General features: G+C 33.6%; 2 protein-coding genes across 9 annotated transcripts in view; both read right to left on the bottom strand.

The window, feature by feature from the left end:
* LOC143247248 (armadillo segment polarity protein-like) overlaps nt 1-5,037 on the bottom strand; it is a 24,211-nt gene extending 19,174 nt beyond the window's left edge. For all 7 annotated transcript variants that reach the window (XM_076494967.1, XM_076494968.1, XM_076494970.1 and 4 more), the window contains exons 1-3: nt 4,873-5,037; nt 2,108-2,197; nt 1-14 (exon numbers count right to left, since the gene is read on the bottom strand). The exon at nt 1-14 is cut by the window's left edge and continues 111 nt beyond it. In XM_076494967.1, the coding sequence (XP_076351082.1) occupies nt 1-14; nt 2,108-2,153 (60 nt within the window). In that variant the 5' untranslated portion in view covers nt 2,154-2,197; nt 4,873-5,037. The remainder of the gene's footprint in view (nt 15-2,107; nt 2,198-4,872) is intronic.
* Nucleotides 5,038-15,608: 10,571 nt separating this feature from the next.
* Nucleotides 15,609-67,528, bottom strand: LOC143247247 (SPATS2-like protein). Of its 2 annotated transcripts, none has more exons than XM_076494966.1 (15): nt 67,353-67,528; nt 60,016-60,098; nt 56,605-56,713; nt 47,862-47,920; nt 45,542-45,695; nt 44,610-45,210; nt 42,906-43,006; nt 41,982-42,111; nt 41,045-41,103; nt 40,010-40,119; nt 39,056-39,136; nt 33,439-33,460; nt 32,633-32,761; nt 20,615-20,661; nt 15,609-20,274 (listed from the first exon to the last, which is right to left on the bottom strand). In XM_076494966.1, exons 1-15 carry the CDS (start codon nt 67,366-67,368, stop codon nt 19,864-19,866), a joined length of 2,112 nt encoding a protein of 703 aa, XP_076351081.1. In that variant the 5' UTR covers nt 67,369-67,528; the 3' UTR covers nt 15,609-19,863. The 2 variants fall into 2 exon arrangements, with proteins under 2 accessions (XP_076351081.1, XP_076351080.1); XM_076494965.1 differs by having other exon boundaries at nt 42,906-43,009; nt 67,353-67,513.
* Nucleotides 67,529-72,089: the final 4,561 nt, after the last annotated feature.

Below are 72,089 nucleotides of genomic sequence, written 5' to 3'. Positions count from 1 at the left end.
GTTGCCATGAGACACTATAATTACAAACAGAAACAATGATAATGATGTCTTATAATTTTAAATTGATATAATAATGCAGTTACAATATATGAAATAAATATTGACTGACCAAGCATTTCAAATTTCTTTTAAGTTCTACTGTATTTAGTGCTGTTGGGTTTAAAGATAAAAACAGAATTTGTTTTTTAAAACAATGCTTTATTTGGTATTTCTATCCCTATAATTAACCACACTTAGCAATCATACTATTTTAAATACTTGCCAAAAATAATAAGTTTATGGTTTTCTATTCCACAGATTATAAACTTCTGAAGAAGAGTTGTCATGAAACATGTTAACAGCACAAACATTGACATAAATATAAATATTTTCTTTTCAAAAAATAGAATTTTACTATCAAATAATATTGGGCTGAGAGTATTTTAGCTTATCACTGGATCCTTTCTGTAACTATTAAAACACAGGATGATATTAAGTCTACAATAATGGAATAAAGAAAAGATCTATCATGAAACTGTAACTAAAAACAAAAACAATATCTTTTGCTGCCCTTCAATGAAGTACACCAATTTCTTTGTTTTTCACTAATACCAAAACACTTTAAGAGCAGCAATAGGCCCTAACATCCAGCCTAACATTACTTTGCACTTACCAAGCGTATGATAAGACCTTCAAAACATAAGCTTAAATTTCACATTTAAATCCTGACTGGTCAACAATTATTGGAATTTCAATGCAAAATGGAAGCAGTTTTGAAGTGCAACTGTATCCAGTTTCTTTTACTTCAAAAATAAAGATATTATTTCATCTATATACTTGATTAAGGATACAGATTTTGCTATTCTGACAAATAAATTCTTACTTCTTGTATTTATAAAAGAGACATGGATTGTTGACCCCTCCATTAATTATAGAAGTACTATGTATGTACACAATATCCATTTATTAATTTTTATTTAATTCATAAATACAAGTATTTTCTGTCAAATATACACTAGTATCTTCAGTAAGTTATACAAATTAGAACTAACAAAGGTTCACAACTTCATACTCTAATGTGTTCCCAACATTAGAAGAGCAAACAATCCCTCATTACATTGTTTCACTTTCAATATGAGTATTGTATATTGGTAAGGTATTAGTTAATAAACTGTTTCATTTAGTCTACAAAAACACTTTTATGCTGTCAATGTCCATTAACAGGAACACAATAGGAAGTATATCTTACTATAATGGATGCAGTGTTCTATATCAGCACCTATATATGTAACCCAAATTCCTGCACCATCTACTGAACAGCACTACAAACACAAAACATTTCACACTTTGAGTATTCAAGATTCAGACAATTAGAAAAGTGACTGTGGTATCTGCAACAACCACTTCTTTGTAACAGAATACATTTCAAATAAAGGTAGAACCCACAACTAGAACATGACTTTCATTAGGACTATATGTAAGGGTTTGATTTTATCTTTACTGATGTAATTTTTAAATAGTGCTGAGAAATTGGAGTTCTTTGAAACAAACTTAGTTTTTTATAATAAAAATCACAACCTAATATATATAAATCAGTTACAGTTTATATCAGTAAAATTCTGAAATGAAAGTTCTGAGCTGTGCACATTGAATTATTTTGATGAAATGACAAAATAGCACAATCAGAATACTTTTCCTATTCAGTAATTCCCAGAAATTTTTTTAGAAAATGTTCATTTTTTCCAATGCAATATCAAATATTATGATTAATAATTACTAGCACAAACAGCTGTCTGAAAGGTGGCATTTCTGTTAGTTTATATTAAGTTACACAACAAATTATTATGATCTTAATCAGGTGATTTAAAGAGGAAATAGCAATACACTTGTACTTTGCAGAAGGTCACTCAATTCTGTCAAGGTGTGTAGTTGATTTTAATCATTTTTGGACCAGATAGGTGTGACTGATAACTCATGATTATTTCCTTATCACACAGTGATAATATCACAGATCATGAAACTGAATAGAAACTCATTATACAGCACCTAGTTTGAGGTTGAATAAATTCATTTGTATTTCTTTCAGTTTTAAGTTGTGAGATTTATAATATTTTCCTGTGAGACTTACTTGGACGACTCCCAGGTGGTGCTGGAGATTGCATTTGATAACTCATGATAACCTCTGATTCAGATGTTTTGGACAATAATCAATGACCAGCTGAAATTTTGCAAAAAGAAAGAGGAATGAATGCATTTATATCCAGACAATTTTATTTTAACAGTTAAAATTAAAGGTAATCTTCCTGTATGTTCACTCTAGTTTTCATACACCTTTAATTTTACACTACACTTAAAAATATTGGTGTTTCGTGTAACTTGACTATCTAAAACCAGAGCCAAAAGAAATGTTTTTGACATTATTTTCACAAATTTCTGCCAACATACCAACAAGATTTGTTGACTTTCAAATGTTTATCTTCTCCTGATGATTAGAACATTTTCTTAGAAATTCATCCAGTTCATGACAATGTGTGAAGGCAACACCTGATTATCAATTGATAGTTTTATGTCATTTGGGCAGTGCATTAAGATTTGACAACATGATTTGTACTAAGGACACTTTATGTCAAACTAATAAATACACAGCCAAACAGGGGAGAATTTACTACTGACAAACATACATCAACATGATAAACTCACGTCTTTTCAGAATTTGTCTCCAAAAAACATTCAACTTTACAAACGAACTCAATATCAATCTGCAAGCATGTGATGCAAAATATTCAATAAAAAGTGGGTATATTAAACTACTTACAAGTCAGAAATGTCACACCCATTTTCCATATATTTGTGGTTTATCTTATGTCTTAGGTGATCAAAAAAATGGTGGTATTTCTGAAATTTATTGCCAAGCAACTTAAATAAAAAAAAAAGGAGAGAGAGTATTCATTTACATTTTAAGAGTTCAGGTGTATAGATAACAAAAAATATTTTTAAGCTTACCATCATAAGTATATCAATTGACAAACTTGGCATTAAAAGTTACAGTTTTAAATGTTGAAGGCTAGCAAACACCAGAAGCCAAGAGACCTAACATTTGTGTTAACTGTGAAGGGGGAAGGGATAAAAAATCATGTCCTATTCATACAATTTCCATGTTATTATTACCTTCCATGAGCAACCACAAAGACATTATTTTCAGCAATACTAAAAGACCAGACAATGTGGATATAGCTGGCTGTTTTTGGATTTTGAGCAAAGCTACACAAAGGCTATCTGCACTTGATGCCCCTAATTTAGCAATGTAAGGCTAGAGGGAAGGCAGTTAGTCATCACAACCAACTCGAGTTATTTGAACCATCACCCTCGTATTATCCAAGTTGATTACCTTAATCACCTGGCCATCTAGCTATTTGCTAACTGTCTGGACATTCAAGAAAATGAGTTGAAGTTACCATCTTAAATATCCTCATATATACTTATCATTGAAGATCACAAAATCAAGATGGCACTACCTCGGCAAATGCAGTATTGTAACTGTCTGTACTCAGAATCCTCAAATATAAATTAGTGAAATGCATATATTACAGGAATATTGATGTACAATAGATAGAATCTATAAATCTTCCTTGTAAAATGCATAATTGCAGCTTTTTCCAGCATCTTATAAATTTTCTGGCAAAACTAAAACATTAAACAGCAACTTGCTGGCTTTAATTCTGATCTCAGACATTTTCTACCTGTTCTGAATTTCCAGTTTACAACAAACTTTGTACTTCCAGTAGTGCAGTACAGATAGAGTGTATTTTTAAATATTGCTTCAGGATATGTAAAAAGAGACATATAAGATGGCTCGATGATTAATATTGAAGTTTGGGTGTTACAGACCTCTTGTTTCATCATGAAAGCATAGCCAACTTGGGTGCTCAAATTTGTTACAGATGTGATTTGTTGTATTTATTTTTGTGTTTAGTGAAATAGTGAAAGAAATTGTCTTTTCAGTGGACTGTCTCACAAATCTGGTCTGATATAACAGACCTTTATGAAATTAATACAATTTTTTTTTTTTAAATGTAGAAAGAATTTTTCCACCCACATTGTTTTTCAGACACAAAAGACTGATATTCTAACATTTCTTACGGTATTTCTGAAATAATGATACACTAACATTTATTATGGTATTTCTTAACCTACATCAAATTTTATTATTTATACAGAAAGATATTTCTTAAATTTCAATAAGTAAAAGTACAATTTTCTGTTAAATGATCAAATACATGTTTCCACATAATTAACACTACTAGTAGTACTATTACTATTTATTAATATGTTTATAGTATACTAGTAAGCAATATTATTATTACATTTCAAAACCGCATTTCAAAAGTGCGTGTTACATTAATTATATAAAATATTGCAGAAATTTAATCAAATCTTAAATGAATGTGAACAACTATCATAGTAATATTTAATAAAATTCTTTATTATTACTCTATTGAATACTGGAATTAATGCTTTATTTCCAATTTCAAAACCACAAGAGAATATTAAAACTGGTTTAATTTAAATCAATAAATCTCACTTAATCTAAAGATGACAAATGATAAAACAACGTAGCGATAGGCCTAATCGCAACACTACACAAGTAAAATGACATTATTCTTGTTACAATGTTGCTATTATACTTAATTGTAACTTGTATGAAACACAGTTACTATTTGCAATCATCTAACGTTACTACCACTCGATACAACTTGCAAGCGGCTGTGTGAAAAGATAATGTTACGCCTTATTTCACGATTGTTTATGGTTAAGCCTACTTATAAGAAAGGTGCTATTTCAAAAAGTAGTGTAACTACACAAAAAAAATAACTTCTTTCATTCATAATATACCTCTTGCTGGATGCAAAATAATGTCGTTCTCTGCTACACTAAAAACAAATACTGTTTTCGTTTCGAACGTCAATTCGATAAAAGAAGATACCTTCTAACATACATATAAAATGGCGTCACTTGACAGTATAGTCCTTACACTGACTCTAGTTCACCATAAACATTAAAGTCAGCCGTCAATTTATAGATAAGGCGCGAAAACAAATAGTGCGCATATTAGTTATACAGTTTCAGTGTTCGGTTATTGCAGGGTAAAGGAGGGTCATAGAACCAAAGAGTAAATTTAATTAGTTTATGGAATTCATGAAACTTTCTTAAATTTAATTATAAAATATACTTTTCGAATTATTAAAACGACAAATAATGTTTCTGAAGATAAGATAATTTTAAAATGATGTTATCACTGAATATATTTTCAGAAAAATCAGTTATTTAGTCCTATTACTAAAAAGAATAGTAAAAAACTAATAGAAATTAATTAATTGTGTGTTTTAATTTTCATGCATAACAGAAAAATTGACTTATGGAAAATGAGAAAATATAAAATCATTAAGCATAATTAAATTGAAAAATTTGTCGAATCGATATTGCTGTTATCTTTATCATGCTATTAATTTATAGTAATCATAAAGTATATCTTTCTGTTTTTGTTAACAAACCTGAAACTTGCTTTAAAAAATAGTATTTTCATTATATTAATGTATGACTGAATGATAAACAGCAAAATAATTACACCGCTTAAAAAACTTTATCTGGTTACAAATTGAAAGGAGTTGGTAAATACTGAATACATTGAGGAAGATTTTATCATGGTTTATGCATTCATACATACACTGCTGGCCAAAATCTTAAGGCCAATGAACATAAAGAAAAAATATGCATTTTGCGTTGTTAGACTCAACCACTTATTTGAGTAGAGCTTCGAAAGATGAAAACAAGAAAAGGGAAAATAAAATAAAAAAACCTTTTTAGCATTTAATAGGGAAAATGCGAACACTATGAAATTAGCCTAAATACTAGCTGGTCAAAAGTTTAAAACCATACTGAAACGAAGCGTTAATCGGTAAATACGTAATGAAATTTAGTCATTTATGTTCAAGCATCAGCGTTGTCAACATCTCCCATTGATATCTGTGTTACATTGGGTAAAAACATCGCAAAGGTTAAAAAGCTGAAAGAGTTTGAACGTGAGAGAATTGTCGAGCTGCAAAAGCAAGGTCTCTCTCAACGTGCCATTGCTGGTAAGATTGGGCGTAGTAAAACTGCTATTGCAAATTTCTTAAGAGACCCAGAGAGATACGGAACGAGAATTTCAAGTGGTCGCCCAGGAAAATGTCGCCGGCGTTGAGCAGAAAGATTCGACGAGTTGTCCGGCAAGACACCAGCCGATCGTCGAACCAGATTTTCAAAATTATTTGAAATTTGTAGCCAGCAGCTGGCTACATTGGCATGTTGAAGAGAGCATCCTTATTGACTGAAGGCCCTCGCTTGTGTGAAAATGACTGGATCTTTCAGCAGGACAATGCTGCAATTCACAATGCTCGCAGGACAAAGGACGTTTTCATGGCGAATAACCTGATTCTTTTGGACCATCCAGCGTGTTTGCCCGAACTGAACCCAATTGAAAAGGTTTGGGGTGGATGGCAAGGAAAGTCTATAGAAATGGTCGTCAATTTCAAACAGTGCATGATCATCTTCATGAAGCCATCTTCACCACTTGGAATAACATTCCAGTCAGCCTTCTGTAAACGCTTATATCGACCATGCCAAAGCGAATGTTTGAAGTTATTCGCAATGACGGCCATGCAACTCACTACTGAGACCTCTTGTTGGGAATTTCCTACCATATTTAGGACTTCGTTTTGGTATGGCCTTAAACTTTTGACCAGCTAGTATTTAGGCTAATTTCATAGTGTTCACATTTTCCCTATTAAAAGCTAAAAAGGTTTTTTTTTTCATCTTTCGAAACTCTACTCAAATAAGTGGTTGAGTCTAACAACGCAAAATGCATATTTTTTCTTTATGTTCATTGGCCTTAAGATTTTGGCCAGCAGTGTATTTATTTTTGTTAATTCTAATAAATAGTAAATACTGTACTATGAGATGATAAGATGTAAATTTAATTACACTTAGCACTACTAATTTATAAGTTCAGGCACAGTTTGTCATGCGTTCAGTTTAAGTACACTGGAGAGTTACCAATTATGAAGGTTTAGTACAGGCTACCAAGTTTAAAATACGCAGTTTATGTTTTGTTTCCCTACTATTATTGTTAATTTATAGACTTAGTACAAATAATAGTGTCACTATGTGTTGGTTCAAGAAGTTTTAATAGAAATGAAATAGAAACACTAAACCCAAGCACTTTCGAAATGTGGACCTTTCTTCTTCAGGGAAAAACTAAAACTATGTGTAGGTTGTAATTCTAGTGTTTAGTTTTAATTACATCACATTTACTGTGATTTGAATTTCAAGTACAAGCACACTGATGTTACTTCAGTTTTGGCATATGTTCAAGCATCTTCTGTTAACTACTTAATTATATGCAGTATTAGGGCACATAAATCTTTGGATATGGGATTAATAGCCCAAACAACTTATATTTGAAAGCTGTAACACATATTAGATGAGTTAAAAGATCACCAAGTGGAGAAGACACTTTGCCATACTCTGTTACCAGGTGATGGAAACAATACAGAAATTCCTAGCTACCAGTTATGTGCAAAGATTATTGGCATAAGGACTTTTGTGGGAGAGGCCTCTCGATGGGGCATCCATCTCATTTTCCTAATAGACTATTGATGTGTCATAACTCATCGTTTGTTGAATTAAGGGCATTGCTTTCTTGTATAATTTTAAGATTTAGCCATTTTTATTACTGTAATATTTTCAAAAGTTTTGCACATATGTGCTTGTGCAGTTTCAACAACAGAATGCTGGTCAAGAGATGAGGTTAAGTTCCTTTCATACCAGTTACTTACCATTCTAGGTGATTTCCCTATAGCGTCACTTGTATTTTTTCATGAGAGAGACTGTCATAAAGTAAAACACTACATAAAGATAGCAATCTTCTTCTACTGGAAAGTTATATAATACATTGAGAAAATGATTTTGGTATGACCAGTGACATGGGTGGTACATACAAGGTTACACTATTGGTCTGTAGCAACACAGCAGCAAGTTAATTTTTAATGAATGAGTTATCTGTTATAAAGTGCATTTTGTTTTTGTGAAATAAATAAATAATTGTTTTACATATTATCTCCAGTCATCATAGGAGTCTTTGTTTTGGAAGGCTATCCTGTCACATATACAAAATAAAGTTTGTGAGAATAATGACCTTTAAGAGATTAGACTTTTTCTCTTCACCTACTTAGAGATACTATGTCTTCCAAAACCTCTGAAACATGTAATCCTTCTTTCTTCAAACTCAGTTCCAGCTTTGTGATAAGTTTCCTGTCTGTTTGAGTTTTGTACAAACCTATCTGCACAAACCATATGAAATGACAGACAAGAGAGGAAGTAGCTGGTCAACAAACCCTTTCACAATTCTTTATCAATGAAAAGTGAGATTGACCATCACAATATAATCCCCCCCACAGCCAGAAGGCTTAATATATTTATTGAGGGGGATATGAACCCATGCCCTGCAAATTGTAAGTTGAGCACTTGAATTGCTATGCCACACTTCTTGCATTTCTCTCATTATTTGCAGCTACTACCTGTAAAAGTTCTCATTAACCAACCACATTATGATGTCTGTCTGGTATAACTACATCTTTCTCATATGTTTTGTTTTGTGAACATATAATTGTTGCTTTATAGTTTTTCAAAAACATTTCGTGTCAAATGTTAACTTGTTTCTGAGTGTTTCTCAATGAATTTTCCCTACTATGTCTAACTGTAATCTTACCTGTTGGCCAAATTTACCTTGAAATACCAGAAAGTTAGGCAATCTAACCTTTATTATAATCTAAAAGAAGATGAGGGTTACAACACAGGTCAGATCAGAAGTAAATGCAACTCCTGCTGTCCAGAGTGAGTCAGTAATATCAGTTTTTCATAATTTCTAATTATATCTATGCTTGAAAGAAAGTTCAACATAAATGCATATGACCTGTTAGTTCACTTTCTTTACAATTAAATAAATTCTGAAGTTTTGAATTTCATACAAGAGGATTTAGTTGTATACAATTAAAAATATGTACCTGTCAAAGTTTGTTATAGTGGAATATTCTTCAGGAATCCTTTGATTTAGGTGTACTGAATGCAGGAAACTCCAAAGCTTCATAAAGCTCCAAAGCAAAATATTATAAATGAGGAACAAAATTACCTAAACTAGGTTTTAATTTTAAAATAGTTAATAAGAAAACTACTCATTACTAAAGCTGATATTTATGATTGGTCAAACCTGCTTATCCACGAGATCTCCTGAATTGGTAATTCAATGATTGGTTGGTTGATTTAGTGTTTAATGGCACAAAGCAGCTAGGCTATCTGCATCAAACATCCAGTAATAAGGTAAAAGTAAATGTAGGTAAAACAAAACTGCATTGAGAAACACAAATAGCACAATACCAATGTTGACATCTAGTCTACAATATTAAGAGAGAAACCAGGGTAAAAAAAGTTGTAAAAGACTTTCCATAGCATAATGATAATTATCATGACCTGCCAGGAAGACTAACAGGTAAGTACACGAACCACTGTCAGTCACCTGAAGTTGGCCTTTCCAGTCCTGGTTCCGGGTTTGTGTCATTACAGCAATTATCAAAAGGTAAAGTAATAAAAGTTTTAAAAGACATGCAGCAAACTGTAATAATAACTTGCCAGGACAACTAACGGGTAGTTCAAACAGTAGCATAGTCACCTGAAGTTGGCCTTTCCAGTCCTGGCGTCAAGTTATTTAATGTTACGGCCATTTTCTGATTTTGAACTAGAGAGAATGTGACTCTTAAAAGGGAACCACAATAAAAAAAGGTTTAATGAAGAAATATAAAACACTTAAATGACATTACAAATGTTAATGGCTGTTAAAAAACTAAAAACTTTAACAAGGTGGACAGTGTCACCATCACCAATAACACTGTCTAATGTTATGGACAAACCTTGGGACAGAACATGTTTAAAATAGTGCTGTAGTTGAGAGTCGTAACGATGGCAAGAAAGTAAAATGTGGCTTATAGTGATTTGAGTGTTACTCAAACTACACACTGGTGCATCAGTTCCAGATAAAAGAAAACAATGAGTTAAAAAACTGTGACCAATGTGTAGTCTAGTCAAAACAACTTCCTCCTTCCAATCCTTACAGAAGCAAGACAGCCAAAGGTCCAATATAGGGTTTCATTTGGAAAAGCTTGTTTTCTCGTTGCTTACTCCAAGTCAACTGCCAGCTGGCACGAAGCCGAGCCTTGAATATAGAACCATAGTCCATGTATGGAATAGGCACAGAGGTGATAGCTCCAGAGCAGATAGATTTAGCTGCCGTGTCTGCAAGCTCGTTCCTGCGAATACCAACGTGGCTCTGGGATCCAGAAAGACTGGATAGAAGTAGATGTTAATGAGAAATAAGCCAGTCAGTTTTGAATATCAGCAAGAACAGGGTGTTAACCAACGTGAAGCGATTCCAGGGCCAGTAGAGAACTAAGCGAGTCAATATAAATAGTGCAGTTGGAATACTGTGTAGCTTCAATATGATCCAGGGCAAGAGATATGGTGTACAATTCAGCAGTGAACACAGAAGCTGTAGAGGAGATTCTGCACGCAACCACCGAACCACAACAAACCATGGCAGAGCCTACAGAGTCACCTGATTTGGAACAATTCGTATAAATTGGAATGGAAAGATTGTTCGAAAGATGTTCAGTAAATAAAAGACAGTACTTCCAATCAGGAGTATCTGCTTTTCTCAGATGACTTAAAGAAAGGTCATATTTGTAGACTATAATAAACTATGGTGGAATGGGCTGACCAGTGAATACTGCAATGTTATCCAAGCATCTTTAAGGCCAAGGGTCTGGCAGAGCCATAGACCATTGATCCATAGTAGAGTTTCGATCGAATAAGAGCATGATATATCTTTAACACAGAACATTGATCTGCTCCCCAACTGGTGGAAAAGAAGACACAGAGGATGTTCAGCGCTCTTGTGCATTTGACCTGTAGCTGCTTTAAATGTGGTATATAGGTCAGCTTACAGTCAAAGATAAGCCCCACGAACGTGATCTCAGGGACCACAGGCAGCAAAACTTCAGGATCAGGGTGAATACCCCGTTGGTGGCAAAAGTGCATGCAAATGGTTTTAGAGAGAGAGAAATTAAAGCCGTTTGCTGTGGTCCACTTCAGTAGACAATCGAGGGCAGTTTGTAGTTGCCGCTCAATATATCTCATGTTCAATGGCTGACACGAGATGTGAAAGTCGTCGACATAGAGCCTATTTGCAACAGAGAGAGGGAGTTGTTCAGTGATGGCATTAATCTTTATACTGAAAAGTGTGGCACTCAAAATACAGCCCTGAGGGACCCCAAGTTCCTGTAGAAAAGAACGGGTAAGTGTCGAATCCACATAAACTTGGAATCTCCTGTCCGTTAAACATTTTTTAATAAACAACGGTAAATGCCCACGCAACTCATATAAATGGAGGTCTCACAAAATGCCATACGTCCATGTTGTGTCATAAGCCTTCTCAGTGTCAAAGAATATTGATACAAGATGTTGTCGTTTGAGAAAGGCTTCTCTGATTGATGTTTCAAGTCAAATTAGGTGGTCCATGGTGAAATGCTGTCGTCGGAGCCCACAGTGGGTGAGCGAGAGGAGGTTGTTTCATTCGAGGAACTAAACAAGACGAGCATTAACCATCCTTTCTAAGGTTTTACAGAGACAACTCGTCAAAGCAATTGGACGGTAGTTTGAAGGAATCTTGGGATCTTTTCCAGGCTTAGAGAAAGGTAAGATAATAGCCTGGTGCCAGGCATTAGGAAAAACATTCTCCTGCCAGATCCAGTTAAAAACAATTAGAAGAATATCAAGAGAAGCAGAGGATAGATGGCACAGCATGCCATAGTGTACATCATCAGGTCCAACAGATGTACTGCCAGACCGATGAAGGGCCATTGTCAGTTCCACCAGTGTAAAGGGACAATTATAGTCAAAGAGACAGTCAGTTCGAAAGGAAAGAGGTCAATGCTCTGCTGAAGTCTTGATGGCCAAGAAGGTGGAGGAACAAGCAGAAGTACTAGATACCTGGCAAAAGCTTTCTCCTAGAGTATCGGCAATGGTCCAGACATCAGCTACTTCTTGGCCATCAGAGAGTAAGATCGAGAGGAGGACAGAATTGTAGTACCCACTGACCTTTCGAACCCTGATCCATATGACCTTGGAACTGGTGGTAGAAGATATGCTAGTTATGAACTTAATCCAAGATTTCTTCTGGCTTTGATGTCTTACCCACATAGAATGTGCACGCTGGAAAGCAATGCGGTTTGAAAGTGTGATATATCTACGGAAAGTATCCCAGGCCCGTTTTTGAGCCTTTCGTGCCATGTGGCAGACAGGATTACACCACAGATGAGGATATAGTGGAAAACGTGTCAAAGTTTTAGGAATACACTGAGCAGCTGCTTGTATAATACAGTTAGTTACTGCTGCCACACAGTCATCTATTGATGGCTGACAGACGTTGGCAGGATCAAGTTCTGCAAGAGCAGTAAAAGTGGACCAGTCTGCCTGATCCAGATTCCACTGGGGCACATGGGTAGGGTGGCATCAACCACGACCAGTCTCTCTCAAAAGTATAGAAAAATGATCACTGCCTGGTGGATTAAAGTCAATTATCCATGAAAAATTGGAGATTAATGAAGGGGAGCAAACTGAGAGAACAAGAGCAGTAAAGGACTGACTAGGTGCATGAAAATAAGTGGAAGAACCAGTACTGAAAAGAGAAAGGTTGTGATCAGACAGCATATGTTCTACAGAGTGACCCCTCCTGTCAATATTAGCACTTCCTCAGAGGGGATGAAGTCCATTAAAGTCCCCCAGGATTAGAAAGGGAGACAGCAACTGTTCAATGAGAGCATCAAGGTCCGATTGATCATTTGTCTCTCCAGGTGACAGGTAGAGAGAACAAATAGGAAACACAGATGGCTATAGCCTCCAAGTGTGTGTTGAGTGACAAAGACAGTGTGGGCACATGCTGATCAACCAACAGTGCCACCCCTCCATGTACTTGTCCATCACACAGCCTGTCATATCTGTACAGAGAAAACTGCCAAAAGGTGACTGTATTGGCAGGTTTCAGAAATGTTTCTTGTAAGGAAAGACATACTGGATGGTAGGAAGCAATCAGTGTTTTGATGTCATCCAGATAAGAACTTAAACCTCGACAGTTCCACTGTATCAAGGTAACCATTTTTAATGATGCATAGGCAAAGTGGCTGGAGAACCCTTCTGTTTACGACCACATATTTTTTCTTTACTGAGGTCTATCAACCTCCATGGATCCTGCCCTGGGTCGATTGGGCAGGTCTTTGTTGTTGGAAGGGGATTCCACTGACTGAGGACACGAATGATTGTTTTGCATCTTGGGGTGAGAAAAAAGATGTATCTAAAGAAATGCCTGTATTTGGAACCAGAGAATGTGGATCTTGGAGTTTGTTGGAATGTATGGGAAGAACATACATTCATCAACATTTCTAACCATGGATGTCAAAATGCTTTTCATTTATTTTGAGAACGGTTCCCTTGGAGGCACAGAGAGATGTCTGCACTCCCACTGTAGTTGTGGAATGAAGTGCAGCAGCATATGTCCAAGATGAAGCAGTGGACAGCAATTTCTGAGCCTCAGGATAACTAATGTTATGAGTCGTTTTCAAATGCTGCACCTCTTTTTCCTCCAACCATTTAGGTCAAGAACGAAAGTAAGGGTGAGAAACCTTGCAGTTGACACAATGTGGGTCCGTGTCACACTCACAGGCATCATGGTCTTTGCCACCACAATGAGCACATGTCAGGGAACCACGACATGACATCTTTGAGTGACCAAACCTCTGACACTGGAAACATCAGAGAGGGTTTGGAATGTACGGCAATACCCTGCAATTTAGATAACCTGCCTTGATGGTGGCAGGTGCACGTGGTGATGTAAATATCAAAACAAGGATATTGGTCGGCAGTGTAACTCCATCTTTGCGAGTGCAGATGCACCTCACTGCAGAAATTCCTTGACTGGAGAAACAAGCAAGAATCTCTCTGACTCGGGGACATCCTTCAAATCCCTCTCAACAATAACTCAAGGTAGCATGAGGGGTAACCTTAATAGGTACATCCCCAATTGCCTTTGAATTCAAGAGGAGTTTACTATGTTGGAATGTGGATGTTTTGACCAATATATCTCCAGATTGAAGCTTCTTTACTGACTTTGGAGACCAACAAGTCCCTTCAGTCCATTCTGAATAAAATAGGGGGCATTTGCCCTAAAGGTTTCTCTGAAAGAGAATGCAGGATGAGAAAATGAGGTACAACTGGTGGCACAGATGTTGAAGATTGCTGATCAGAGTCTTCAAGACGTGGTCGTTTACCTGTTGACTGTTTTTTCACTACTTTATTTAAATTTTTATTAGGAGGATCCATAGGAGAAAAAGAAACTTTCAATGCCCACTTATCCCGCCCATCATGGAGCCCTATGAGGGGACGCACTACAATGTCAAACAAGGACACTGCAACAATGCCAGGGTTTTGTGAGTACTATATCCAAACACCAGCATCAGATACAATGTCCACAACACCTGTTGAGAACTTCCAACACTGGTACTTGGTTGACTCTAGCCCAAGTGGACCAGCCGATTGACCCAAGGGGGACCACCCAAAGGCTGCCCGTCTACAGGAATTCAAGGCCAAAGTGGTGTGTTAGGGTTGGAACCCCTCAACCACCAGGATCCTCTCCTCCCCTTCACAGGTCGCAACGCACGGCAAACACGTGGGTGGATGTTTAGGTCCCAAAGGAGATAACCTGAAAGAACAGAACCTTCCCTGGGAGGTCCCCTCACCACGTACAGGAATCCACACAGAGGGGAGTAATTCAATGAATGGTCTGTAGTTTCAGTTTGATGTTTCTGTTGACAGAATTTCTGAATTTTTTGACTTAGTATAAAGTTTTGCATAAAATGGTGCACATATAAGAATACGCTACTTTTCTGTGTTTTTTAAATGTCTTTTGTTTAAAAAATTAAATATCTTATGCAAACATGGACTAAATTCTATAACTATAGGTATGAAGCATACTTGCTAATACCACAGCACATACCTTCTTAATCAACCTGGTGGGTAATTCACTAAGACATGCATAACCTATGGAAGAGACATTGGCAATTTTAGTGTGCCATAAAAAAACTAATATAATCTTCAGAATGATAGTGCCTTCCATAGCCTGGATTTCAAAAAACTACATACAACATTTCAGGAATGATGCAAAATATGAATTTATTCTCACAAATATTCATACTCAGTTTAACCATCTTACTTTATCATGTATCAACAAAATACGTGCAAAAAAAAGACACACATAAGAAGTAACATAATAAAACTTGTGTTTCTGAGTATCCCTCGAAATGAAAAAGAGACTGTTAGAAAGGAACGTGACATTTCAATCAATAACTTTGAACTTATTTGACAACTTGTGTATGATGAAAATGCCACAATGTGGTCCCTCTTTAGTGATAGAGAAAAACAATTATACTTGGTCTGTCTAATTCCACTACTAATGCAGTGTAGGTTTATTTTAATCTCCATTTTTTTCAGAACTAGTTATTAATTCAATTTCTATTACACTACTCATTTTTCATACATCATCATACAAAAATACATAAGGAATATTTTACACGTTATAAGTACAGGAGTTTTAAAGTTTGCACCCTCTGTCATTAAGTATTGTTATTGACTTATTGCTGAGAGTTAAGAAAAAAAAGTACCATAGAAAATATCTGTCAAAATCATTATACATTTAAAATAACATCAATAGCTTTATTATAATCAGAGTATAATGCTACAATAAATCTGTATTTAAGATATACAATAACATATCCATCAAACTCCTATTAAAAACCAGTATGACAAGGAGCACACAAATCATCATTCTAATATATGGGCAGTTTAGTTTGACATTTTTATAGTATATAAGTTATAAATGTACATGTACCCAAATTTTACACCCTACACAAATAAAGGCACCTAAATAATAAAAGAGGTATACAATTACTATATAATTTTGTTCTTTTGACGCTAATATAAAATCATCAATACAATCTCGTTCAAAATAAACTTAGAGAATGAGTTTCAAATAAGGCACATTTTTACTTCAAACAAAAATTAAATAAAAATAGAAAGAGTTCTGTAAATGACTATAGTTGTAATAAAAGTTAAAAATGGTTATTTATCACATAAGCATGCAACATTTTCTACTACTTTGCAACAACACAGAAAAGCAAAGATTACATAAAGACAAATTAAAAAGAAGGAAAATTAATACACAACTATGCAATATATAATTTTTAAAAATGCTGCTTTACATAAATTAATGTGATAAGCATGAGTAATCCATAATTTAAAATAAAATAAGTTTAGAACTTTTATTAACAATATTAAAACCATTCCAACTATTTTTGACATATATTAATTAATATGACAAAAACTTTTAAAAAGTTACATGCGTTTTGCAAGTCGTAATTTACTTTATTCATTAGGACTTCATACACAAGAAATTTTGTATTCATGATAAAGCTACAAAGACTATTTATTAATGTTCCTAACTCTGAACTACTGACCAGAGGAAAGACAGCCAAGTTACCAGAACTCTACTACACATGTTATGGGATTGACTGTCATTCTTACAATACACCCACAGTTTATATTGTGGGAAGTATTTTGTGGTATCACAATGACTTTAAATCAGTTTGCCAGCTCAGAAGTCCTGAACTCTACCAGAGGGGCCACCCCACACCCACGAAAAATGAAATCTTACATTTTCATCCTTTAACATAAATTGTTATCTCAAAATAAAAAGATCAGTAAATGATGTGGTAAAGCTACATAGTTTGAAATTAAGAACAGTTTATTTGTTTAGTTTCTGGTGAAGCAAAATAAATTACAACATAAACCTCTCAATACTAATGCCAAATGAATGGTTGTAAACTGCTGTGGCTAAAAACAAAACACTTCTTTACTATATTATATTTAAACTAAGTTTCAACATTTAACTGACATCAATATCACGCAAGTTTTAAACTAACTAATATTTATGATTTTATGCAAATACAATAACAACATTTGAAGAAAACACTTCTGGTTGGTGAAGTCATGTAGGAAAGAGATTTCGAAAAATTCTAGAAAAAATAGTTTTTACATCATAATCTCGTTACTTAAAAGGATAAGACATAGCAGTTATATTAAATTCTTGCTTATACTTTGCTTCATATTAAAAAACAACAACAACAGGTAATTGAAATATTCTCAGCCCATAAATATCTCCATCTAAATTTTTCCAATGATTCATTAACCTAACTTAGCACCATAGAAATATCTAAATATTCAAAAATAATAAACAGTAACAGATGGTTGTGACAAATACTGTCACATAGCTGTTGATTTTCCTCAGTAGTGTAGTTGCTCAATAATAGTTAATGTAACACTACAAAACACAAAAGTGGAATATATGATATATAAATTATATAATATTCAAGTAAAAAATTCCTCACACCACTGAAACACTGCAAGTTGTACAGAAACTATGACCGTAATGTAGGAGTTAGAAAAGACAAAGTTCCAGTAGAAATTACTCGTATATTTTCTTCTATGAAATAATTAAACAATTACTTAAAAACAAAAATTTATTAAGTTTTGGTAGCAAGGCAAAATAATTTAATTATTAAAGCTGCAAGTTTAATTGCAGTTGTTAAAAGAATAACTAATCGCGTTGCAAGATATTATGCTTTCTAAATCACCTGTCATCTCTGTTATAGTTGCTCAAATTTCAAAATTTACTGTTTTTTTTAATCAGTCATATTCATTGGGTATTAATAACCACAATGACAAAAAAGGTTCTAAAATTTGTTCCCTTTTGAAATAAGAACAGGACAGTTAATGCAACACCCTATTTTTCACCAGCAATCATAAATTTATTATAATGTAGCAAGAAATTATCATGTTTAATAAATCAAACAAAGCATAAAATATCTTTAAACTTCATGTTGTAGCTTTCTAGAAAGACAACAGGGGGATTTACCCTTTTGAGACTTTAAAAAATCCAAATGACACAATGCATAAGTTAAGCAATATTTATAATATATATTGTTTAAAATTAATATGAATAAACTGTTTTTTACACAAGATGGAACTTTGTACATTTTTGAATAACATAAAATGTTACTCTAATTTCAGAACTTAAGGGATCATATTAGAATTCATTTTCTATGACCAAGCATAAATATTATCTTCATTTTTTTTTTAACAGAATACTGCCAGTAACTGTCTTTAAAGAGTTTGATGTAACATGGTAATGATAGTTTGTTAGAAGCTCAGACAATACAAGTGTATGAAGGAAAAAATGTTTCTTTATATATATAAAAAAAAATGGTGTCAGAAAAATTTAGATTTTATTAAATTAAAATATATATTAATGAAAATTGTTAGTTTTTCAGAAAAGAATATCATTAACAAAACAAATATATTTCATAAACATATCCTTTTTTAGTAATCGTCTTGTTTATGGTTGTTTACAAAGGAGTTTCAGTCATCTCTTTCTTACAGTAAGTTTGTAGTCTAAGAGGAAATTTATAAAACTAAGAACTATCAAAATATACCATGCCAATTCAAGCTATAATTTTCAACCGTGGTGAGTTACTATATAGGTCAACAGGGTGTATACATTTTAAACAAAAATTATGCATACCTTCAAAACGTTGATAAATTAAACAAATATGAGAAGTTACAGAAACAACGTGTAAAAAATTTTTTATTGCTGTGCTTAATTTTACACAAATTACCTTTTATAAAGAAATCACACTTACACTTAAAGTGTAAATGAAATTGGAAATACGGACACCCAAAATTATTTCTCTAAAATGGAGAATAAAATATCACAACAATGGAACTAAGTATACCATACAATATTTGTTTTAAAATTGTTTTTCAAATAAATTTAATGGTTGTGACATCTAATCAGTGACATCTGCTAGTCATGATTGAACCATCTTGGAATCATGAAAAAATAACAATCTATAAACTTAAAATAAGTAAAAAGGTTTTCTCAGGAACATCCTACAGCATGAGTTTCATTGTTTTGGCTTTAAAAGAAGAATACAAGGTACAACTATTGGACTAATGATGCAATTTACAGTTCAGCCTTTGCATTTTATAAACAAGGAAAGATCATGATATATTGGGTCTTCCCATTTTCATCTTCAAAATATCTTCTATGGTTGTGTTTCTACAACAGGCAGTTGCCATTTATTCAACTAAATTTCATCATGAATACTCTGCCTCAACAGTCTGTCAAAGCTAAAGAAAAAATTCACACATCTATGCAAATATTTTTTCTATTATTATTATGTGCAATGTTTCAAGCAGACAGTAAAAACTAATTTCACTGTGTCACAGTCTGATGTAGGGTGTCTGCCCAAAACGTTGCATGAAATAAAAATAGAAAAAGTTTTTATCTAAACATGTTAGTTTATTATTTATTACCATTGTTCCACATTTTTCGTCTTGCACCTTGTGAAAAATTTTTTTTTCACTAGGTTGTCACAAGTGTTTCTAAAACGTACTTAATTATATGTGGTCATTAAAACTACCGTCAAGTATACTGTGACCTACACCCATTTCTTACACAACAAATAATTCAAAGTTTATTACAATTTAACTGAATAAAACTAAATAAAGAGAAAAACAATAAGAAGTAAACTAAAACTGGAGCATTATAGAATGAGGAATGGGTCATTTTAATTACTGATGATGTTCCATTGTTCCGTTGATCAACCCAGATCCATAAGATGGATTTGGCTTTCTGTTATCCACAGTTTCATTTTTAGGTTCACCACAGCTCTGCTTATCTGAGAAATGCTGGTGAGGTTTGTAAAATCTATCCCTGTTACGAGGTGTCTGAGAAGCGTAAGGCCTTCCTTCAGTCCTTAGAGGCCATCCTTGACTGCTATAATTGCTTTGAGATCCTCCAGAACCTCGGTTGCTCTGTTGATTTTGCTGGCCACGACCCCTGTTTACAAAATTTCCTCTTCCTCTTCCACCCCTGTAGAATTGATAATTACCACTACGATTACCACACCATCCTGTATTGCCACGCCATCTCGTATTAGAAAGTATTTCAGGCGTTTCCTCTGTCTCTGACTGAACTGTAGTCTTTAAAAGAAACATTACTATCAGTATTTGTATACAATAAATACACATTAGTAGTATAATCAATACATTATTTGAAATTAATATTTTTTGTTATTACAATAATCAATACACACACACACTGTAATATATAACATGCCAGTTTACATAGTACATGTTTATTCATCTGTGCAAGAATATTATTTATTTAAAATAAAAATCACACCAAGTTTATTTGTTCTGAAAAATGTATCAGAATAGTATAAGCACAATTATTCAGTTATTACTAATTTTCTCAAGAAATTTATAAAAAACATAACTTGACAAAATCACATAAGTTGGGTAAAAGACAACTTATAATTACCAAATTAACTGTGGAATCTGCAACACACACTGCTACCCCAGTTGAATCTGCAAAGAAAAAGCAAGAATTGAAAGAAGTGTTTTTGATTATTTAAGAATTTACTTTGATTGATTGATTTAGTGTTTTATGGCACAAAGCAGCGAGGCTATCTGTGCCAATCATCTGGTAAAAATATAAAAATAAAGTAAATGCAGTAAAAGACATAAATGGAAATGAAGGTAAAACAAAAAAGTATAAAACCAATGTTGACACCTAGTCTACAATGTTAAGAGAGAAAGCGGAGTATAAGAAGTAAGGTATTTACTCTGGCAAAAAGGTAATGATCATAACCCGCCAAGAAGACTAACAGGTAAGTTCAAGAACCACCGTCAGTCACCTGAAGTTGGCCTTTCCAGTCCTGGTTCCGGGTTATGTGTCATAGCAGCTATTATCAAAATGTAAAAGAATAAAAGTTTTAAAAGACACTCTGCAAAACCGTAATAATGAGTAGCCAAATGTCCAGTAAAAAGATAAAAGTCAAGTAAATGGAGTAAAATTTGTAAAAGTAATTGAAGATAAAAGCAAAACAGCAATTAAAACAGAAAATGGCATAAAACCAATGGTGACATCCAGTCTACAAAGTTGTAAAATATTTACTCTAGCAAAATGGTAATGATCATAACCCGCCAGGAAGACTAACAGGTAAGTTCAAGAACCGTCATCAATCACCTGAAGTTGGCCTTTCCAGTCCTGGTTCCGGGTTATGTGTCATAGCAGCTATTATCAAAATGTAAAAGAATAGGAGTTTTAAAAGACACATAGCAAAATCGTAATAATGAGTAGCCAAATGTCCAGTAAAAAGATAAAAGTCAAGTAAATGGAGTAAAATTTGTAAAAGTAATTGAAGATAAAAGGAAAACAGCAATTAAAACAGAAAATGGCATAAAAACCAATGGTGACATCCAGTCTACAAAGTTGTAAAATATTTACTCTAGCAAAATGGTAGTAATGATCATAACCTGCCAGGAAGACTAACAGGTAAGTATAAAAACCACCGTCAGTCACCTGAAGTTGGTCTTTCCAGTCCTGGTTCCAGGTTATGAGTCAATATGGCCAGTACTAAAAGGTATAGTAGTAAAAGTGTGAAATGATATGCAGCAAAAGTATAATAACAACTCGCCAGGACGACTAACAAGTAGTTCAAACAGTAGCGTTAGTCACCTGAAGTTGGCCTTTTCAGTCCTGGTGTCGAGTTATTTAATGTTATGGCCATTGTCCAATGTCAAATTGAATGAGAGACATTAAAACTGTAAAAAAGGAACCACAATTTAAAAAGGAGTAATGAATAAATATGCAACACTTAAATGAGATTAAAATAATTAATGGCCATTAAAAAATTAAAAACGTTATCAAGGTGGACAGAGTCACCATTACCAATAACACTGTCCAATGTTACAGATTGACCCTGGGAAAAAATATATTTAAAATATTGCCGTCGTTGAGAATTGTAACGATGGCAAGAAAGTAAAACGTGGCTGATAGTGATTTGAGTGTTACACAAACTACACATTGGTGCATCAGTTCCAGATAAAAGAAAATGATGAGTTAAAAAACTGTGACCAATGCGTAGCCTAGTGAGAGCAACTTCCTCCTTCCGAACTTTACGGAAGCTAGATGGCCAAAGTCTAATATAGGGTTTGATTTTAAAAAGTTTGTTGTCGAGTTGCTCACTCCAAGTGGACTGCCAGCTGGCACGGAGCCGAGCCTTGAAGACAAGACCATAGTCCATGTACGGAATAGGCATAGGGGTGATGGTGCTGGAGCAGACAGATTTAGCTGCCATGTCTGCATGCTCATTCCCCGAATACCAACATGGCCTGGTATCTAGAAAAACTGGATAGAAGTAGCAGTTAATGAGAAATGGGCCAGTCGGTTTTGAATATCAGCAAGAAAAGGGTGTGAACCAACGTGTAGCAATTCCAGGGCCAGTATAGAACTAAGCGAGTCAATATAAATAGTGCAGTTGGAATACTGCTCAGCTGCAATATGATCCAAGGCAAGAGATATGGCATACAGTTCAGCAGTGAACACGGAAGCTGTAGAGGGGATTCTGTGCGCAACTACTGAACCATAGCAAACCATAGCAGAGCCCACTGAATTACCTGATTTGGAACCATCTGTATAAATGGGAACTGAATGATTGTTTGAAAGATATTCATTGAATAAAAGACGGTACTTCCAATCTGGAGTATCTGCCTTTTCTAGGTGACTGAAAGAAAAGCCACATTTGGGGGCTGTAATAAGCCATGGTGGGATGGGCCGACCTGTGGAATCTGCAATGTTATCCAAGGACATACCCAATTCATCCAATTGTGCCCAGATGCGAAGGCCAAACGGAGCAATGACAGATCGTCTGTTCTGAAAAAGTACTGCCCACCGAGGAAGGAAAACACATTCCCAGGTGGGATGTTTTGGTAAGGAACGAAGTTTCGAAGTATATTGTAAAGATAGTTGCAAATGACGAAGGTGTAGAGAAGGTTCATGAGATTCAATGTACATGCTTTGAACTGGAGAGGTACGGAAAGCCCCAGTGCAGAGTCGAAGTCCTTGGTGATGAACAGGGTCCAGCATCTTTAAGGCTGAGGGTCTGGCAGAGCCATAGACCATTGATCCATAGTCGAGTTTCGATCGAATAAGAGCACGATATACCTTAAACATTGAACAGCGATCTGCCCCCCAACTGGTAAAAGAGAGAACACGGAGGATGTTCAGTGCTCTTGTGCATTTGACCCGAAGCTGCTTTAAGTGTGGTATAAAGGTCAGTTTACAATCAAAGATAAGCCCCAAGAACTTGGTCTCCGGGACCACTGGCAGCAAAACTTCACCGATATGAAGTTCAGGATCAGGGTGAACACCCCGTCGACAGCAAAAGTGCATGCATACTGTTAAAGAGAGAGAGAAATTAAAGCCGTTCGCCAGAGTCCACTTCTGTACACAATTGAGGGCAGTTTGTAGTTGCCGCTCAATATATCTCATGTTTGACGACTGACATGAGATGTGAAATTCGTCGACATACAGCCCATTCGCAACAGTGAGACGGAGTTGTTCAGTGATGGCATTTATCTTTATACTGAAAAGTGTGACACTCAATACACAGCCTTGAGGGACTCCAAGTTCCTGTACAAAAGAACGGGAAAGTGTCGAACCCACATGAACTTAGAATCTCCTGTTCATTAAAAATTTTTTAATAAACATGGGTAGATGGCCACATAAACCATATGTATGGAGGTCTCGCAAAACGCCATACTTCCATGTTGTGTCGTAAGCCTTCTCAATATCAAAGAATATTGCTACAAGATGTTGGCGGTTGAGAAAGGCTTCTCTGATAGATGTTTCAAGATGAATTAGGTGGTCTGTGGTGGAGTGCTGTCGACGAAACCCACACTGGGTGGGCGAGAGGAGGTTGTTTGATTCAAGGAACCAAACAAGATGAGCATTAACCATACTTTCTAAAGTCTTACAGAGACAGCTTGTCAAAGCAATTGGACGGTAGTTTGAAGGAATCTTGGGATCTTTCCCTGGCTTAGAGAAAGGTAAAATAATAGCCTGGCGCCAGGCATCAGGAAAAACATTCTCCTGCCAGATCCGGTTGAAGACAATCAGAAGGACATCAAGAGAAGCAGGAGATAGATGGTGCAGCATGTCATAATGAATATCATCAGGTCCAACAGACGTACTGGCAGACTGATGAAGGGCCATTTTCAGTTCCACCAGGGTAAAGGGACAATTATAGTCAAAGAAACAGTCAGTTCGAAAGGAAAGAGGTGATTGTTCTGCCCGAGTCTTGATGGCCAGGAAGGTGGAGGAACAAGCAGAAGTGCTAGATACCCACCAAAAGCTTTCACCTAGAGTGTCAACGATGCTCCGGACATCAGTCACCTCTTGACCATCAGAGAGTAAGATCGAGAGGGAAACAGAATTGTAGTGCCCATTAACCTTTCGAATCCTGTCCCATATGATCTTGGAACTAGTGGTAGAAGATATGCTAGTTTTGAACTTAATCCAAGATTCCTTCTGGCTTTGACATCTTACCCACCTAGCATGTGCATGGGCCCGTTGGAAAGCAACACGGTTTGAAAGTGTGGGATATCTACGAAAAGTATCCCAGGCCCGTTTTTGAGCCTTCCGTGCTATGTGGCAAGCAGGATTCCACCACGGACGAGGATATCGTAGAAAACGTGTCGAGGTTTCAGGAATACGCTGAGCAGCTGCTTGTATAATAGTCAATTACCACTGCTACACAGTTGTCTATTGATGGCTGATTTACGATGGCAGAATCAAGTTCTGCGAGAGCAGTGAAAGTGGACCAGTCTGCCTGATTTAGCTTCCACCGGGGCATGCGGGTAGGGTGGTATCGACCACGGCCAGTCTCTCTCAAAAGGATCGGAAAATGATCACTGCTAGTGGATTACTGTCAACCCTCCATGAAAAATTGGAGAAAAATGAAGGGGAGCAAACCGAGAGATCAATAGCGGTAAAGGACTGACTAGGTGCATGAAAGTAAGTGGAGGAACCAGTATTGAAAAGAGAAAGATTTTGATCAGAGAGCATCCGCTCTACAGATATAACAGCACTTCCCAAGAGAGGATGATGTCCATTAAAATCCCCCAGGATTAGAAAGGGAGACGAGCAACTGTTCAACGAGAGCATCAAGGTCTGATTGATCATATGTCTCTCCAGGGAACAGGTACAGAGAACAAACAGTGATGGTATGACCCAAGGAAACATGGATGGCTACGGCCTCCAAGGGTGTGTTGAGTGACAAAGACAGGGTGGGCATATGCTGATCAACCAACAGTGCCACCCCCTCCATGTACTCGACCATCACACAACCTGTCATTTCTGTACAGAGAAAACTGCCGAATGGAGACTGTATCAGCAGATTTGAGAAATGTTTCTTGTAAAGAAAGACAAACGGGATGGTAGGAAGCAATCAGCGTTTTGATATCATCCAGATTAGAACGTACACCTCGACAGTTTCATTGTATCAAGGTGGCCATTTTTAAGAACGGGTAAGTGAAGTGGCTGGGGAACCCTTCGGTTTATGACCACGTCTTTTTTCTTTACTGTCTTTTGTCGGAGGAGGTCTATCAACCTCCATGGATCCTGCCCTGAGTCGAGTGGGCAGGTTTTTGTTATTGGAAGGGGAATCCAGTGACTGAGGACGTGAACAAATAATTGTTTTGTCTCTTGTGGTGGGAGAAAAAAATGTATCAGAAGAAATGCCTATATTTGAAACTGAAGGACATGGATCTTGAGGTTTGTTGGAAGGTATGGGAGGAACAGAGATGGGTGTGAAAGTCGATTCATCAACCTTTTTAACCATGGAGGTCAAAAGGCTTTTCATTTGTTTTGAAAACGATTCTCTTGGAGGCACAGAGATCTGTCTGCACTCCCACTGTAGTTGTGGAATGAAGTGCAGCAGCATATGTCCGAGATGGAGTGGTGGATAGCAATTTCCCGAGCCTCAGGATAATTAATGTTATGTATGGTTTTCAAACGCTGCACCTCTTTTTCCTCCAACCATTTTGGGCAAGAATGAAAGTAAGAGGGGTGAGAACCATTGCAGTTGACGCAATGTGGGTTCATGTCACATTCATAGGCATTGTGGTCCTTGCCTCCACAACAAGCACATGTCAGGGAACCACGACAAGATGTCTTTGAGTGGCCGAATCTCTGACAGATGAAAATGCCCAAAGAAATCATTCAATAAATTAATAAATTCTCTAGTTCCTATAAAAATGTAAAAAACAACAACATTCTTTCATGTTTGAGCAGTAATAATGTGCCAGGAATTTTCAATTGATCTTTCTCTTATTGGTCAGTCACTAATTTTATTTATTGAATTTTTTGTAGAGCTATTCTATATCCACCTCTGCTAGCAGTCTCTAATTTAGAAGTGGTAGACTGAAAGAAAGAAAGCTAGTCAATACTACCAACTGCAAACTCTTGGACAATACTTTTACAATGACAAGTGACACTTGTCATCACATTATAACACCACCATGACTGAAAGGATTTGCAGATTCAGAGAGGTAGGTAGGTAGGTATTTCATGTTTATTAGCACAAAGCTACTGGGCTATCTGTGCCAAACAAGATGTAGTATACTATAAATGGTATATGGAAATGAAGGTAAATATACGTAAAATTAAGACTTGCCAGGAACACTGAAGCATTAAGTTCAAACTTGCTGTCAGTCACCCTCAGTTGGCCTTTCGCCTCCTGGGTTCAGATCAAAATATGTAAAAGAAATCATGCTAAAACAGTGTATAGTCCAATAAAGACCTTAAATTAAATTAAAAAGACCAATGGCTCTTAAAACCATGAGTGAGGTAGCTAGTATCACCTATGACATTGGCTAATATTAAGGGCAAACCTACCTGAAAAATATGTTTAAAATAGAGTCATTGTTCTTGGTTGTAACAACAGAATGATATGAAAATATGTATGATTGTGACCTGAGTGCCACACAGACCACACATTGATGCACAAGTTCTAGATAAAAGTAAATGGCAAGTTAAAAAACTGACCAATGAGTAGCCTAGCCAAAACAGCTTCCTCCCTTTGATCTTTACAGAAACAAAATGGCCAAAGAGCTAAAGATGGCTTGATTTGAAAAAGCTTATTACTTCATTGCTCACACCAGGTCGACTGCCAACTGGTGTATAGTCAGGTTTTGATAACTGGACCAATGTCCATGTATAGAACAGGGACAGTGGTGATAGAGCCAGAGCAGATGGACTTTGCTGCTCTGTCAGCTAGCTCATTCCCATGAATACCAACACGACCTGGTATCCAAAAAAACTGGACAGAGACAGATGATAGAGATGGGCCAGTTTGTTTTGGATATTGATAAGAATAGGATGGTAACTAACATGGAATGATGTCAGGGCCAACAGACAGCTGAGTGAATTAGTATAGATCGTACAATTCATACATTGTATAATTTCAATATGATTCAGGGCAAGAGAAATGGCTTACAATTTGGCAGTGAACACAGAAACTGTAGAGGGGATTCTGTGTGCTACAACCGAACTGTAATAAACCATGGCAGAACCTACAGATCAACTTGATTTTGAACCATCTGTATATGTGGGAATGGATGGATCGTTTGAAAGATGTTCAGCAAATAAAGAGCAATATTTCTAATCGGTAGTACTGGATTTCCCATCTTTGAGTCATCTGAGGTCACAGTTGGGGGTAGTAATTTGTCATGGTGGAAGAGGTCAAACTGTTGATACTACTATGCTATTCAAAGATGTATCCAATTTTTCTGATTGTGTCAGAATACGAAGGCTAAAAGGAGCAATGGCAGATTTTCTATAATAGAAAAGTGTGGTCCAATGACGATGGAAAACACAACCCCAAGTAGAGTACTATGGTAAAGAGTGAAGTTTGGAAGCATATGTAAGAGACAATTGCAAACGGCAAATATACAGAGGGGGTTCATGGGACTCCATATACAAACTTTGGACTGGAGAAGTATGAAAGGCCCCAGTGTAAAGCTGAAGCCCCTGATGGTGGATAGGATTCAGCATTTTCAGTGCAGAACTATAAACCATAGACCCATAGTTAAGTTTGGATCAGTTAAGATCACGATAAATTTTAAGCATGGATCTGCTCCCAAAGAGGTGGAAGAGAGGACATGGAGGATGTTCAGTGCTCTTATAAATTTGACACGAAGTTGCTTGATATGAGAAATAAAGTTTAACTTACAGTCAAATATAAGATCTAAGAACTTTGCCTCAGGGACGACAGGAAGTACAGCATCATCAATAGGAAGTTCTGGATCTGGATGAACACCCCATTGGCAGCAAAAATGTATAAACACAGTTTAAAGGAGAAAAAGTTGAAAACCATTTGCTGTGGTCCACTTAAGTATATGATTGATCACAGTTTGTAGCTGCTGATTAATAAATCTCATGTTTGATGACTGACATGAGATGTGAAAGTCATTACAAAAAGACCATTTGCAACTGGAGGGGACAGCTGTTCACTGATGGCAGTAATCTTTATAATGAAAAGTGTGACACTCAGAATACAGCCATGAAGAACTCCAAGTTCCTGTGAGAAAAGATGGGAAAGCGTTGAGCCCACATGGACTTGAAATTGGTAGTTCATTAAAAAATGCTTAATAAAAAGTGGCAAATTGCCACACAATCCATATGAGCAAAGGTCTTGCAAGATGCCATATCTCTATGTTGTATAAGCTTTCTTTAAATAAAAAAAGATAGAAATAAGATGTTGTTGCTTGAAAAAGGCTTCTCTAACTGATGTTTCAAGGCAAATTAAGTGGTCTATCATAGAGTGTTGTCTTTGGAACCCACACTGAGTGTGTGAGAGAAGGTTGTTTGATTCAAGGAACCAAACAAGATGAGCATTAATCATCCTCTCTCAGGTCTTACTGAGACAACTCATCAAAGCAATGGGACAGTAATTTGAAGGAATCTTTGGATCCTTCCCAGGTTTAAGAATAGAGAGTGCAATAGCTTGGCACCAAGCATCAAGAAAGACATTCTCCAGCCATATCTGGTTAAAGACAGCCAGAAGAATGGTAAAAGAGGTAGGAGAAAGGTGGTGTAGCATCTCATAATGTATATCATCAGGTCCAACTGATGTATTGCCAGACCAATGAAGTGCAAGTTTGAGTTCCACCACTGTAAGAGGGTGATTGTAGTCATAGGGATGATCAGTCGAAAAGGAAAGAGGCAGATGTTCAACTCGTGTTTTCACAGCTAAGAAGGAAGGAGACGAGTTTGAAGAGCTAGATACATGAAAGAAACATTCACAAAAAGTATTTGCAATGCTCTAAGCATCAGCAACTTCATGGCCATTGAATATTAAGATAGAGAGGGGGGCAGAAGTATACTGTCCACTCACCTTCTGGATCTTGTCCCATTTGACTTTTGAACTGGTGGTTGAAGAAATGCTGGAGGTATATTTAATCCAAGATTCCTATTGGCTTTGACATCTAACTTGCCTATTCTGCGCACGGGCTTGCTGAAATGCAATGTGGTTTGTGAATGTGGGATAAATTTTGTAGCATCCCTGCCATTGGTGAAATTCTGCTGTGGGAAAGATGTCGAGGCTTTGGGGATGCACTGAACAGCTGCTTGGACAATACAGTTTGCTTCAACACAATCATCCATTGATAATTTACACAAGATGACAGGATTAAGTTCCAAGAGAGTAATGAAAGAGGGCCAGTTGGCCTGGTCCAACTTCCACTGAAGCACACAGGTCTGGTGGCACTGACCATGACCAATCTCTCTTAATATGATAGGAAAATGATCACTACCCTGTGGATTGATGTCAACCTCCCAAGAAAAGCAGGTATAAAGTGAGGGGGAGCAGATAGAAAGATCTATAGCAGTAAATGACTGACTAGGTGCATGAAAATAAGTGTAAGAGTCAGTACTGAAGAGAGACAGGTTGTGATTCAGGAGCATATGCTCTATAGCACAAACCCTCATATCAATACTAGAACTACCCAAGTGGGGATTATGCCCATTAAGATCCCCAAAGATTAAAAAGTTGGCAGTTGCTGAATGAGGGCATCAAGGTCTGAGGGATAATTTTTTCCAGGGGTAAGGTACAGAGAGCAAACAGTGATGGTACGACCCAAGGGTGTATTCAATGACAAGGACCAGGTGGGCACGTGTTGATCAACCAGCAGTGCTGCTCCCCCATGTCCTTGTCCTACACATGGCCTGCCATTTCGGTATAAAGAGTATTGTTGAATTTTGACTGTATTAGTAGGTTTTAAGACTGTTTCCTGTAAAGAAAGACATTTGGGATGATAAAAGTCAATCAAATTCTTGATGTCATTCACATTTGATTGAAAACTTTAATAGTTCCATTGGATTAGTGTGGCCATTTTTCTTTATTTTGGAGGAGAATATGGCATAGAGACCTTCTGCTTGCAACTGCACTTTTTTTCTTTTCTGGATGTGGGTCGGTCACTCTCTAGTGATCCTGCTTTGGATCAAGTAGGCAGGTTGGTGTTCATAGACATACATTCCAGTGATTAAGGATGTGAACAAATGAGTTGTTTAATTTTTGGGGTGTTAAGATAGGAAGACCCTATGGAAACACCTGGGCTTGAACAAGGTAAAGTTGAGCAATGACTGGAAGATGTGGTTGGGACAGAGATAGAAGTAGATATTGATTCATTAACTTTGTTGATTTTGGAGGGTACTAGATTAAGATGCACTGTTAAGGATTCTGTAGGAGGCATGGAAAGGCCTGTCTGAACTCCTACTGTAACAGTGGAATGGATTACAGCAGCATAAGTCCAAGATGGAATTGGGAACAGTAATTTCAGTAAAGATTTGGCACACAGCTGAAACACCTTGGCTGGTGAAACCTGCAAGGATTTCTGACTCTGGAATGGTCTTTAAATCCCTCTCAACTATAACTCCTCTGGAAGAATTCAAAGTAAAATGAAGAGTAACCTCAATGGGTATATCCTCAATGGCCTTCAATGACTTCAAGAGGAGTTTGGAATGTTGTGATGAAGCTGTTTCCACTAAAATGTCCCCAGACCATAATTGTTTTACTGAATTAGGTGAACCAACAAGCCCTTCTAAACCCCTTTGAATAAAAGATGGAGACATCTGCCCTAAGAGTTTTTCAGTTAAAGAATGTATAATTAAAAATCACAGGATAGATTCAATTTGTGAGTTTGACAGTACAGAGTCATCAATGTGTGGTCATTTGCCAGTAGTCCAACTTCCACTGAAGCACACAGGTCTGGTGGCACTGACCATGACCAATCTCTCTTAATATGATAGGAAAATGATCACTAATTGTTTTACTGATTTAGGTGAACCAACAAGCCCTTCTAAACCCCTTTGAATAAAAGATGGAGACATCTGCCAGAGTAAGAGTTTTTGAAGCACACAGGTCTGGTGGCAGTTAAAGAATGTATAATTAAAAATCACAGGATAGATTCAATTTGTGAGTTTGACAGTACAGAGTCATCAATGTGTGGTCATTTGCCAGTAGTCGGATTTTTCTCTATGCTGACATGATTGTTTTTTTATTTGAGGGGTGTCCATAATAAAATTAAGAATATTTTGGTGCCCATTGACCCCACCCATCATGGAGCCCAAGAGGGGATGCACTACAGTGCCATATAAGGTCACTGCAGTGATGCCAGGGTTTTGTGAGCACTATACCCAAACACCAGTATCAGACATAATGTCCACTACACCTGTTGAGGATGTTCTATGCTGGCAATCAGTTGACCCTGGCCTAAATGGACTAGCCAACTGATCTTGAGGGGGCCACTCCAAGACTGCCCGTCTACAGGAGTTCAAGGTCAAAGTGGTGTGTTGGAGTTGGACCCCTCAACCACCAGGATTCTCTCCTCCCCTTCATAGGTCACCACGCATGGCAAACACGCAGGTGGATGTTTAGATCCCAGAGGAGGTAAAGTGAAAGTACAGAACCTTCTCTGGGAGGTCCCCTCACCACATACAGAACATGTGTGAAGAAAAAACTACTTGCAATAACCATGGCCTAAGGAAGTTAACTTCACAAACTGCTGGTTAATTTTGTTTTTTTTAGTATTAAAAATGATAAAATATTTATTATTGTTTCTTCTTCAAGAAGTCTTGCAAGATGCTTGGAGAAGTTACTTTAATAACAGTTAGACTAAACTGTAAACTATCACCAAATTGGCTCAATAAAGTTCCAATAAAATGTTTGTCTGGTTAAATGGACAAGTTGTGTATTTGGGTCTAAATTTACAATTTTATCTTGTATGTATAAATATTACAATGTATTTTCAAATTTGCTTCAAACTGTGTTGTTTAAAAATAAACATGCTACACAGAATTGGCATCACTATAAGGATAATTTGTATTAGTATCTACTAGTAATTCTATTTGTTTATATCTTAAACTAGTGTGTATACAGACTTGAATTTAATCAAGCTTACAAATAATGTTCCTCACAAACTGCAGTAATATTACCATCATTTGTGGAAAGCAGTCCAGAAGACTTAGGATCATCATCCTGGTTGTTTGGGTCAACTGCTGCAAGTCCAGTACCTGAAGAAACTGAATGTCTTCTGTGGCCATACATATTTTTAACTGGTTGAACTAAAGTAATAAAACTGTGCAGTTCATTTAATAGAAACAATATATATTCAGCACTAGTTGCTGTTTTATTGTACCAAACTATAAAAAAGTTTATTATTTTCAATAAAGTTTGAATTAATGGTGTTTCAAATTTCATCCGGTATTATTCTGTTAACTGATTAACCTCGATGAAAGGTAATTACTGAAACTCATCTTGCACATAATAACTTGGTGAAACAATAAGTTTTCCCTTTTTTAGATATTGTATTTTTATCTTTAAGGAAAGTTTATAGAAATGAAAATGAGAACTATTAATATCTACACAGCGTACATTAATACTTAACTGGATTAACTATTACAATATTCAACACGTTTAATAAATATTAAGAAAACTATGTTATGATAACACTGGTTATCAATGATTATAGAAAATTTTTTCTTACAGTAAATTCAACAATAACGTTTGGGATAATGTCATTTATTATAATTACAGTAAAAACATACAGATATTCCATAATAGTGATAATGGACAAAATAGCTTAACTAACTGGAACTTTACCAATTTCTGAAAAATAAATGTGTCAACAATAGGACAAAAAATATTTACAGAAATTAAGACTATTAGATAATGCAGAGTATTTATATTTCTTAGAAGGGGACATAACATACAAGTCAAAAATGCTCATGGAAGTACTCACTTTCTCCAAATTTTTTGATTGCCTATAAAAAGAATTATTCTAATTAAATTTCATCCTTGAACATTCAGTTTAACACTAAAGCCTAACATTAATATTTCTGCAATGTAAATTTTAAGAAGTTGTGTGAACGAAATTAATAAATATATACATCCAGTCTATCTCCATATTATGCATGTGTTATTTCTAAGTTTGTTCATGAGGCAAGAGATTTATAAAACAAGTCCCTAGTGATAAAATGAAAATATAGAACTTTACAGTAGTGATAAAATGAAAATATAGAACTTTACAGTAGTGATAAAATGAAAATATAGAACTTTACAGTAGTGATAAAATGAAAATATAGAACTTTACAGTAGTGATAAAATGAAAATATAGAACTTTACAGTAGTGATAAAATGAAAATATAGAACTTTACAGTAGTGATAAAATGAAAATATAGAACTTTACAGTAGTGATAAAATGAAAATATAGAACTTTACAGTAGTGATAAAATGAAAATATAGAACTTTACAGTAGTGATAAAATGAAAATATAGAACTTTACAGTAGTGATAAAATGAAAATGTAGAACTTTACAGTAGTGATAAAATGAAAATGTAGAACTTTACAGTAGTGATAAAATGAAAATGTAGAACTTTACAGTAGTGATAAAATGAAAATGTAGAACTTTACAGTAGTGATAAAATGAAAATGTAGAACTTTACAGTAGTGATAAAATGAAAATGTAGAACTTTACAGTAGTGATAAAATGAAAATGTAGAACTTTACAGAAAAATGAAAATTAGAACAGTAGTGATAAAATGAAAATGTAGAACTTTACAGTAGTGATAAAATGAAAATGTAGAACCTTACAGTAGTGATAAAATTTAGAACACAGTAGTGATAAAATGAAAATATAGAACTTTACAGTAGTGATAAAATGAAAATATAGAACTTTACAGTAGTGATAAAATGAAAATATAGAACTTTACAGTAGTGATAAAATGAAAATATAGAACTTTACAGTAGTGATAAAATGAAAATATAGAACTTTACAGTAGTGATAAAATGAAAATATAGAACTTTACAGTAGTGATAAAATGAAAATATAGAACTTTACAGTAGTGATAAAATGAAAATATAGAACTTTACAGTAGTGATAAAATGAAAATATAGAACTTTACAGTAGTGATAAAATGAAAATATAGAACTTACAGTAGTGATAAAATGAAAATATAGAACTTTACAGTAGTGATAAAATGAAAATATAGAACTTTACAGTAGTGATAAAATGAAAATATAGAACTTACAGTAGTGATAAAATGAAAATATAGAACTACAGTAGTGATAAAATGAAAATATAGAACTTTACAGTAGTGATAAAATGAAAATATAGAACTTTACAGTAGTGATAAAATGAAAATATAGAACTTTACAGTAGTGATAAAATGAAAATATAGAACTTTACAGTAGTGATAAAATGAAAATATAGAACTTTACAGTAGTGATAAAATGAAAATATAGAACTTTACAGTAGTGATAAAATGAAAATATAGAACTTTACAGTAGTGATAAAATGAAAATATAGAACTTTACAGTAGTGATAAAATGAAAATATAGAACTTTACAGTAGTGATAAAATGAAAATATAGAACTTTACAGTAGTGATAAAATGAAAATATAGAACTTTACAGTAGTGATAAAATGAAAATATAGAACTTTACAGTAGTGATAAAATGAAAATATAGAACTTTACAGTAGTGATAAAATGAAAATATAGAACTTTACAGTAGTGATAAAATGAAAATATAGAACTAGTGATAAAATGAAAATATAGAACTTTACAGTAGTGATAAAATGAAAATATAGAACTTTACAGTAGTGATAAAATGAAAATATAGAACTTTACAGTAGTGATAAAATGAAAATATAGAACTTTACAGTAGTGATAAAATGAAAATATAGAACTTTACAGTAGTGATAAAATGAACTTTAATATAGAAAATATAGAACTTTACAGTAGTGATAAAATGAAAATATAGAACTTGATACAGTAGTGATAAAATATAGAACTTTAAGTAGTGATAAAATGAAAATATAGAACTTTACAGTAGTGATAAAATGAAAATATAGAACTTTACAGTAGTGATAAAATGAAAATATAGAACTTTACAGTAGTGATAAAATGAAAATATAGAACTTTACAGTAGTGATAAAATGAAAATATAGAACTTTACAGTAGTGATAAAATGAAAATATAGAACTTTACAGTAGTGATAAAATGAAAATATAGAACTTTACAGTAGTGATAAAATGAAAATATAGAACTTTACAGTAGTGATAAAATGAAAATATAGAACTTTACAGTAGTGATAAAATGAAAATATAGAACTTTACAGTAGTGATAAAATGAAAATATAGAACTTTACAGTAGTGATAAAATGAAAATATAGAACTTTACAGTAGTGATAAAATGAAAATATAGAACTTTACAGTAGTGATAAAATGAAAATATAGAACTTTACAGTAGTGATAAAATGAAAATATAGAACTTTACAGTAGTGATAAAATGAAAATATAGAACTTTACAGTAGTGATAAAATGAAAATATAGAACTTTACAGTAGTGATAAAATGAAAATATAGAACTTTACAGTAGTGATAAAATGAAAATATAGAACTTTACAGTAGTGATAAAATGAAAATATAGAACTTTACAGTAGTGATAAAATGAAAATATAGAACTTTACAGTAGTGATAAAATGAAAATATAGAACTTTACAGTAGTGATAAAATGAAAATATAGAACTTTACAGTAGTGATAAAATGAAAATATAGAACTTTACAGTAGTGATAAAATGAAAATATAGAACTTTACAGTAGTGATAAAATGAAAATATAGAACTTTACAGTAGTGATAAAATGAAAATATAGAACTTTACAGTAGTGATAAAATGAAAATATAGAACTTTACAGTAGTGATAAAATGAAAATATAGAACTTTACAGTAGTGATAAAATGAAAATATAGAACTTTACAGTAGTGATAAAATGAAAATATAGAACTTTACAGTAGTGATAAAATGAAAATATAGAACTTTACAGTAGTGATAAAATGAAAATATAGAACTTTACAGTAGTGATAAAATGAAAATATAGAACTTTACAGTAGTGATAAAATGAAAATATAGAACTTTACAGTAGTGATAAAATGAAAATATAGAACTTTACAGTAGTGATAAAATGAAAATATAGAACTTTACAGTAGTGATAAAATGAAAATATAGAACTTTACAGTAGTGATAAAATGAAAATATAGAACTTTACAGTAGTGATAAAATGAAAATATAGAACTTTACAGTAGTGATAAAATGAAAATATAGAACCTACAGTAGTGATAAAATGAAAATATAGAACCTTACAGTACTGATAAGAATAAAATGAAAATATAGAACCTTACAGTAGTGATAAAATGAAAATATAGAACCTTTACAGTAGTGATAAAATGAAAATATAGAACCTTACAGTAGTGATAAAATGAAAATATAGAACTTTACAGTACAGTAGATAAAATGAAAATATAGAACTTTACAGTAGTGATAAAATGAAAATATAGAACTTTACAGTAGTGATAAAATGAAAATATAGAACTTTACAGTAGTGATAAAATGAAAATATAGAACTTACAGTAGTGATAAAATGAAAATATAGAACCTTTACAGTAGTGATAAAATGAAAATATAGAACTTTACAGTAGTGATAAAATGAAAATATAGAACTTTACAGTAGTGATAAAATGAAAATATAGAACTTTACAGTAGTGATAAAATGAAAATATAGAACTTTACAGTAGTGATAAAATGAAAATATAGAACTTTACAGTAGTGATAAAATGAAAATATAGAACTTTACAGTAGTGATAAAATGAAAATATAGAACTTTACAGTAGTGATAAAATGAAAATATAGAACTTTACAGTAGTGATAAAATGAAAATATAGAACTTTACAGTAGTGATAAAATGAAAATATAGAACTTTACAGTAGTGATAAAATGAAAATATAGAACTTTACAGTAGTGATAAAATGAAAATATAGAACTTTACAGTAGTGATAAAATGAAAATATAGAACTTTACAGTAGTGATAAAATGAAAATATAGAACTTTACAGTAGTGATAAAATGAAAATATAGAACTTTACAGTAGTGATAAAATGAAAATATAGAACTTTACAGTAGTGATAAAATGAAAATATAGAACTTTACAGTAGTGATAAAATGAAAATATAGAACTTTACAGTAGTGATAAAATGAAAATATAGAACTTTACAGTAGTGATAAAATGAAAATGTAGAACTTTACAGTAGTGATAAAATGAAAATGTAGAACTTTACAGTAGTGATAAAATGAAAATGTAGAACTTTACAGTAGTGATAAAATGAAAATATAGAACTTTACAGTAGTGATAAAATGAAAATGTAGAACTTTACAGTAGTGATAAAATGAATATATAGAACTTTACAGTAGTGATAAAATGAAAATATAGAACTTTACAGTAGTGATAAAATGAAAATATAGAACTTTACAGTAGTGATAAAATGAAAATATAGAACTTTACAGTAGTGATAAAATGAAAATATAGAACTTTACAGTAGTGATAAAATGAAAATATAGAACTTTACAGTAGTGATAAAATGAAAATATAGAACTTTACAGTAGTGATAAAATGAAAATATAGAACTTTACAGTAGTGATAAAATGAAAATATAGAACTTTACAGTAGTGATAAAATGAAAATATAGAACTTTACAGTAGTGATAAAATGAAAATATAGAACTTTACAGTAGTGATAAAATGAAAATATAGAACTTTACAGTAGTGATAAAATGAAAATATAGAACTTTACAGTAGTGATAAAATGAAAATATAGAACTTTACAGTAGTGATAAAATGAAAATATAGAACTTTACAGACATACCTTAAATTTTTCAAGCAAAGTTAAACAAATAACAAGCTATCTACAAACTTCATTTTAAAATGAAAAAATGGATTAAATACAGAAAAAAAATATTAACAGTCTATAGTACAATACTAAACATCGCACATCTATTTTATTCTATAATATGAACACAGTTGGTCATTTGGCTGAGGTATGGGTATTCTGAAGTCATCTGTTTTTTTAAAATTCAATAACACATAAATGCAATTTTTCACAATAAGACATTTACTTGAGATTATAGTTAGCTAAAGTACATATGACCTTAACTGCCAGTATCTAAGACATTTATAGTGTTTTAACTACGTCTGTATAGAGATTACAGATACTTCAAATGGTGAAAACAGAATTCAAGCCATACTAGTTTTTGTTTTGATTTTTTCTCAGAAGATAATTCTTTTTGTTTTTGCATAATTTAGTTCTTTATTAACAGTCTATCTAGTACAAGGTATAAGAAAGTAAATAAAAGTTATATCTGGTATACCTTGTACATTACTGACTTTATGTACTTTGGCAAGACATAAAATATTTTTTTTATATTATTTCACTTATATATACAACATACAATTAAGGTATTTTGTGTTTCATGTGCAATGTGTTATACATTTTGCAGCTATTAAACATGATTCACATCAACACAAAAATACCTCTAAAATTCTGTCTCTGTCCCAAAGAAATCTCAAAGTTTTCCCCAAATCTTCATCCAACTTTCTCTCCACTACAAAATGCTGTTAAAAAACAATAAACAAAATTTTATTATAGACTACAGGAAGGAAGAACACTTTTAAAACAGTTATGGCATTTCAATTATTTGTGCAATCGAGTAACAGTAAGCTATTAATAGAGAAAATTTAAAATCATCTTACTGTCATGTAATATTTGGTTCTGATAATACTAATGAAAGGGATAATTATATTTTATCAGTATTATATTGATAATTAACATAAATATAAAAAACATTAGATGAAAGTGATGAAGTTTACAAGCTTGTACACAATCAGTTTTAGAATTAAGAATATTTTGGAAAACCTTTTGTAAGAAGTAAAAGTGGTATATTTTTGCCTGAGGAATGTTATAGTAAGTGAATTTAATGTTTTACATATATAAGAAAAATTAAATTCACAAATATTCAACTTTTATGATTACAAACATATTTAAAAGTTTAAAAAGATCTTTACAGAAATGGAGTTCTAAAAAATCAATTTGATTTAATGAAACTACAAAAAAAAATACAAGAAAATCTTTAATACAGTTTCCAAGCTTTGAGGACCTCTCAAAGGTGGACAGGATAACTACGATTTTAAGGTTGGTTAATAACAATAAAAAAGATTATAAGGATAAAAGGAGAGGATAAGAAAAAAAAACTTGTAGTTTTGTTACAGAAGGGTCAGTACAGGAAAGATTAAGCTTTACTAACAAGTACAATTGTTTTAAGTCACAACACTTGCAGTAACCGTCATTTAAATTGAGGTTCGTGTTTGACATCCATTGCTATGATAATATTTCCATAAATCCAGAAAGTATTTTCACAAGCTGGTTATAATGATTAGCAGTATTACACTTCTTTATTCATGTGATGTGACAGTGTTTTGATTTAATACCTTGATGTCAGCCCTTAGTTCATTCCACTCCACTTCCGATATCATTTCTGCATGGTCTGCTCTATTTTTCAAGACAGTAGCCATCTCCTGCCTCTGTGTTAGAAGTTCTTCTAAAAAGGAAAATCCATAAATGACAGCATTATGCTCTTTAACCTGTTGACTGCCAAGTATTTCAGCTGCTACAATACAACTCTAATGCTTCTTCATTTTGTAATGTTTTTCGTGACGCTATTTTGGATCAAAAGTGAAACAATTTGTAAGTAGGTCAAATGCATGTATAGTGCTAACATCTAGCGAAGTTAGATATTATTGAGAACGAATTAACTCGTCCATAGCACTGCATTACCGATCGACTTGGACGAGTTATCTCGTCTACGGCACTGAACAGGTTAAACTAAATTTTAAAACAAAGTAAGTACCTTAGAGTGGTTATCATTCTGATTTATATGCAACAATGAGAAAAAAAAGATTTCTAACACTTAATTTTGAAAAATCCAATTTTTACTGAATTACTAATAGCTCTTATCTGTTACAAGTACTAGTAACATGCTTGTGTAGTGATGAATAGCAGTTGTAATTGTAAAACTAATAATTATACTTAGGTCATCTCATAGACTACTAATTGTGAAAATTATAAACATAAGACTTAAGTTACATAATCATTATCAAATGTACATTAATTTAATTGAAATAACAAGTTTGAGCAAAATATACATCAAATAACATAGCTTCAAACTCTGCTATGTTGTGTAATACAAGTTTAATGGATTAAACCCATAATTGTATGGTTATAGTTATGCAGTGTTCAGACTAAGGTCATTGAATTTTTGTTTTTTTAAATCATTTCTCACTCAGGAATAACAACAAAAAACAACCACAATGTTTTATATTTCAGAATATATTACTTAAGAAACAGTGGTATTACTCAGAAACGAGCAAGATATAATTACCTCTTGTTTTTATATTTTGATTATGATCACAAATTCTGGCAAGCTTAACACCTCAAAAATATGTTAATAAATGATTCCCACTTACTGGCATCCTTTTTAACTTTCTCCATCTCAAGTATTAACTCTGCTTGTCTCTCTGCTAACCTATGAAAAATGTTACACAGATTCAACCACAATTATACATTTCATTGAATGAACAGTTTCTCATTATCAGGAACAACTGACAACCATAGTTATTCTTTAGTAAATGGCTTAAATTATCAGGAACAACCAACAATCATACTTATACTTCAATAAATGGCCTGAATTATAATTATTGTACTAACTGTCCTTGTCATGTGGGCTGTGAAGTACACGTCCAAGAGGGCACTTGTCCTGATGATGACCATCAAGACTGTACAATAGTTTCTTGGTGTTATTACCAGTAATAAAGATGGAATTACTATCTTTATATACATTGTCTTCAGCTATTATAAAACAATTCCAATAGGTTTGAACAAAAGTTCATCACAATTCTGTTTGAATAGTATTTACTTTAATATTACTATTTACTCCTAATAATTTATTAAGTATATATGTATGTATACACATTGGTAGAGCTTTTACCAAGTAGTTCCAAACAATGATATGGAATTTACAATAAAATTAACATAACCCTGCCCACATGGGCTTTTCTTAGCAGTTTAAAAAAAGCATATGTTTTTCTAAAACTTTTGTGGGCCAGATTGAAATTTATTGGTGCAAATACCTCCAGTAATTCTCCTTCTACAACATCAACCCTGCATTTTAGCCTGGAGATCATCATAAAGCATAATCTAATTTGAGGAAAGATCAAAATATGGAAACTATCTCAAATCATATAACCAGTAAAGTTCATATATTTGATTTCACCTTTCCTTCCTTCACACAAACTTTTAGAAAATGTGAATTAGAAATGATAAAAAATTAAACCATTTAGAAGTTGTACTTAACTTTTTCATTAATTGTCTTTGTGTAGAAAAATTACACAATGATGTACATACTGATTTTGGACTTCTTGGACAGCATTTTTAATTCTTTTGTAAGATTTTGTTATTTCCTCCTCTAACAAATTCTGGACTCTCTGAAGTGCTACAGTTTGTCTCGAAAGATCTTTTATTGATTTTTCAAGTCCTAAAAAAGATTTGAATAAAATTAATAACAATATTGGAATATAGGGAATTGATACTAGTAACCAACCAGTTTGTGATTAAAAATAAAAGGTGTATTCTATTCCTCCTTTAATGTTGGTTGAATTAATGCAACTGATTAAAATGCTTGTACATGTTCATGTTTATTTTGTACTTTTATCTTTATAATTATGATTATTTTGTGCTGTCAACTTAGTGCACGGATTTTCAAGTAGTCCAGATTTTCTATGCTGGCTGAATATTGTGAGATATTATTGGGATTATGGTTGAGAATACAATTAAGTTTAAGAGTATTAAACTGATGACCAACACATAATAATTCTAACCTTTTTTGTCATGAGTTTTTATACCCCTAGTTAGAATGGTATATCAATTTCACTATTTTAATAACTGAATTAATAGTTCTAGCCTATGTAAGTATCTTCCTTACATCAGAAGTTAAACTATTTACTAAACATAAGACATACTAAATTACCCAACATTTATTAAGCTAAAAGCAACTGATCCAAACAAGTAGTTGAAAAGAGTAATGCTTAAAGTAGGTGGAGGTAGTAAACTAAACAAATATTCCAATTAATTCTCAAATAAATTTTACAGTTAATAGTTTAAAAGCTGAGCAACCAATCTGATTATCTGAACAACATGCTTGGAACATATATTTTCACAAATATGCAGTTCTCAAAGTGTTGAAGAATGAGAAATACTAACTAACATGGTGGCCAGAATACTAACATACAAGCACTGAGTTAAACAGTAATATATAAAACACCCTCCTACCTCTCCTACCATGTGAAGAATTAGAACTGGTAGTGTTCGAATGTACAGCAGTGTCTTCGGATGTTGAATGAACACTACTGAAAGAATTTGTTGATCTCTGTCTACTTGAAAAAAATACAGAAAAAGGCTATCAAATCTGGTCATTAAAAGAATTTAAACAGCAATCTAATTATTTTTCATTTACCCTAAGTGGATAACTTGATAAACAGGATAGCAGTATTTGGATTTTATGTATAAACGTATTTGACGGGTTATTTTCAACTGGATCACATCTTTGCCAAGTACTTTCTAATAAAATTTAAGTGGAGGAACACTTGGGAGAAGATTTAGAATTGGAGTACTTGGGAGATACATTAACACATGATTTCTAACCTGACACCACTGGTTAACATACTTTACAAATAAATGTTGGTCATAGTCATTAAACTGTTTTAATGAGACAGCAAATAAAGAAATGTAAACCTATTTTAAACCACAATTTGTCATAACATAAGAATGTTAGTCTAGAGGGTTAATTACAATTATAAAAGCAACCTGCAAATTTTAATGCAAAGTTACATGATGAACTTATGTATTTAAACATATGATGTTACCCTGGCTAGACTTAAAGGTGTGGTATTTAAAACCTTTAATAAATATAGCATTATATTAACACTTTTAAACAATGCAGAGTCAAATGATGTAATATTTTAAAAAATGGAGTGAAAAAATTGCATAACAGATTATTTGGGACAACAACAAGTTCCACAACCAAACCCTAACTCTATCCAACATGTGATGATTGTATTTATAAAAGTGAACCCTTCAACTCAAAACAGCAGCCAGTCATGAATCTGAACACATCTCCTCACACCATTAACAAAGTAATGAATTAGGAAAGTAAATTATGAAGATTTAAAAAAGTTCACAAACCTCAAACTACACCTTATGACCAACAGCCATTTAAGATGCAATTGACCAAAGAGACTACAATCAAAGCCATATTATTTGACTACATATTTATGAAGTCCCCCAATAAGGTTCTGCTTAAATATGAATTTGAAAGTCACGTTTACTTAAATGGATGATCTGTGGAAATTATGATATCAAGCAATTATGTCCAATCATCTTCAACAATTGAAGTTCTAAAGACAATGCAATGACATAGAAAAGGATTTATAAAGTGTAGTTAACTCTTAGTATAACAATGAAATGCAAAACTTTTTTTCATGTTGTAACAATGTTTGCAAAACACAGGTATAAGAGAAAAGCCACACTTGTAATGAAACAAAATTTAAGTAGAAATAACCCAAAATTCAGAACATTACGACTGCTGCCTGTATGTGTAATAATGTACAAAATAAATAAACTTGACATATAGGTAAACTAGTCAATTTTGTTTCCAGTTATTAAGTTTTAAGTTTTTCTCAGTAATTTCTGAAGTGTCTCCTAGTGTTTAGTTTATAAATCACAAAACTATGTTCAGATAACTTTTGCTTGTTTTCAACTATTATTCTTTTACACAAAAACCAACCTGCACCAATTAGAGCTTTCTCTTTGTTTCAATAAAACACTGTACCAGTAACAGTTTTATCACAATATTGGAATACTTGTTGAACGTGAAGTTACATAATGGACTATCTGTGCTCCATCCAAAGCTCTCAGACTTACCACTGAGTACTACCAGGGGACCTGACCTTTTAACAATGTTATAAATCTTCTTACCTATTGCTAGATGCTTTAAATTCAAGAGAAGCAGTCTTTGTTGATAGGAGTGATGCTTTTTCCAGTAGATTCATCTGAGCTCTGTCTGTGTGCATATTTTCAGGTTCAGTTTTATTACAGGGAGCAGTAGCATTTGTGGGGACGTTAATTTCTACTCCTATGTTTTTTTCAGAGATTTCATTTTTGTGAAGTCTTGTTGGGAGTGGAGCATTAGATGGGGAGGTAACCAAACACTCTGAAGGAGAAGGTTGTTGGTGGGATTCTCCTGAAGGTTGGCAGCAGGTATCAGAAGTAATATAATTTTTGTGATTTCTTTGAGGAAGTGGAGAACCAGTTGACACAGCAACCAAACGCTCAGAAGGAAGGGGCTGTTTGTGGGATTCTTCTGAAGTTAGGCAACAGGTATCAGAAGTAATATAATTTTTGTGATTTCTTTGGGGAACTGGAGAATCAGTTGACACAGCAACCAAATGCTCAGAAGGAAGGGATTGTTGGTGGGATTCTACTGAAGTTAGACAGCTGGTATCAGCAGTTGTCATTGCTTCCAAAGGCACTACCCAGGAGCTTCCATTAATGTCAGAATTAATAGGTTCAACTGTCCCTGAAATATCACAAACTAAGAATTTATAAAAGAGACAGCAAGTACAGAATTAGTAAATTAAATATCTCATTTTAATGGTATGGCAAAGAACAATAATTTAAAGATAAAATTGTTGAGTATTTTCATTTTAAATGTACGTATGCATTTGCAATCAAAGCAATTATCATTAACTGTTACCTATAAAGATCAGAGCAAAAATGTTTTTAGCAATAATACTGCACAAGGGTATTTTGGTACCTGGGTTAGCCCTAAATCCATATAACACTTACAATGGAAAATAATCCTCAAAATAAAAAGATAAAATAATAACAATAAAAGGATAAATAAATACCTATATCTCCATTTTCTAGTCTGTTATTCACACTGATCTCCAGATTCCTTACTTCAGATTCAGGATTAGTATCGACCACTTGAAATGACAGATTTTTTCCAGCTGGATCTTTCTTGTTTCTCTTTTTCTTGCTCTTTTTATTTTTGTTGTTTCCCTGCAAATTACATGCATGCTAAAATGAACACAATTCAGTGGTTTGGATTAAAAGCTTTTAGGAATGTTAGGAAGTCTTAAGGTATTCTCTTACAAATGATTTAGGCCTTTATACTTAATGAACAAAAGTAAGTATGAGCACCACTGCTAAGTTTCATCTTGTGGAGAAAGCCTTGGAAAAGTAAATCAAAACAGTTCAGAAGAAAGAAGGATATATTAAAAGATTTTGATCTTTTGTCTTTGTGTTGGTTTTTGCAAGGTTTTACTTAGTATCCTGGATGATTGAACTGGACATTACACAACTAGTTGGAGGTTCTAGTTGCATGATTGAAAATTTAACCAACAGAGGCTAAAAACTACTGATTTTCAGGCCTGAGTCTTCTTTTATTAATGGTTTCATTACGTTAATGTAAAAATATTTTTTGACTGTTCTTATTTTCCAGAATATTTACAAGCCAATGTCTAATTTCTGTAGTTAACATGTTTGTTTTGACAAGTTAAAATTCTGTTATCATCACATTTGTACAGTATATTTTATTATTCCTTACCTAAAATGTCTTCATGTGTATCCAAACTAGGTCTGTTTATGGGCAATTAATAAATGACGTTTTTGTACGTGAAGAAATCTTTCAAAACATTGTTCTTTCCACATGAACTATTTCTGTAGATTAGTGTTGCAAGGCTTTCTTCTCTAGGTTCATGCTGAACTAGACAGCTCTTTGCCCATTCCACTTTCATTTGTTCAGAAAAACTGAAGTTTTTGTTACTTCATATAATAATGCATAAAGGTTTTTTTTTTAATTTAAATTCTAACCAGAGGAGGAGATATTATATGTACGTGTCAGTGGCATTAGAAGAGTTCAATGTATTCAGCATGTAATGTTTCTGTTGCACAAAGTACATTTGTTACTTTGAAATATCTAGGTCTCTAATGAGTTTTATAATTTTACTGTTTCAGTGACTTGTATTTTTACAACTCAATCACTCATATTTAAAATTAAGAAGCAATTATTTTTATCAATTTTTCACCCTTTTCTGTTTTTGACTGACAATATTCATGGATTGTTCATGTGTAAGCCTGTGTGGTTTAACTTCAAAATTACACAAATGAAGTGATACATATTTCATGTCATTTTATTAAAGACCATCTTTCAAATGTTTTAATGATGGTTCAAACAAAAATAAAGTTAGTAAACTCTTGTAATTTGTTTTAGTAAGCAGAAAATGTCTACATGGTTTCACTTAGCCAATTATAAAAAACAAAAGAATAGCAGTACAGATGAGAAGAAAACTGATAGACATTTGAACTTATTTAGATATAAACTTAGAAACAATTGTATAATACGTTTTACAAAGTTTTTTCAAATGTAGTTGTATTCAGCAATGATCGCATGTACTATTGCAATATATTCTGTTAAGATAAGCTTATTTTTACATTTTATGGAAAAATTACAATAATTTTATTATTTCCTAATTTTACAATAATATCTAGAATGCTTATTAGGGGCTCCTAGACTTTCTAAAGAGGTTCAACCTCTCCATACTAGCTGAAATGGTGTCCCCCCAATCTTACAGTACAAACCTGCACTCTTGGTGAAATGTACACAAGAAGAAATAGTCTCTAAATTTATGTTTAATACAACAAGCTAAAACTTTAAATACCTAAGAATATTTATCATTGTTATGGTTAGTAGCCTCTATGATCACCCAAGTCTTGATTATTAATTACTGTTTCTTCTATACAACGACAGGTACTAATTACTATCTAGTTTTATTCTAAAACAGAGGTATTAATTTAAAACAAGTTAACAGTTAAACTCAGGTGATCACATAGATTATTAACCACAACAAGTCTGATTACCACAATCTTATTTTATATAGTTAGATAAAATTTACCTTTCATTTCAATATTTGAAAATTGTGGCTGCTTAATCAATACAGCAAGAACCTTTAAAAATGTAGAAACTCTGGAATACTATGAAATCTGCAGTTTATAATATGGTAATCTTAAACTTCAGCTCTAAACATGCTTAACTGGAAAATGTAAACTTGTGTTCTCTACAATAGTGCATTGGTCAAGAAGTTTCCATAAAGATACACCTAACTACCAGTACATGTGAACAGCCTGCACGTAAAAATACAAAAAGAAGAAGAGTAAATTTATTACCTTAAACCTATTAACATTTCCTTTACATGTCCACTCATTTAGAGCTTTAGTGGCACCATCTATAAAAACAAAACAGGGAGTGGTGATAACAACAGAGGACAAACAAAATTTGAGTAAAGTTCTGTACACATTTAAATGTTGAATACAATCCATTTTATCTAATTAACTTATCAAAAAAACATACATGTTTGTTATCATAAACCTACTAAATAAACTATCCATACTATGTCCACCAGAGGTATCAAACCCCAGTTTTTAGAGTAGTAAGCCTTCAGACTTTCCAATGTGCCAATGAAGGGCAAAAACTGTACTAGAAGAAATTTTAATTTTGTTTAAACAAATAAATTTACAAATAAACCTTTCTAAACACACGAGAAATTGAATATCACATTTTTCTTTAAACTTTCTCATTGTTAGCATTTATATTTCCAACTGTTTTGTAACAACCACAAAAATAATGACAGTTTTCAACCATTCTAATTTCAATAGCATCATTCTACAATGCTTGCTTTTCTTGAATATGCACAGTGCATACACTACTAAGTATATAAATCCAAACAACACCTCCAAGTTCCTTTAACAGCTACAGGTTTGGCTCCAGAACCTTACTGTAGTGTTTGTTTTTCTTGGATATCCATAAATACAGAGTACACAAACCCAAGCAACATTCCAAGTTTCTTTCACAGCTACAGGATTGGTTCTAGGCCCTTGTATAGTGTTTGCTTTTCTTAAATATCCATAAAATACAGGTTAAATGAACACAGGCAACACCTGCAAGTTCTGTTACCAGCTGCAGGTTTTATTCCATAGTAAATTTTCACTGATATACATGTAGACATGAAATGTCTTAAAGGAAAAAAAAATATATCAGGAAATTATATTGGGTTTACTTGAATAATACTATTGTAGTGTTAATTAAATTGAGGAAACTGGAAAATTCAAACAACATAGTACATTCAATTCATACTATAGTGACTATAATTCTAAGTCAACTTGCAGTAATACATGTGTACAGGATAATTTCAGAAATGAGACTTTCAGCAAATGTTTATTTGCACAAATCTGTGCCTTACATAAAAGAATTTCATTTTTGTTGCATAATATTAGCTTTAGTTTCAATGCCTTGTTGGTCTACCCTGAAAAAAATATCTGAAAAACACAGGGATTAAAATATTTTAATCTACACAAAATTAAAGCAAATAGAAAAGCACTTGAGTTTATAGCAGAATATAACAAAGGAAAATTACAAAGTAACACAAACATATGACATTGAAAACTCAATACTGTTATCCAGATATTTAAGTAGGATTTTAAGATTGGTTGGTTGGTTGATTTAGTGTTGTATGGCACAAAGCAGCTAGACTATCTGTGCCAAACATCCAGTAAAAAGGTAAAATTAAAGTAAATGTAGTAAAATTCATGAAAGGAAATTAAGGTAAAACAAAAGAGAGTTTAAAAAAAAACACAAATAGCATAAAACCAATGTTGAAATCTAGTCTACAACATTAAGAGAAAAACTACAGTAAGAGAAGTTGTAAAGGACTTTCTGGAGCATAATGGCAATTATTATAACCTGCCAGGAAGACCAATAGGCAAGTATAAAAATCACTGTCAGTCACCTGAAATTGGCCTTTCTAGTCCTGGTTCCAAGTTATGTGACATTATGGCCATTTTCAAAAAGTAATAAAAGTTTTAAAAGACATGTAGCAAAATTTTAATAATAACTTGCCAGGATGACTAACAGGTAGTTCAAACAGACATTTCAAAACAGCAGCATTAGTTACCTGAAATTGGCCTTTCCAGTCCTGATGTCAAGTTATTTAATGTTATGGCCATTTTCTGATTTCAAATCAAACTAGAGAGACTGCGATTCTTAAAAGGGAACCACATTAAAAAAGGTTTAATGTATAAATCAGAAAAACTTACATGACATTAAAAAAGATTAATGGCCTTTAAAAAACTAAAAACTTCACCAATGTGGACAGTGCCACCATCACCAATAACACTGTCAATTGTTATGGACAAACATTGGGACAGAACATGCTTAAAATTGTGCTGTCATTGTGAATCATAACAATGACAAGAAAGTAAAATGTGGCTTATTGTGATCTAAGTGTTACACAAACTACACACTGGTGCATCGGTTCCAGATGAAAGAAAACGACGAGTTAAATAAACTGTGACCAATGCGTAGCCTAGTTATAACAACTTCCTCCTTCCAATCCTTATGAATGCAAGATGGCCAAAGTCCAATATAGGGTTTTATTTGGAGAAGCTTGTTTTCCCATTGCTCACTCCATGTCCACTGCCAGATGGCACGGAGCCAAGCCTTGAATACAGGACCATAGTCGATGTATGGAATAGGCATGGCGGTGACAGTGCCAGAGCAGATAGATTTAGCTGCCGTGCCTGCGAGCTCATTTCCTCGAATACCAACATGGTCCGGTATCCAGAAAAACTGGATATAAGTAGATGCTAATGAGAAATGAGCCAGTCGGTTTTAAATATCAGCGAGAACAGGGTGTGAGCCAGCAAAGAACTAAGGGAGTCAGTATAAATAGTGCAGTCGGTGTACTGCTCAGCTTCAATATGATTCAGGGCAAGAGATATGGCGTACAGTTCAGCAGTGAACACAGAAGCTGTAGAGGAGATTCTGCACACAACCACAGAACTGCAACAAACCATGGCAGAGCCCACAGAGTCACCTGATTTGGAACAATCCGTATAAATTGAAATGGAAAGATTGTTTGAAAGATGATCAGTAAATAAAAGATGGTACTTCCAATCGGGAGTATCTGCTTTTCTCAGATGACTTAAAGAAAGGTCATATTTGTAGACTGTAATAAATTATGGTGGAATGGGCTGACCAGTGAATACTGCAATGTTATCCAAGGACAGACCCAATTCATCCAACTGTGCCTGGATACGAAGGCCAAAAGGAGCAAGGGCAGATCATCTGTTCTGAAAAAGTATAGCTCACCGAGGAAAGAAAACACAACCCCAGGTTTGATGCTTTGATAAGGAACGAAGTTTCGAAGCATATAGTAAAGACAGTTGCAAAAAAAGGTTCATGAGACTCTATGTTTCAGCTCTGAACTGGGGAGGTGCAGAAAGCCCCAGTGCAAAGCCGAAGTCCTTGATGATGAATAGGGTCCAGCATCTTGAAGGCAGATGGTCTGGCAGAGCCATAGACCAGTGATCCATAGTCGAGTTTCGATCGAATAAGAGCATGATACATTTTTAACACAGAACATCAATCTGCTCCCCAAGTGGTGGTAGAGAGGACACGGAGGATGTTCAATGCTCTTGTACATTTGATCCATAGCTGCTTGATGTGTGGAATAAAGGTTAGTTTACGGTTAAAGATAAGCCCCACGAATGTGGTCTCAGGGACCATAGGCAGCAAAACTTCACCAATACAAAGTTCAGGATCAGGGTGAAAACCCTGTTGGTGGCAAAAGTGCATGCAAACAGTTTCAGAGAGAAAGTAAAGCCATTTGCTGTGGTCCACTTCAGTACATGATTGAGGGCAGTCTATAGCTGCACTCAATATACCTCATCTTCGACGACTGACATGAGATGTGAAAGTTATCGATATAGAGTCCGTTTGCAACAGTGAAAGGGAGTTGTTCAGTGATGGCATTAATTTTTATACTGAAAAGTGTGACACTCAAAACACAACCCTGAGGGACTCCAAGTTCCTGTAGAAGAGAACTGGAATGTGTCAAACCCACACGAACTTTGAATCTCCTGTCCATTAAATATTTATAATAAAAATGGGTAAATGTCCACGTAACCCAAACATATGGAGATCTTGCAAAATGCCATACCTTCATGTTGTGTCATAAGCATTCTCAATGTCAAAGAATATTGATACAAGATGTTGTTATTTGAGAAAGGCTTCTCTGATTGACATCTCAAGTTGAATTAGATGGTCCATAGTGGAGTGCTGTTGTCGGAACCCACACTGGGTGGGCGAGAGGAGGTTGTTTAATTTGAGGAACCAAACAAGATGAGCATTAACCATCCTCTCTAAGGTCTTACAGAGACAGCTCGTCAAAACAATTGGATGGTAGTTTGAAGAAATCTTGGGATCCTTCCCAGGCTTAGAGAAAGGTAGGACAATAGCCTGGCACCGGGCATCAGGAAAAACATTCTCCTGCCACATCCAGTTAAATACAATTAGAAGAATAGCAAGAAAAGCAGGAGATAGATGGTGCAGCATGTCAGTGTACATCATCTGGTCCAACCGATGTACTTCCAGATTGATGAAGGGCCCCTTCAATTCCATCAGTGTAAAAGAGTGAGTTGATCTCTCTACCCGAGTTTTGATGGCTAAGAAGGTGGAGGAAGAAGCAGAAGTGCTAGATAACTGGCAAAAGTTTTCACCTAGAGTATCAGCAATGCTTTGGATATCAGCCACTTCTTGGCCATTAGAGTAAGATCAAGAGGGGGACAGAATTGTATTGTCCACTGACCTTTTGAATCTTGTCCCATGTGACATTGGAACTGGTGGTAGAAGATATACCAGGTGTGAACTTAATCCATGATTCATTCTGGCTTTGATATCTTACCCACTGAGCAAGTGCATGGGCCCGCTGGAAAGCGATGCAGGTTAAGAGTGTGGGATATCTACGGAAAATATCCCAGGCCCATTTTTGAGCGTTCTGTGCCATGTGGAAGGCAGGATTCCACCATGGACAAGGGTATAGTTTAAAATGTGTCAAAATTTTAGGAATACATTGAGCAGCTGCTTGTATAATACAGTCAGTTACTGCTGCCACACAGTCATCTATTGATGGCTGACAGACAATGGCAGAAGAAAGTTCTGCAACACCAGTGAAAGTGGGCCAGTGGGGCATGCAGGTTGGGTGGCATCGACCATGGCCAGTCTCTCTCAAAATTATAGGAAAATGATCACTGCCTCATGGATTATTGTCAACCCTACACGAAAAATGAAAAATGGGAGAATAATGAAGGGGAGCAAACTGAGAGATCAATAGCAGTAAAGGACTGACAAGATGCATGGAAATAAGTAGAAGAACCAGCAATAGAAAGAGAAAAAGTTGTGATCAGAGAGCATACTCTACAGAGCAACCTCTCCTATCAATAACAGCACATCCCCAGAGGGGATGATCTCCATTAAAGTCTCCCAGGATTAAAAAGGAAGACAGCAACTGTTCAGTGAGAATATCAAAATCTGATTGGCCATATGTCTCTTCAGGTGACAGGTAAAGAGAACAAACAGTGATGGTATGACCCAAGGAAACATGGATGGCTATGGCCTCCAAGGGTGTGCACATGCTGATCTACCAACAGTGCCACCCCTCCTTGCACTCGTCCATCACACAGCCTGTCATTTCTATACAAAGAAAACTGCCAAAAGGTGACTGTATCGGCAGGTTTCAGAAATGTTTCCTGTAAGGAAAGACATACTGGGTGGTAGGAAACAATCAGTGTTTTGATGTAATCCAGATTAGAATGTAAACCTCGACATTTCCATTGTTTCAAGGTGGCCATTTTTAATGACATGTAGGTGAATTGGGTGGAGAACCCTTCTGTTTATGACCACGTCAGTTTTTCCTTACTGTCCTTATTCAAGGGAAGTTCATCGACCTCCATGGATCCTGCCCTGAGTCGATTGGGCAGGTTTTTGTTCTTGGTAGGGGATTCCAGTGACTGAGGATATGAACGATTGATTGTTTTGCATCTTGGGGTAGGAGAAGAAAATGTATCCCAGACAATGCCTGTACCCGGAACCAAAGGATGTGGACCTTGGGGTTTGTTGAAATGTATGGGAGGAACAGAGATGGGTGTAGAAGTTGATTCATCAACATTTTTAACCATGGATGTCAAAAGGCTTTTCATTTGTTTTGAGAACTATTCTCTTGGAGTCACAGAGAGATTTGTCTGCACTCCCACTGTAGATGTAGAATGAAGTGCAGCAGCATATGTCTGAGATAAAGTGGTGGACAGCAATTTGAGCCTTAGGATAAGTAATGTTATGAATCCTTTTCAAATGCTGCACCTCTTTTTCTTCCAACCATTTAGAGCAAAAACGAAAGTAGGACGGGTGAGAGCCATTGCAATTGACACAATGAAAGTCCATTTCACACTCATAGGCATCTTGGTCCTTCCCACCACAATGAGCACATGTCAGGGAACCATGATGTAACATCTTTGAGTGACCAAACCTCTGACACTGGAAACATCAGAGAGGGTTTGGAATGTATGGCCATACCCTGCAATTGAGATAACTTGCCTTGATGGTAGCAGGTGGACGTGGTGATTTAAATGTCAGAATGAAGATATTGGTTGACAATGTAACTCCATCTTTGCGAATGGAGATGTGCCTTACTGCAGAAAATACCTAAGTGAAGAAACCAGTGAGAATCTCTGACTTGGAGATGTTCTTCAAATCGCTTTCAACAATAACTCCTCTTGATGAATTCAAAGTTGCATGAGGTGTTACCTTAACTGGTATATCCCCAATTGCCTTTGAATTCAAGAGGAGTTCACTGTGTTGAAATGTGGATGTTTCCACCAATATGTCACCAGATCAAAGTTTCTTTACTGACTTTGAAGAGCCAGCAAGTCCCTCCAGTCCCTTCTGAATAAAAAAGGGGGACATTTGCCCTGAAGGTTTTTCTGAAAGAGAATGTAGGATGAGAAAATGAGGTACAACTGGTGGCACAGATGTTGAAGATTGCTGATTAGGGTCTTCAAGATGTGGTCATTTACCTGTTGACTGTTTTTCACTATTTTATTTAAATTTTTATTAGGAGGATCCATAGGAAAAAAAAAATTCGGTGCCCACTGACCCCACCCACCATGAAGCCCTACGAGGAGACGCACTACAATGCCAAGCAAGGACACTGCAACAATGCCAGGGTTTTGTGAACACTATACTTAAACATCAGACACAATGTCCACAACATCCGTTGAGAACTTCCAACACTGGTACTTGGTTGACTCTAGCCCAAGTGGACCAGCAAAATGAGTGAAGGGGGGGACACCCCAAAGCTGCCCATCTACAGGAATTCAAGGCCAAAGTGGTGTGTTAGGATTGGACTTCTCTACCACCAGGATTCTTTCCTCCCCTTCACGGGTCACCACACATGGCAAACATGTGGGTGGATGTTTAGATCCCAGAGGAGGTAAACTGAAAGAACAGAACTTTCCCTGGGAGGTCTCCTCACCATGTACAGGAATCCACACCGAGGGGGGGGGTTAAAATGCTTTTGATCAAAATTAAACATTTTGAATATACTCAGCAACATGAATATTAAAGAATAACAAAAACTGACAGCAACAGTTATTCACTTCAAAGATTTTTTGTTATAGTAAGGAGGAGGAATATCTTAATGAATTAGTTTTCTACAAGAACTAAGAATTTGTTTTAGTTTTCTGTATTTCAAATATCAATCCACTTTAGGATTACTCGATGTTAAAATTCAGTTTGTTTTTTTTAATTGAGAACTGGCATTATCATAACTACAATGTGATTAAAATATAAACACCACCAAAATATGTCAAAATCACGTTTGTGTTTAGCCAACTCTATTTTGTTAGAATAACTGGTTGGGATATCATTAACCTTGAAAGAATGTATAAAAGTGTCTTGTGTTGTATTTTTCATACTTCCCTCATGTTACACCATGACATTCCCTGTTTTTGGTATACAATATGGAACAAAATACTAAACAACTCACTCTCCTATTTACATATTTCTATCCACAAAATTCTAATTCTAAAGTTCTAGACTGGACCATCCTAAATCCAGTTAAAGTACTGCGTTAAATGAAGCCTAAGGTGTTAATTTCTGTAGACTGTCCAGTCAAGAAAGTTATTGTTTCATGGGACAGTTGCAGTATGGAGTTCTCACTTCTGCGTTTCATTCCCCATTTTTCGACTGGTTAGCTATGGAAAGTACAAATCTTTGGGAATCATTTGTTTCTGATTTTAAAAGCACCAAAACTCATAGGCTTTGTCTACAATCTATTATATTTTGTTTAATTCAATTTTCATTATTTCACTATTCTGATGAGCCACTCCCAGTTTGTTATTTTTTTAAATTTAAAATAAACAAAAATTCAACACTATGTTCACTTGAATGGTAACAAGTTAATACACCTGTCCTTCTACATATCATATCCTCAACTTTCTAGTATCTGTATAGTTCATGTCTCATAGGCCCAATCTTGAGAATGCCAAATATAAAAAAGCTTAAATTGCTAAATAATCTAGACAATATAAAGCAAAGTATTCCAACAGCCCATACAAATAGCATAAAATGTAATGGACAAAAGTTACGTTGTGTCAAAATATCAGTTGTGTACTTTTCGAACAGCTGTAAGAACAGGACACTCATGACGTCACAACCACTTGAATAGTTTATACCTAGAACCTATACCTGAAAACTCTAGAATAAAAAGTGTCAAACTATTATAAAAAAAACAATTATGTAACACAAGAAAAGAGCACATCAAACATATGTGGAGTGAATATGTGTTTGTTAACCACTTTTACAAAAAACAGCCATTCAAATCATTATTACACCATAAGAGTGCCTTATTTTTACCGGTCATAACTAAAAAAATCAAAATATTGAAATCTTTACCTATTACAATGATTAAATTAGTTTCCAGCTAAAAGTAAGTTTGATATTTAGGTTAATATTTCTTAAAAGTCATATACAAATACAAACAAAAAATAATTTGAAAATTGCAAAAAGTGTGTTTACCTTCCATGAAGGCACTAATGGTTTGGGTTACGTCGTAATCGTAATACTGGAGAACCAATACAATGTCATCGTTACTTTTATATGATATTACTTCCTTAACCTGACGAATCTAAAGGAATTATAAAAAATATTGTTAGTCATAACCCACAGTACATCTGAAACTACATGTAAAACATTTCAATTAGCATTACATGGATATTGCAAAGTCCAGCTGCCCAGTAATTTATTGTTTCAGGCAGATGTTGAAACCAGACTCGACAGACGTACATAAATATTTGTATATTTGTGGGGCTTTAGGTGAACCAGACTCAACAGACGTATATAAATATTTGTATATCTGTGGGGATTCAGCTGAACTAGACTTGATACATATAAATGTTTGTACATCTGTGAGGGTTTAGCTGATCTAAACTTGACACACATCTACATACAAGTGAAGAGCTAGAGGTTAGAAAGTAACACCATATTATGAAATGTATCAATCACTAAATTACTCAGTTTAGTGTAAATGAATTTTGAGACATCCTTTAAAGAAGAATCTATTTTGGACCATTCTTCTCTGTTAAGTGCAACACGTACAGTTGTATTCATGTGCAAGAAAAGAGCACTTGGGGAATTTTGTTGGTTTGTTTGTAATTAAGCACAAAACTACACAATGGGCTATCTGTGTTCTGTCTGCCACAGGTATTAAAACCTGGATTTTAGCACTGTAAGTCTGCAGACACACTACTATGCCATTAGGGAGCACTTAAAGAATTAATTCCTGACAGGACAGGATCTGTTACGTAGTTACACTGTAAAATCTACAAACATTTGGTACATATTATGAAACTTAATTTTGGCACAGACAATGGCAAACATTTGAAAACAAAGTACCTTAACTGCTAAAGGATGTATAATCTTAAAACTCACAGTTAATTATATAGCTGTTTAAATGTAGTAGTCACTTTGTGAGGAGTTGACACTACATAAAACACACCTTTTATCAAGATTTTTACTGATGGAGTTTAGAACTATTACTTGTGAGGTCTTATGTTGTTTTAGCCTTAAAGTCATAACCACTAGAAATAAACTTGTTTCATGTGCATTAAATACCCGTATATATATTGATAAGGAACCCACTTGAAGTAAATATATAGTAAAGATGGCTGATATTAGTATTAAACACTTACTTAAAACATAAGACAAATACCATTGCCACCTACTTAAGTCACTATCAGATTAACCTGTTGATGATATAGGGAGGTCAAAAGGTTATTTGTTTTAATCTTAATACCTATATTGTCCATCTCTACTATATATACATACAAGCAAAAGTACCTGCCCCCAGTGACAAAAAATATGTTTAAGTTAATCTATCAATTTAAATTAGTTCATAGACTTTAGAAAGGTTAATTGTGTTGCATTCTTGGTTTTACTCTGAGCTATTTATATTTTATACCACCTATATGTTGAGAAGTAATTGTTGAGTATGTCAGTCATGTTAAGAGCCACTAACAATAACATATAGTAAATCTAGATTTTTATTCCTTAGGTTTTGTCAACTTAAATATGAATGATGGTGTGATTAAAACATAACAGTTTAGTGTAGAATATCCTGTTTGTGAAATATAATGTAGCATCAGTATAAAATTTCACAACATGACACTAGGCATGTTTTTGTCATGAGTTCAGCTGTTCAATTACCATTGTTTTAAATATCTTATGGGAACTTATTAACTGGTGTCAGGTTTCTTTAAAGATGTAGAGTAAAATGGTTTATTAGTTACATTTAAAGATACAGAACACTTTAATATTATCTTAGTGCACTAAACATACAACCTACTCTACAAACTGAAAACAGAAATAAATTACTTTCTAATACAAGTAGAGGTAATTAGTAAGTAAATGACCTAATACAAGTGGAGGTAATTAGTTGATAAAAGTTTATAAACATAAAAACTCATGTGTGATTATGCACCAAATTGTATACAAGTAGAAGACTCTTTGTGAGTTATAGCATACTGCCATCTAGTATGGATTTCCTTTATTACAGTAATCAATTTTCCTTGGTTTATCCCACCAGCAGCACTGAAAGACCTACTACAAGCTGTGTGCAGGTGCAACAAATCTGTCCAAACAATAACGTTTCATGTGTTTAATTCAGGAAATGGATTTATAAACAGATAGTTTCACTGCTTATTACATTAAAGGAAGCTAAACATAGTTTCACTGCTCCTTATGTTAAACGAACAACACCTGATCTGCCACATTTCATACATATAACCGAGATACAAACACCTGTTGAACAATAATGTTCTCTGTACCAACGTATGTAATAGAAAATACCACAAAAACCGTAATTTCAAAAATCTGAATCTAACTACATTTTACTTCACTTTCACTATTCCTATGAACCCGTTTAAAAAGGTCAGACTATAATGTTATACCAAGTAACACATATGCTAGTAAACAAAGAATATTTTGTTAATTATTTAATACAATATTCAGAAGATTTTAAAACAAGAATTTAACTACAATTTATAATGCTAATTCATTTTGAAAATCTTTATCAACTAGATTTAACATATACTAGAATGGCAAGTAATAACTACAAATGGTTTTATAATCACATTTCTATACTTGGCATAGAGCTGATTGCCAATCTGTTGAAGAAATGTGGGTAAAATATAATATTTAAATTTAAGTACACTCATACTAGTAACTCAATACTCCTATTAAAGCTACTTGGATTCTATAATCAAAACATTACTCTCAAGTTTAGAGTATGTTGAACATAACTGGGTCACCTTAATTACATCTGATTAGAAGTAATGAAGTAATTATCTTACTGGTTGACTTTCTTTTTCTCAAAAACCCAGTAATCTGATCAAATCTAACAAATTTTTATCCAGCTCTGTTAGATGGACTATACCATCAGCCCAAAATAATGAGAAACTAATTTCACTGTGTATTAAATTTCATGTTGTTCCACCTTATATTTATTTTCCAAAACCTCATTAACTGGTTCTTGGCCAATCAATACATAGAAATTAACTCAAATTGTGTTCAAATGTTTCTATTCTGCTCCCTCTTTATTTGAAGGTGGTGTGAAAGAGTAGAAGTCAGTTCATACATTCAGAGTTAACAAGTACAACAACAGCACTGGGAAATGTTCTGGGAAAGGACTGGATGCTACTACAGACCCAACATACATGTATTGGATATTACTGTAGCACAAATATACACATTTTGGATGCAGTGGTTTTTTTACATTGCAAATTTATTTCATTTTTTGTACCTTTTAACAATTATATTAATGATTATCTCTGTGATCTACCTAACAAGATTAAAATATACTTAATATGCCTAAAAGAAATTTTACATATGAAATGATTTGCAGTAAACAAACATGATAAACAAGCAACTTACCTTTTCTTTCAACAGATCTTGATTAAGATTCGGCTGGTCAGAAGCTAAAGCTCTGTTTGTACGTGAATCATAAATAACTCCATCTGTACCAAAAAAAACCACCAGAGGTTACTATGTAATATGACAGAACTAATGACAGACAAAAATAACTGGACACAAAAATATTAACAGCTGTTGGAAGCAAAATTTAAAAGAACCTAATATTTGCAATTTAAAAAAATTAATTCTCAAAACTTACCAAGTTTTTATTAAATATTCTTGTTGATTTGATGAATTTGTAGGTCATTGTCAAAGACTTGTCAAATCACACAGCCATCAACAACATAAATACAAATGTTTAACTCTAGTCTTTCTTATAGGTAAGCTAATCTGTTATCCACATTCAACTATAACAACCTAACTAAATGGTTGTTATATATTCATGTTTGTGTTTGTGATGGGCAACTATCATTGATTAGTATAATGAAATAACTGAATAACTTAATATTGAATTTTTAATGTTACAAACATAATAAACAAATAAAAATTAGAATTTCTGCTGTAGTGGGTTTCATTTCTAATTATACAAGTGAAATTTTTCTATTAATTCAAGGTTGCTTAGTTTAACTAATTAGTGTTAATTATTACAATTTATTACTATACCAACTGTAAGAATAATGAATTAGATAATGTAATAAAATAAGAAGTCTGATAATTAATTAATCAGTAAATTCCTCAACTTCTATGGCACTAGTATGTATACCTGTACGTTAACTAACACAAGCAAGCCTGCTGTAGCATACCCGTACGTTAACCAACACAAGCAAGCCTGCTGTAGCATACCCGTACGTTAACCAACACAAGCAAGCCTGCTGTAGCATACCCGTATGTTAACCAACACAAGCAAGCCTGCTGTAGCATACCCATACGTTAACCAACACAAGCAAGCCTGCTGTAGCATACCCGTACGTTAACCAACACAAGCAAGCCTGCTGTAGCATACCCGTACGTTAACCAACACAAGCAAGCCTGCTGTAGCATGCCCGTACGCTAACCAACACAAGCAAGCCTGCTGTAGCATGCCCGTACGCTAACCAACACAAGTAAGCCTGTTGTAGAATACCTGTGCATTAAAAAAAAAGGAACAATTTGAAAATATTCACAGACTAATTACCACACTGGTAGTCCAACATTAGCTTAAATCAACCACACACTCCTGCTAGATCTTAGGAAGTGTTAATTACACTATACAAATTATCTCATACAACAAGAACAGTACGTCTTCTATGTAACAGGTTTAATTTTGTATAAAATAAAGATTTTAACAACTTACTTCATGACTTAGGTAAACACGTTTACATTTATTAACATCCTGGAAAATACAACAATTTATGATTGTTCAAAACATTGAATCAGAAGGCTTTAATTTTAAGCATTTGAAATATAACAATCCTGTCATGAATACATGTCACAGAAAACTAGCATCACACAACTAAGTGCATCACCTACACTGAATATGAACTGAATTCAAGAAGAAAGTTATAGTAGCAGACACAATCAACTACTGTACCCACTAGTGAAAAATCTCACTTCCCATTAAGTTATCCCTATAGCTTCAATGTTTTACTGCAAGGTGTAACTATAGATTAATATCAGTAATTAAATTTAAATGTTTAAAATTGCAGTTTTCTTCTGAACAAGTATCCCCAAGGTATGAGATTTTGCGAACTTGGGATAATTGTGGGCAATGGAAAAAAATAGGCAAATAAAAAAGTAAAACAGAGAATATATATAAAAAAAAGAAAACTGTAGATTGACGTTGGGTTTAATCAGTGAAGCTATGCCACAGCAGAGCTGTTATCAAATGGTCAGACGTAAGGAAAAATTTTCAGAGCCTTCACTAATAGTCCAGAAAAATCTTTTTTGAAGAATATTTACATCCATCAGTTTGTATTGGTTTCACTTTAGTGAAAGGCTTGTTCCATAAAAATTATCTAATGAAATTTGCTAAAAAAAAAAGGAGTATATTTTAAACTATTTTATGCTGATTTTAGAACTCAAGTTAGTTACATAACACAGTTTGTGACATTTTCACTTCTTAAGTTGAATACATAATGCATAATTTATGTTTTTTTTACTCTTAAATGAAATAGAGCAGAATAATTAGTGGAATTCATTACTAATTAGCTGTCAGACCTACTAACTTGTAAAGTTCAGTTGATTGTTATAAAGAGACAAAAAACAGCAAATTTTGAAATAAACTTTGATCAATTAACACGTGCAAATCTTACACTATTTTATTAAGCTCAACAACCTTCAATAAATTTAGAGAAATCATAATGACAATATTTTGATTACTTAAATTACTGACAATAGTAATATTTAACAACGTTTTGGGGTAACATGGGACCTATTGGTCTATGTGGGTATTCTATCCTCTAAACTAAATTTAAGTAATTAAAAAAAATCTTCAATCCAGCCCTTACCAATCATATACTTGTCAAACGTTTTCTTAAACTCACTTAAAACATCTAAAGACAACCAATTCAAAAGGCCAACCACCATGTTGAAAAAATGAAACTGTCTTAGCTGAAGATGATTCCTACTCTGCCAAAACTTGTACTTGTGTTCCCTAGACGTAATATTCTCACTGTCAAATGTGGAAAATGTTGATGAATCAACATATAAATTCCTGTTACATCCTAAACTCTTCCATCAGATCTCCTCTAACTCTTTTTTTTCAAGAGAAAACAATTTAAAGGATCTTAATCTCTTATATGACAAACCTTCCACCCCAAGTACCATTTTAGTAACCCTTCTCTGAACCCTTTCCAACAATGATGTCTTTCCTAAGGTAAGGAACCCAAGACTGAACACAATATTTCAAATGTGACTTAATCAATGACCTGTACAATGAAATTATAACCTCTTTAGACTTGTATTCAATATTTCTGTACATACAACCTAAAATCCTATTCGCCCAACTACAAGCACATTGCTTAGATGGTTTAAGAGATTGATCAACCATTACACCTAGATCCTTTTCTTTCATCACATTGTTAAGGTTATTCCCATCCAAATTATGTGTAATTCAAATTATGATAACCTACATTCAATATCTTGCATTTATTATAATTAAAACCAACCTGCCATTTACTTGCCCAACTCACTAAATGATCTAAATCCTTTTGTAAATCAGCAGCATCCTCTTCACAGCCAACAAGACACAGAACATTGACATCATCAGCAAATTTAAGCAGTTTACTGACCATTCCTTCATCTGTGTCATCAATATAAATTAAAGAACAAAGGTCCTAATACTGAGCCCTAAGGTGTGCTACTTGCAAGATTGATCCATTTTGAATGAACTCCCTTTGTAACAACCCACTGCTTTTTTCATCCAGCCACTCTTATATCCAATTTGCTAACTTATCCCTCACACCTACAGAGATAATTTTTTTACAAGCCTTTTATGCAACACCTTGTCAAGTGCTCTCTGAAAATCCAGACACACCAAATATTACCTTTATCTACATGAGCAGTAACCTTTTAAAAGAATGTCAAAAGAATTTTGAGGATGATCTTTCCTTTAGTGAAACCATCTTGACTATCCAATAAAATTCTAAACTTTGTTAAATGGCTTTGCAAAACATAATTTAACAGATTTCCCATAACTGATGCAAGACTAACGGGTTTATAATTACTGGGACAAGTTTTATCACCTCTCTTGAAAAAAAGAAGTTATATTAGCTAACTTCCAATCTACTGATGCCTGCCAACTATTCAAGGACTGAAAAAAAAAAGTAGCAAATGGCTTACATATCCAATCCTTAATGTCCTTCAAAACCCTTGAAGAAACATTATCCAACCCAGGAGCTTTATTGTTTAACTTCCCAACTTTTCTTAACTGGCTTATAATTAATGCAGTCATCTTGTTTGATCTTGATTCAATTCATCAAGTATTCAAACAATTAACAACACTAACATTGATTAGTTTTTTACTCTTGTGAATTACAACACAATTTGATTTAATCTTGAATTAACTGAATATGCTAATAATAAATCACAACAATACACTGATTACTTGAGTAACTGGAACAATTTAAAACAGCAATAATCATACATAATTGTAATTAACTGATTACTGTTAGCATTAATAAATTTAATCAATTTATATCATTTACTTTACATTCCACTAATCAATACAACTGATACTCACAGGTGATCAACTACACTACACAATCAAGTTTGTTACCTTCTTGTACTTGTACAAGAAATCTAAACATTAATCACAACTTAATTCATGATGTGCTAAAACACATAGGTCCAAGAAGTCTTAATAAAACTGAAATAGAAACCCTTATAACCCAAGCATGTTTGAAAGGTGGACCTTTCTTCTTCAGGGATAATCTGGGAAACAACTTAATGAAACCCATTGCCCTCTTTATAAACTACTGAAGAATGGTGATAAAGAAAACATGCAAGTTTACAAATCAATTAAACACAACTAATAAACTGAACATTTTCAAAGGGTGGACTTTTCTACATATTGTGCAGGTAATACTTTAATTTGTAATGCTAAAAAAAATTAACCATTGTATGACTACTTACTGATTTAAAGTAGAATATATCACGTGTAGCAGCTTTCAAGGCTATGTACAGGATAAGTTGGTGTACTACACAATTTATAACAGAGTATCTTACTTGTAAAGCTTCAGAACTGCTATTCAAATTATAGGGTTACAACAATGAAAAAGGATTGGCAAACATGTTTTAAAGTTTTACTGGACAAAGTACAATAAGTTGTTTCTAAACCTCTAGATATTATCTTCAATTATAAGAACACCACTAAAGTTATACACATAGAACACTTGTGTGAGAAAAAAAAAGAGGGATTGAGGCCTGAATATCAAAAGAACCTTCAGCTGAGTGTTTAGCAACAGTAATACCATAAAATACAACTGACATTTTTCTGCAGAAAGTCCTAGCTTAACAGGTTTATTGTAACCTTTAAGACTCGATTTAAGAAAATCAGTAAATACCAACTGATTTACAATCTTATGAATATCATCCCTAGCAGGGACCTTGTGTATTTTCATGAACTATTCTTCACTCACTGGTAAAATACAAAATACAGTGTTCCATTTCAAGTAATGGCAGAAAATAAACCATTCTTTTATATCAAGTATCAATATAACTATCTTTTTCAAAACTGTTCAGGTAGCAACCCTACCCAGAGTGCAGGTGGAAAACCACACAACATCCATGAGCTTGACTTGTAGTTATGTGAATCAAAATAATTTAACGTATCCTACTATACATTAAATTTTCATATCAGTGATTATTCTAAAGCTAATAACAGTATTACACTATAAAAATTAACACATTTTTAAATGTTTTTTTCATATAAGTGAAGTGAAATTTCTGAATATACCTGCAAAACTCACATTTTTTGTATGAGAAAACAAATCTCTGTGCAAAATGCCATGGATTCCATTCTTATTGAGAACACTACCAGTAATATTAACATTTTTATTTCTAACCTTTCATTTTGCCACTTAAAGAAATGGTTCATAGAAATTTCCAAGATCAGTTAAACCAGATATCATTCCATTAAAATGTTTTTGTATTATTTTCAGAATGTTTTTGACTTTCCTACAGTAAAAAAAAACAACCAAAACTTCAAAAATGCTCTTTTCTTAACTTAAGCCTCACCAATGTTATATCAAATTAAAATAGCGTGATCTTAATAAATACTTTTTTCTAACCTAAACACTCAGCAAAAGGCTTTAGAATTTGTCAAAAATACCACCAAAATCTTTTTTCTGCAACAATGTTTACCTCACAAAAATGCAAGTAATTTCAAGTAATGGCAGAAAATAAACCATTCTTTTATATCAAGTATCAATATAACTATCTTTTTCAAAACTGTTCAGGTAGCAACCCTACCCAGAGTGCAGGTGGAAAACCACACAACATCCATGAGCTTGACTTGTAGTTATGTGAATCAAAATAATTTAACGTATCCTACTATACATAAAATTTTCATATCAGTGATTATTCTAAAGCTAATAACAGTATTACACTATAAAATTAACACATTTTAAATGTTTTTTCATATAAGTGAAGTGAAATTTCTGAATATACCTGCAAAACTCACATTTTTTGTATGAGAAAACAAATCTCTGTGCAAAATGCCATGGATTCCATTCTTATTGAGAACACTACCAGTAATATTAACATTTTTATTTCTAACCTTTCATTTTGCCACTTAAAGAAATGGTTCATAGAAATTTCCAAGATCAGTTAAACCAGATATCATTCCATTAAAATGTTTTTGTATTATTTTCAGAATGTTTTTGACTTTCCTACAGTAAAAAAAAACAACCAAAACTTCAAAAATGCTCTTTTCTTAACTTAAGCCTCACCAATGTTATATCAAATTAAAATAGCGTGATCTTAATAAATACTTTTTTCTAACCTAAACACTCAGCAAAAGGCTTTAGAATTTGTCAAAAATACCACCAAAATCTTTTTTCTGCAACAATGTTTACCTCACAAAAATGCAAACCTTTTGCAAATTTTAATACATTTAAGTTCTTAAACATCACACTTATAAATACCCTCTTCTCAGCCATTAACACTAAATTTTTTTACTTGAGTCATTAGAATCAACTTTTCTCAATATCTTAAAGACACATCCAAATTTAGAAACATTATTTCTTGTCCAGGAGGTTTTCCAAATATTTCTTGTGAACAACAATGTTCCAAATAGACCCCTCAATGATTAACAATTATGCGCTCCAACTTCCAAGTTATAAAAATATCCACTGATCATTTCTTTTATTACTATTAGTACTGCAAACCAGTATTACATCCATCCTAAACATATTTACAAATTCATTTGTTCTTGTATGGCACCTTATCAGCTGTTTTATGAAATGCAAGACACAAAATGCTTTTTTTATTGGTAGATGAATTGTTAAAACAGAAAATACCTTTTCTCATGCTACTCCTAATTTCCAGTAACTTCATACTAACTAGTGATGTTAGTACTAACATCAATTACCGTCAATATTAACAGCGATAAGTAATTATTATATTATATTATATTAATAATTATAATTATTAGTTACAAATAATTATTAGTAACACTATCACCAGCCTTATATCTAATCTCCCTTTTCCATTACCAATACCATGGCACTATGCATGAATTAGAACCATACAACTTTTAATTTGATAAAATATTTAAATGACACTTATAATGTACTAATAAATATAAATTAAGCTGATGTAACTTCAAATTGTAAAAAGAGAAACGCAACTGATTATTAACAGTTAATACTTATACTAACCTTTTTTCCCAGCCATTTCTCTCAATTAATGTAACTACTTTGAATGTTAGCAGCGATGACGCTTATATAACGTTATTTAATTGTTATATCAATTTCACAAAATTGAACTCGTTTACTGATCTTGAATCAATGCTATAAAATGTATCCTGTTCTTCCCAAAAGTTGAAAATCTACATGATGGCCATCTAGTGGCGAAGCAAGAAAGTTATAGGTTATACCTTCAGATCTCCCTTTTCCTCATAAAAAAAAATGCAGTTTATAATAATAAATTTCATAAATTCTATTTTTTAAATTTAAAATATTGTAAATTTCAATAAAAATCTACAAATTAAAATTATTTTAAGCACATACCAGCTCTAGGAAACAATAATAGCTCTTTATTTAAAGTTTCTCATAGTCTGAGAGATGTTATTTATTTCTTTGAATATATGGGTATTTGAAAAAAAAATATCGCCACATATTTTATCCGTTTTGTTGATTCTCTACTTGTGGTTTGTTTAAAGTCCATTTTATAAGTGTGTACACATATACCGCATACATATATTAAAGGCTTTCGGAGTGAAATAATATTTAATTGTAATATGAAAAATATTCTTTATGATTAACAGTGTAGAATATACTATAGTTTTTCTTTTAAATAAGAAAAACTGAAACTTTGAGATCACGCATGAACTTACATTAATTTCTTGCAGGAAACCTACCACGTAATCCATTAAAAGCGAGTGAACATTTTAAAATTGCATAGATCGAATTGTCAGCAGATCAATCGAACTTTTATTTTATTTTTTACATTTTCCCATTTTGGACTTTGAAAGAATAAGTAAAACGATGATTTTCAAACTATTTCATTCAGTAATCTAAAGTTTCTTTAAATAATTAAAAACAAAATGTTAAAGTGCACAGAGGGCGATTTGTGAATTTCTAAATAACCATGAAGATGAAATGTTCTGAATGTCAACTTGTCATAGGTTGTTTTTCTTCTCAATGCAGTGTAACTTTCCTCAATCATATGTATGACCCTGACGTCAGCGCGTTTGATATAAACAATTGCAATGTTTTTCCTGTATAATGCATTAAACGATCATTTTACATGTAATAACGAATCTTGATTTTCTGGTTTGGTTTGGTTTGAATTTTGCGCAAAGCTACTCGAGGGCTATCTGCGCTAGCCGTCCCTAATTTAGTAGTGTAAGACTGGAGGGAAGACAGCTAGTAATTACCATCCACCGCCAACTCTTGAGCTACTCTTTTACCAACGAATAGTGGGATTGATCGTATATTATAACGATCCCACGGCTGAAAGGGCAAGCATGTTTGGAGTGATGGGGATTCAAACCCGCGACCTTTGGATTACGAGTCGAGTGCCTAGTCATGCCGGGCACTTTGTCCTTTATTGCATTTAGTTCATTTCCTCATGTCGCTTAATAAATAAAGTATATTTCAAAAGACATTTTGTTCATAAAAAGCTATAAACACAGTCATCCTAATGTCCAGTGTCAGTGTCATATCACACGAGGTGAAATGTGTCTGAAATGATGCCGTCTCTGGTAACTGGGTGGAGACACAAAAGAAAAGATGGACAAGAATGACTCGACTGTCACAAAGTGAATATACTGGAAGATCATTCTCTAGTATAAGAATATGATCAGAAATGACACTTTAGTCAAAACTTTGCCAAAACGATCGGTTATAGAACATAACCAAGGTTTTACTCATCAATAGAGATGTCCAACCTTGAGAGAAAGTAGACTGTAAAACATATAATCACCTGCAGATATTCAGATAGAAATTCAGACCAATATACAGACACTAGTATATAACACACATAACGGCTCGAAATGAATAAATTAAGGATTTCCTTTATGATCAAAATATCCTTTACTTATTAACACATTCGGATAAGGAAATACAAAGTGATGCACGTGTAACTTCCTGAACATCACCCGCTGGACGTGTGTATTTGCTAGTGAGCAATATCAGTTCCTTTAAACTTAAAAAACAAACTGTTTTACAAAAAAATTATTTCATAAGGAAGAGAAACCTTATAATGTGTTCGTCCCCTATGTTGTTAAATAATTTTATGTGTAATCAATATATTCTTAGATCTTCGTTTTGAAAATAGATTAATTGACGTATCTGTCGCACGGGAAAGATAGAAGTTGATCAAATCTAAACACCGACCTCCCCTCCATGTCGCTTCACGGGAGGCCCCAAGAGTACATGGTAGGTTTAGTGACAGTCGTAACCAATCCAGTGGCTTACTAGTGATAAAAGGATACATACACATAGAGACTTTTATCAAATAACGGTTTTTATACAGTTATTTATATTTGAGATTACTGATACCTACAAAGTATTTACCTTGGTTTTTTAGGGTAACCCTAAAGTATTATTCATCATCAGACAATGTCAAGAAAATACTGGATGGAATGTTTTTGGTAAATCCTGAAGTTGTGTTAGAACAAAAAGTTAAAATATTCGCCAGTTGTTTCTAGATGAAGGAGCGAAGTGTAGGTTTGTAAATTAACCTTATTTCATGCTCCAGAAATACTATGTCTAGTCTGGCGAAGTTTGATGATGTCAGCTGAAACAACAGCATAATGTTGGTGAAGTTAAAGTAACGTGACGGTGTATCCAGATTAACTGCTACATTGTAGTCTAACCACTGAGTCATTGTTTTTATAATTCATTGATGCTGAAGTTATCAATGTTGCGTGAAAGTTATTGATGTTGAGGATGTAGAGATTTCTATAAGGTGAGCAGACGATTAAGTGATAAATATATAATGTCACGGGAAGTAGAAGTTCGGCCAGAGAAAAGTTAAAGAGAACCCGATGATTACTAGAAGAGTTGTATACAACTGTGGTAAATGACGCTATAATTTTAAGTAATTTGTACGTAAAATACTAGTGTGATAAAAATAGAGAAAGGTAGTTTGGCTTATGAACTGAAGTTCTAAAGCAACTGAATAGGCATAAAAATGTATCTCAGAACGGCTGATATGGATGTTAAAATTTTTATCAATAAGCAGCTAACAACGTTTCGACCTTCCTAGATCATTTTAAGTCATACCAGCTGTTCTGAGGTTCATTTGTATTTCAGGCGGGTTTCTCATCATCAAGAATGAATAGGCGTAAGTAGATTTTGACAAGAAGAAGGAGCCATATATAGTGTTTATGATATGCATATTATTTCTACAGTGCAAAGAATTTGTTGTACATACGTTTCACTAGTTCAAATATGTGTACATATTTATTGAAAACAAGTGGAGCGCGTACTGTTCGTTTATTTTTGAATTTATCGCTAACAAATCATAGACACTTACTGTAGAAAAATCCTTAGCCCAACACACGTACACATGCATATACATACTTAATATATACTACTTGAAAAGGAAACTTGATCGGCAACGTGATAATGAAAAAATTAACTAAGTTATTACTAATACAATTACAAGATAAATTGTGAATTGATTCAATAATTTTTACAGATAAAAGAAGAGATCCTATTGTTTTATTGCATTTAGAACGAATACGGTTTGTAGGTTGTAATGATTTGATAGGAAGTACTTGTAAATGAATAGTTTTATGGATTATAGAAGGCAAAAGTAAATAATCATAAAGTTTATTTTAAAAAATCAATCATCTCGTAAGATGCTTATCCCTTATTATTTATTTTAAAATGAAAATTTTACCAATTTATATAATCTAATTCATTCGAAAATAAAATATTTAATAGAAAGATGGGTGATCAATTATCATTGAACGATCTAGGAAAATATCGTATATTTTTTGTTATGCTCCAATTCATGCCTGCTTCATCAATGCATATATTAAAAATGTTTAAACATTTTCCTGTTCTGACGGTAAGTTTAATACCATTACCCACAACCAGCTATGGACGGTGAGTGGTAATGGAGTTTGCTGACGTTGTAGGTGCTGGCATCCAAATCCTGACCCATGTTTGACCTCCCTTGTTGTTGTCTTGTCTTTCATCTAGGTGTTTTGGTAATGTCAGTCAGCAGACAAAGCCTAACGTTTAGAATGTATTGCCACAAACATTTTCCTTTATAAGTTATTTATTTCAAAATTCGTTTTAAAGCTCACTTTTTAGATTTTATTTTGCTTTGTGTATATATATCACTGATTTATTTTTTACAATTTTACCATTCTTTGCTAAAACTTTGGTAAGTGTACAGTCATTTTTTAAGCTTTACCAGCACAACTTGGGTTTGTTTCAGTTTACGACCATTGAATCCACTGGTCTAAAAACTCTCGTCTATGTTTCACACGATTATCTACTTAATTTTAACTTTTTGTCTAAGAAGTTTAGGAAGGTTGCTGTAGATATAATCACTTATTATTGTGGGTTACAAGAAGTGGTCAACGGGGGACGCTGTTTATGGTCCCTCTTTAAATATTAAGCCTTTATGGGCTCTCTAAAATGATTTGTTTTTGTTTATTTTAATTTCGCGAAAGGCTACTCGAGGACTATCTGCGCTAGCCGTCCTTAATTTAGTAGTATAAGACTAGAGAAAAGGCAGCTAGTCATCACCACTCACCGCCAACACTTGGGCTACTTTTTTACCAACAAATAGTGAGATTGACCGTAACATTATAACGTCCCCACGACGGATAGGGTAAACTTGTTTGGGGCGAGGGAGAATCGAACCCCCGATCCTCGGATTACGAGTCGAGTGCCTTAACCACCTGGTCGTGCCGGGCCTTTTCATTAATT

Source organism: Tachypleus tridentatus, chromosome 3 (genome assembly GCF_004210375.1).
Source record: "Tachypleus tridentatus isolate NWPU-2018 chromosome 3, ASM421037v1, whole genome shotgun sequence".
NCBI classification, from domain to species: Eukaryota; Metazoa; Arthropoda; class Merostomata; order Xiphosura; family Limulidae; genus Tachypleus; species Tachypleus tridentatus.
The sequence above is the reverse complement of the archived record's forward strand: the minus strand, read 5'-3'. Positions and strand labels throughout refer to the sequence as shown.

Coding starts and splice junctions, on each gene's coding strand:
- LOC143247247 (XM_076494965.1), bottom strand. Junction 40,120..41,044: donor GAAAGTTAAAAAGGATGCCA/GTAAGTGGGAAT, acceptor TTTCCTTTTTAG/AAGAACTTCTAACACAGAGG. Junction 20,662..32,632: donor ACTGCTTTCCACAAATGATG/GTAATATTACTG, acceptor TTTTCTTTGCAG/ATTCAACTGGGGTAGCAGTG.